Genomic DNA, 71,666 nt, shown 5'->3' on the forward strand with positions numbered 1-71,666 from the left:
CTCACGACCTTCTGGTCAGAATTCCAATATCTTAACCACGACCCACATTAGATTTTTATTTTTTCGTTCTGATATTAACAATAATTGAAACTCTTAATCTGCATCTTCCTGTATAATTTTACACAATAAGCTGCTGCCACATGATCGACTGATTACACAATTACATTAACAAGCAGTTCTACAGGGGTTCATAATCAAGTGTTCCCTTTATGTATCATGTAGTTTGGGGGGTTTTTGTGTTTATTAACTTTAGTGATAACTTGTCAACAGACCAAAATAAAACAGTTATGCTAGTGTGATTAAAACAAAAACAAATTTACATACAAGTTATAGTCAAACAAAATAAAAGCAAATACCAGACACCAGTAATGTAATAGAACATTTTAATTGAACATTACAACTAACATTACAACTATTTAAACTAACATTGCAACTAACTTTAACTATTTAAAGATTTATTATCCGCCTCTTGATTTCTTCGACCACTTGGTCCCTGGACACATCCACCTGTGTAGAACAGACATTTACATTACTTTTACAGAATTTGTTTTGAACTGAGCAGTTAAGGGGCCTTGCTCAAGGGCCCAACAGTGACAGCTAGGTGGTGTTGGGATTTGACCTCACAACCTTATGGTCAGAATTTTTAAATATTAACCACAGAGCTTCCGACTCCATGTAGTGCACAGATACAATATATTTGATTTTTGTTTTCAAATACTCTGGAGTTTGCTAAAAATAAGTTGAACTGAACTTCTTGGCCTCCGCAAAACAGTGCTGCATTTGTGCTAAACCCTGAGAACACCAGCCATACAGTAAAGCATGATGGGAGCATTGTGTCCACTCAGGCCTCTACAATTCTGTGAATGTTGGATTGCTGATCGGAAGGTCATTTCAAATCCTACACGGACAAAGATGCCACTGCTGGGCCCTTGAGCAAGGCCCTTAACCATCAACTGCTCACAAGTACAGATAAACTGATTGTATGACGCTATAGAGAATGTACCTGATTATTATTACCGTATTTTCCAGACTATAAGCCGCTACTTTTTTCCCACGATTTGAACCCTGAGGCTTAAACAACGAAGCGGCTAATTTATGGATTTTTCCTGGGTTTTTCCCGGTTCCACAAGCTTCAAGCCAAAAAAACAAACCCCATAACATTAGACCAATGAAATTGCCGAACGGGTTAAGGTGAACCATTGAAATTCTTTATATCACATTGGGTGCGTTCCCACTGAATCGGGCCGCACCACATCATAAATATGGATTATGTTCCTCTGACGTTTGACCTGCCTCTTACTCGGACTGTCAACAGGAAAGGAGAATCAATCGTCACGCTGAAAACAAAAAACTCACTTTAACTGTGTTCTGAGCTGCACGGCATCGGGAGAAAAGCTTCCACTGATGGGATTTTTAAACACACGACGATGCCAAAGAACTCTTGAGAGAAATTGTTGTGAAAGGAAGGAGGAAGACAGTGAACAATGGCTACTGTTTAGATACAAGCTGTGTAACAGACACTGTCTTCCGTTAAAGCCTTTGTAAAGTTCATTAGTTTCAGTGTAGAGGCTTATAGACAGGTGCGGCTTATTTATGTTCAAAATAAAAATCTTTGTAAAACTCAGTGGGTGCGGCTTATATTTGGGTGCGCTTAATAGTCCGGAAAATACGGTACCTGCATCTAAGCTCATCACGGTGACAAGTGCTTATGTAACGTGGCCTTGATGGACACTACATTTTGGAAACGTTTCAATTGGTGTTATCACCTGACGCAAGAGTAAATGACAGGCTCTGATTCTGTAGTTTGGGCTACACGGATATCAGCCCCAGTCTTCACTTCACATGAGGTTTTTTTCTTACCACCACTGTGGGTTCTTTTTAATTTGGTTTTACAAAGGCATTTATTAAGACCAAAGAAAACTAGCTATTTATTTCAATTTGTTGATAGAGATGGAACCACCTGGACCTGACTATTTTTATGTCTTTTGCTAGAAAACTGACATCTGATTATTTTGGCTCTTGAACTGATGAAAAATAAATATTCATTTGATTCTGATTTTCACTAAAGCAGCACACTGTGAGTGGAAAGAGTGAATACGAATGTAGGAAGGTTAAAAAGACTCTAAAGCTCTGATGGTTTTATGGCTGAGCTCTTACCTCTTCTCGGGTGGCCACATTGCGGAGTTTGACTACTCCATTTTGTATTTCCTGTTCCCCCAAAATGGCCACCAGGGGGATGCCTGTCTCCTCACAGTGCTGAAGCTGAGTCAGCAGCTTGGGTTTTTTTTTATAAAGCACCTCAGCCTGTGGGGCAGAGTGAGAGAAATAATTTAATAATAAAATAATTTAATAAAATAAAGCAGTCAAAGACCTTGGTGTGATTATTGACTAATCTTTCCTTTAAGGCTCATGTAAATAACATTTCAAGGAAAAACTTCTTTCACCTTAGAAATATTCCTAAATGAATAAATATGATGTTACAGGTTGCAGAAAAACTAGTTCATGCTTTTATTACATCTAGATTAGACGACTGTAACACTTTATATTTGGGTGGGCTTACCAGAACATCACCTGTTCTAATCAGTCTAAACTTACTCCTAAATACATTTCACATAGATTCCAAAATACTACTACTGACATATACAGTGAGGAAAATAAGTATTTCAACACCCTGCTATTTTGCAAGTTTTCCCACTTAGAAATCATGTAGGGGTCTGAAATTGTCATCGTAGGTGCATGTCCACTGTGAGAGACATAATCTAAAAAAAAATCCAGAAATCACAATATATGATTTTTAAACTATTTATTTGTATGATACAGCTGCAAATAAGTATTTGAACACCTGTCTATCAGCTAGAATTCTGACTCTCATAGACCTGTTAGTCTGCCTTTAAAATGTCCACCTCCACTACATTTATTATCCTAAATTAGATGCACCTGTTTGAGGTCATTAGCTGCATAAAAACACCTGTCCACCCCATACAATCAGTAAGAATCCAACTACTAACATGGCCAAGACCAAAGAGCTGTCCAAAGACACTAGAGACAAAATTGTACACCTCCACAAGGCTGGAAAGGGCTACGGGGAAATTGCCAAGCAGCTTGGTGAAAAAAGGTCCACTGTTGGAGCAATCATTAGAAAATGGAAGAAGCTAAACATGACTGTCAATCTCCCTCGGACTGGGGCTCCATGCAAGATCTCACCTCGTGGGGTCTCAATGATCCTAAGGAAGGTAAGAAATCAGCCCAGAACTACACGGGAAGAGCTGGTCAATGACCTGAAAAGATCTGGGACCACCGTTTTCAAGGTTACTGTTGGTAATACACTAAGACGTCATGGTTCGAAATCATGCATGGCACAGTAGGTTCCCCCGCTTTAACCAGCACATGTCCAGGCACGTCTTAAGTTTGCCAATGACCATTTGAATGATCCAGAGGAGTCATGGGAGAAAGTCATGTGGTCAGATGAGACCAAAATAGTACTTTTGGGTCATAATTCCACTAAACGTGTTTGGAGGAAGAAGAATGATGAGTACCATCCCAAGAATACCATCCCATCATGCTTTGGGGGGTGTTTTTCTGCACATGGGACAGGGCGACTGCACTGTATTAAGGAGAGGATGACCGGGGCCATGTATTGCGAGATTTTGGGGAACAACCTCCTTCCCTCAGTTAAAGATGGGTTGAGGCTGGGTCTTCCAACATGACAATGACCCGAAGCACACAGCCAGGATAACCAAGGAGTGGCTCTGTAAGAAGCATATCAAGGTTCTGGCGTAGCCTAGCCAGTCTCCAGACCTAAACCCAATAGAGAATCTTTGGAGGGAGCTCAAACTCCGTGTTTCTCAGTGACAGGCCAGAAACCTGACTGATCTAGAGAAGATCTGTGTGGAGGAGTGGGCCAAAATCCCTCCTGCAGTGTGTGCAAACCTGGTGAAAAACTACAGGAAACCTGTAATTGACCTCTGTAATTGCAAACAAAGGGTACTGTACCAAATATTAACATTGACTTTCTCAGGTGTTCAAATACTTATTTGCAGCTGTATCATACAAATAAATAGTTAAAAAAATCATACATTGTGATTTCTGGATTTTTTTTTTTTTTAGATTATGTCTGTCACAGTGGACATGCACCTCCGATGACAATTTCAGACCCCTCCATGATTTCTAAGTGGGAGAATTAAATAGCAGGGTGTTCAAATACTTATTTTCCTCACTGTAAATCACTGAATGGCCTTGTGCTGCAGTATCTGAGCAAACCTCCGCACTATTATGTTCCTCCATGCCTACGTAGATCAAAAGGTGCAGGCTATTTGTTGGTACAGTCGAACCCACTTATCTCGACCTCGGTTAACTCGCCAACCCTATTAAGTCGACGTTTTTTAAGTGGAACCGCCAAATTCTCGCTTTGTCTTAGCATTTTTTAATCGGGTATGTCGATTCTTTTATGTCGCCGAACCCTAATATCTCGAGCACAAGGGGGGGGCAAATTTGCCACTTAAAGTCAGTTATCTCGAAGGTCCCCTGGTGGTCTAGTGGTTAAGATGCAGCGCTCCCACCGCTGCGACCCGGGTTCGATTCCCGGTCAGGGAACCATCCCCAGCCACTCTTAGTGCCGGTCCCAAGCCCGAATAAATTGGGGAGGGTTGTGTTAGGAAGGGCATCCAGCGTAAAACATGTGCCAAATCAAACGCGCGGAGGATCCGCTGTGGCGACCCCTAACGGGAGAAGCCGAAAAGAAAGTTTTTAAAGTCAGTTATCTCGATCGGCGCTGTGCAGCCGCAGAAGAACTTGCGGAAGTGGCGGAAAAATCAAGCCTTACAGATGCTACAGGTGTAGGATACTTTTCAGAGCTGTGTCAGAGTGAAATGACTCGAGAATTGATTTTTGACACTGGTTAGCTTTTTGTAAAAAAGTCTGTATATAAATCCACGGGTGCGCTTGGTAGAAGCGCGGCGCTGAACAGCACACGGGAGAACGTGGGGAATCCACGATGCGCTTTGGGAAGAAAAGCGCAGCCGTTAAGAGAGTGCGGAGTCCGAGTGGGAAGGCACGTCCCTGGATATGCATGCGCGATAACAACGACCGCCGTGAACCAACATATACCAACAATAACGGATGGTGAGAGTGTGGAAGTGAGGGGTTTAAATAGGAGCTAGTGATGAGTGCTAAACGAGTCCCAGGTGTGCGCTATTGAAGCCAGGCGCTTCAGAGAAAGCGGATGTTTGACAGCTGCCGAAGGGGGCGTGGCAGGTGGTTTCCTGACAGTTAACAAACATGTATGTACATTTTTAAAGCATGCCTTCATCAAACAAATCGCGGCAACGCTGTTGTGTAAAAAAAAATTAAAAAACACGTGCATGTACATTCTCATTTATTAACGCACATCATGTACATAAAGAAATTTCAAGCACGTTAATATATTGCCGCCATACTGGTTTTCGTTTATCTCAATCATCGGTTATCTTGACGCTTTTTGGCGACCCCTAGACCCTTGACATAACCGGGTTCCACTGTAACTTAAATAAATAAGACTAAAGCAAGTAGCAGATTTTTCTCTTATGAAGCCCACAGTTATGGAACAGCATTCCAATTAGTGTTCGGGACTCAGACACAGTCTCAGTGTTCAAGTCACGGCTAAAAACATATTTAGTCAAGCCTTTTTTCTATAGATTTTTCTCAGATAAAGGAGCAGATCTGGAGGGTTTAATGGATATTCGGTGAACTGGGATATTTGCATGTTGTTGTCCCCTCACTTGCACACGTTTACTCAAGTATGCTGATGGTGTTGTGATGAACTCTCTCTTATCCCAGAGATCCCTCATGTCTTTGTTAACTTCTGGCTCTCCGTTTGAATTATGTTGCCATAGCGAGGCTTGCTGGAGAACTACACAGTGTAAAGAACTTTTATACAACAATAAGGATACTTAATAATCCCTATTTTTCTCTTCCCTCTTCTCTCCCTCTCTCTCACTGGAGAGCGACTAGTGTTCCTGTCCCTTTCCTCTCTGTAAACCTGCCCGCTTCGCCCCGGCACCCTGCCTCTGGATAAGGTTCTCTTTGACTGGATGCCACTCTGTGCAGCTGGGGATGGTTTTGCATCAGTGGACTTACGGAGTAACACAGGAGCTTTGAGGATGAATTTGGACTGTACTTACAGTCTACTATAATGGCTCAGGACCACAAGTTGCATGTAAATGTTTTTCACTGCAAACCTCAACAACAATGCACTGTAACAAATTGACATTCGGTGCCACCCAGATGAGGACGGGTTCCCTCTCGAGTCTAGTTTCTCTTAAGATTAGTTTCTCTTCCTCATGCCATCTCTGAGTTTTTCCTTGCCACATTTCCCACTGGCTTGCTCATTAGGAACAAATATACAATTATAAGAAATTAACTTACACATTCTTTATCACGGCTTTATCTATGTAAAGCTGCTTTGAGACGTCTATTGATAAAAGCACTATACAAATAAAAATTAATTGAATAATTAATCATGACAAAATTATTTTTTTTTTTTTATATGGTCCCTTTCATCTTCACATGTGCGCTCACCTTAATTCCTGCATCCCACAATTCATTTGTAAGTTTTAGTCTCTGCTCCAGGAGGTTCTTCTGTGCAGAAGCCACCAGAACTTGTGTTTTTGTGGTGCGGATTTTCTCTGCAGATGTTTGAAGAGAAGCAGAGAGGAAAACACCAGAATGAACAGAATGTATTTTAATTTAGCTTAATTTAGCTATTTCAGCTTTATGTTGGTCAGCATCACACTGAATTCTGAGCTTATCCCAGGAATACTGGGTATGAGGTGAGAATACACTCAGAGATCAGATTTAAGTAGCGTGATGGACACATTATGAGCCTGCATTTCAACAGGAAGTAATGTTTGTGTGACAGTGTTTAAATAAATACTGCATATGTAAACACAGCCTTAAATCCAACCCTGACATCTTTGTTAGACAGACAGACAAACAGTAATATTGTTTAGACAGGCAGATAGACAGACAGAACAGACAGAACAGACAGACAGGTTGATGGATGAGTATGAGTTTTAATTATTCTCTTTCTTTCTGTGTACTGTATGATGTGTTTAGCTCACCTTCGCCTTCTGCTCCACTATGCAGAGGATCCTTTCAATGCCGATGCTTAGGCCCACACAGGGGACTGTCCTCCCCTTGGAGTCACACTGGCCCACCAATCCATCATAGCGGCCCCCGCCTGCCACACTGCCCACACTCACCCCTGCCCTGTCCCCGGCAACTGGCACCTCTGGCTGCAGAGTCTGACACAGCACAGCCTCATAGATTACACCGGTGTAGTAATCCAGGCCACGTGCCAGACTCAGATCAAACACCACCTATACACACAACGAGAGAATTGATTTACAAAGTTACTGGTTTAAACACTGCTGTAAATACAAATCAACACAAACTGATCAGATTTTTTTCACCTCAATAAATACAATGAAATTAAATCTCATTCATTGGGGTCATTGAATCCCTGAGCTTCTCATCTTGAGAAACAGCAGATTTCAACAACGCTATCAATTTTATTATTTTCAGAGGCTGCTGTGTGTTTTTGTGTGTGTAATTTACCAGGATGGCATCTGCAAAATTTTATTCACACTGCACTATGCAAGCAAACAAGTCAGACATTTCAGACGTATTAAACATCACAATTAATCAGGTATTTATTTATTTTAAGTATCTGAGATCCATCTGGAATCCAATAATTTATGTTAAAACACCTGATATTTAGAGATCCTTTAATGGCCTGTCTTTTTGTCTCTCTACATTAGTAAGACATCTGTCATTAGAAAGAACAAACTCCTCTCTCTCCTGCCATACAAACTGACTATTAAAAACTCTGACACCAGAGACCATCATCTGTCGACTCGTTATTTGAGGCACGGTAAATCTCTGGCTGAAGTTCTTTCAATTGGAAATCACTCGCTGCTGCTGAGGATGGTTCATCATGAGGTGACTGTGGAGCATTAAACTCAAGAACCATGAAGATGGATTTAGACTTAAATTAATATAAACAGTCTGCTACAAAGGCTTAAAACCATCATGAACAGTTTTGCACTTAAGTCCCCATCAGTGACCTGCTGATGCAAGTATAATTAAGACATTGAGTGTCACCAAAATGAGGATGGGTTCCCTTCTGAGTCTGTTCTTCTCAAGGTTTTTTACTCATACAATCTCAGAGCTTTTCCCTGCCACTGTTGCTACTGGATCGCTCATCAGTTATAAGACTAATTCATAAATTTTATATTTATATTAGTAATCTATTTCTGTAAAGCTGCTTTTGGAAATGTGTCTACTTAAAAGTGCTTTACAAATACAACTGAATTTAATCAAATGTCAGGAACGATCCAGTCTTCTCTCTGATCTCACCTTATCTGTGATTTGGAAGCACTGCAGGTAAACAAACAGGAGTTTCATGTCGTTCAGGCCGGCACACGCCTGCTTGTTCTGAGACAGCTTTGGGTCCTGCAGCAGCTTCTCTGCCAGGTCCAGTCCACCTGTGACACACAATGGGACAAAGGTCACTACCGTGCTCGAGTGGATTTGAGGTAGAAGTTTCCTTAAAGCAGAAGGTAACTCACCCTGCATACTGACATACTCCCCAATCTGATCAGCCACATCCTCAGAAAGACCTTTTTGGTTGATTAGTTTACTTTTTACATCTTCCCATGGCATCTACACACACACACACAAACACACACACAAACACACACACAAACACACACACACACACACACACAGTCAATTTACATACTACATATTTATAAACAATTATCCAAATACATAAAACTTGTTTGAACCCAAACAAGATTTTCAGGTTCTGTTCTTTAAGAGCTGAAACACTACACATGCACATACACATCATGGTCCTGTATTGGAACTTAAGAAATTGCAACAAAAGTATTTCTTGAGCAAGCCCCCTAACCCTGTTACTATACTGTATTTACATGGTTGACCTGCACTCTGACCTCTGCTTCCTAACATCACTGGGATATGTGAAGAGTTCCACTGTGTTGTAATGTACATGTGACAAGTACAGTTACTGTGGAGGAACGAAAAGCTATACCAGTCTGCATTATATATTTAACATTATATAATTATTTTAGCTATTTGAGATTAGCCAGTGAATTACTGGGTTTGATGCCTCCTGGTGCTTTTATTGGCACGGTTTCACTGCAGTGTTTTTTAAATGGTTTTTCACACTGATTTTACCTAAATGATATCAAGCTTCTCACCTTGTCCAGTTTGTCCACGGTTGAGCAGATGGTGCAAAATTTTTCATCTGGTACGCCGCACACCGCAGACATACCGTCTAGAATGCGCCGGTCATTCACCTGTAACGCCATGGCAACCAGGTAACACTCAGTAAGTTATATTTTACTGAAATGGTCAGCAAATGTTATTTACAGCGTTATATTATAGTAGACCTTTTGTTATTATATGTAAATATATATGAGTCTAAGTTGTTCAACTTGGGAGGGAAACTAGAGGAATAAATGCAAATAAAATTTAGATACTGATTAATTCATTCCAAAGCAAAAACATTACCAAAAATTTAATTAAGTTTATTTCTTTTGGGTGGAAATGTTTCAATACATATGCAACACACTGTATGGTACAATCATAATTTGGGGATTGTTTTACTTTTTTAAAGTAATGAATTGCAGTGCTGAGATTCAGCATAAACTTTCAATGGAAAATGAACAGATTTGAGAACTGTTGTTGATTGCTGATGTGGTGTTGGTGACTAAACAAAATGTTTTTTTTTTTTAGTCCAGCTCACGCTACATAAGACTGAAGGCAATATGTCCAATTTACACCAACTCTTTAAATTGGAGAAAAAAAAGCGATTGCTGGTTTTTAAAATAACCAACACATATCGATCTCTTTGTCTGTCTATCACCCCATCACCCCACCACCCTGCTATTTTGCAAGTTCTCCCACTTAGAAATCATGGAGGGGTCTGAAATTGTCATCGTAGGTGCATGTCCACTGTGAGAGACATAATCTAAAATTATAATATAATCTAATCTATTTGGTACAGTAGCCTTTGTTTGCAATTACAGAGGTCAAACATTTCCTGTAGTTTTTCACCAGGTTTGCACACACTGCAGGAGGGGTTTTGGCCCACTCCTCCACACAGATCTTCTCTAGATCAGTCAGGTTTCTGGCCTGTCGCTAAGAAACACGGAGTTTGAGCTCCCTCCCAAGATTCTCTATTGGGTTTAGGTCTGGAGACTGGCTAGGCCACGCCAGAACCTTGATATGCTTCTTACAGAGCCACTCCTTGGTTATCCTGGCTGTCAAGTCAAGTCAAGTTTATTTGTATAGCGCTTTTCACAACAGACATTGTCTCAAAGCAGCTTTACAGAAAACAACAGTGAAGGTGAATGGTGTGCGTTTGTCCCTGATGAGCAAGCCGTGGCGACAGTGGCAAGGAAAAACTCCCTTAGATGATATGAGGAAGAAACCTTGAGAGGAACCAGACTCAAAGGGGAACCCATCCTCATATGGGTGACATCAAAAGTTTGGTCATAAATCTTTCAACAATACAGAACAATTTGTGATCATCATAGATCCAGCATCAGCTTCTCCATGCCAGGGCCTTTAAACACTCGGCATCTACTTCTCCATGATCATCCATAGGTCCATAATCTTCACGAGGTGGGACGTGACTGGAGCTGGCCAAACCTCAGGATGCCTCGGGATGGGGAGAGAAAGAGAAGCAGTGGAGAGGAATTAGCGTAGCTGCTGTTCATGATATTAACAGCACAAGTTGATAATGTGCATGTGATCAGATGTTCTGGAGCACAAGGTTATGATGTGATGTGTGTGATGTGTGTTATGTGTAGGCTTTGCTAAAAAGATATGTTTTTAATCTGCACTTAAACTGGGAGAGTGTATCTGAACCCCGAACACTGTCAGGAAGACTATTCCAGAGTTTAGGAGCTAAATGTGAAAATGCTCTACCGCCTTTAGTGGACTTTGCTATTCTAGGAACTACTAGAAGCCCAGAGTTTTGAGATCTCAGGGAGCGTGACGGATTGTAGCGTGTTAAGAGACTGGATAGATACATGGGAGCCAAACCATTTAGTGCTTTATAAGTGAGTAGCAGTAGTTTGTAGTCTATTCGAAACTTAATAGGAAGCCAATGTAGGGACGATAAGATTGGGGTTATATGATCGTATTTTCTTGACCTAGTAAGAACTCTTGCTGCGGCATTCTGAACTAACTGAAGCTTGTTTATTAATGATGCAGGACATCCACCTAGTAATGCATTACAGTAGTCTATTCTAGAGGTCATAAACGCATGGACGAGCTTCTCTGCATCAGATATAGATAACATACTGCTGTGTGCTTCGGGTAATTGTCATGTTGGAAGACCCAGCCTAGACCCATCTTCAATGCTCTAACTGAGGAAAGGAAGTTGTTCCCCAAAAACTCGCAATACATGGCCCCGGTCATCCTCTCCTTAATACAGTCCTGTTCCGTGTGCAGAAAAACACCCCCAAAGCATGATGCTACCACCCCCATGCTTCACAGTAGGGATGGTGTTCTTGGGATGGTACTCATCATTCCTCTTCCTCCAAACACGTTTAGTGGAATTATGACCCAAAAGTTCTATTTTGGTCTCATCTGACCACATGACTTTCTCCCATGACTCCTCTGGATCATCCAAATGGTCATTGGCATACTTGAGACGTGCCTGGACATGTGCTGGTTAAAGCAGGGGAACCTTCCGTGCCATGCATGATTTCAAACCATGACGTCTTAGTGTATTACCAACAGTAACCTTGGAAACGGTGGTCCCAGCTCTTTTCAGTTCATTGACCAGCTCCTCCCGTGTAGTTCTGGGCTGATTTCTCACCTTCCATAGGATCATTGAGACCCCACGAGATGAGATCTTGCATGGACCCCAGTCCGAGGGAGATTGACAGTCATGTTTACCTTCTTCAATTTTCTAATGATTGCTCCAACAGTGGACCTTTTTTCACCAAGCTGCTTGGCAATTTCCCCGTAGCCCTTTTCAGCCTTGTAGAGGTGTAAAATTTTGTCTCTAGTGTCTTTGGACAGCTCTTTGGTCTTGGCCATGTTAGTAGTTGGATTCTTAATGATTGTATGGGGTGGACAGGTGTCTTTATGCAGCTAACGACCTCAAACAGGTGCATCTAATTTAGGATAATAAATGTAGTGGAGGTGGACATTTTAAAGGCAGACTAACAGGTCTTTGAGGGTCAGAATTCTAGCTGATAGACAGGTGTTCAAATACTTATTTGCAGCTGTATCATACAAATAAATAGTTTAAAAATCATATATTGTGATTTCAGGAATCTTTTTTTTGTCTCTCACAGTGGACATGCACCTACGATGACAATTTCAGACCCCTCCATGTTCAAATACTTATTTTCCTCACTGTATATATATATATATATATATATATATATATATATATATATATATATATATATATATATATATATATATATATATATATAAACCCAGCCATTAGGGGGGCACAAGCCAGTGTACTCTTAGTGCCGGTCCCAAGCCCGGGTAAATGGGGAGGGTTGCGTTAGGAAGGGCATCCAGCGTAAAACATGTGCCAAATCAAATATGCGGATCACAAATGAGAATTTCATACCGGATCGGTCGAGGCCCGGGTTAACAACGACCGCCACAGGTATCGTTAGCCGACAGGGTACCGGTGGAAATTGGGCTACTGTTGGCCGAAGGAGGAGAAGGAGAGGAGGAAGGCGTCTACAGAGACGGCAGGGAAAGGAGCAGTGTAGGAGAGTAGAGGTTCGGGTTGGTACTTTAAATGTTGGTACTATGACGGGTAAAGGGAGAGAGATAGCTGATATGATGGAGAGGAGAAAGGTAGATGTGTTGTGTGTTCAGGAGACCAAGTGGAAAGGGAGTAAGGCCAGGAACATTGGAGGTGGGTTTAAACTGTTCTATCATGGTGTGGATGGGAAGAGAAATGGCGTAGGGGTGATTCTGAAGGAAGCGTACAGTAAGAGTGTAGTGGAGGTGAAGAGAGTTTCTGATAGGGTGATGATCGTGAAGGTGGAAGTTGAAGGTGATGATAAAAAATGATGATGATGATGATAAATGTCATCAGTGCCTATGCTCCACAAGTTGGCTGTGAGATGGAGAAGAAAGAAAGATTCTGGAGTGAATTAGATGAAGTGGTAGATGGTGTACCTAGGAAAGAACGATTGGTGATTGGGGCAGACTTTAATGGGCATGTAGGTGAAGGGAACAGAGGTGATGAGGAGGTGATGGGTAGGTATGGTTTTAAGGAGAGGAATGTGGAAGGGCAGATGGTGGTAGATTTTGCTAAAAGGATGGAAATGGCAGTGGTGAACACGTATTTTAAGAAGAAGGAGGATCATAGGGTGACGTATAAGAGTGGAGGAAGGTGCACACAGGTGGATTATCTTCTGTGTAGGAGATGCAACCTGAAGGAGATTGGAGACTGTAAGGTGTTGGCGGGGGACAGTGTAGCTAGACAGCATCGGATGGTGGTCTGTAGGATGGTTTTGGAGGCGAAGAAGAAGAGGAGGAAAGTAAGGTTTGAAAGAAGAATAAGATGGTGGAAACTGAAGGAGGAAGAGTGTAGTGTGAGGTTCAGGGAAGAGGTCAGACAGGGGCTTGGTGGTGGTGAAGAGGTGCCGGATGATTGGGCAACTACTGCAGGAGTGATGAGGGAGGCAGCTAGAAAAGTACTTGGTGTGACATCTGGAAATAGAAAGCAAGACAAGGAGACGTGGTGGTGGAATGAGGAAGTGCAGGAGAGCATTAGGGGAAAGAGGTTGGCAAAACAGAAGTGGGATCGACAGAGTGATGAGAAGAGTAGGCAGGAGTACAAGGAGATGCGGCAGCAGGTTAAAAGGGATGTGGCGAAAGCCAAGGAAAAGGCATATGAGGAACTGTATAACAGGTTGGACACTAAGGAAGGAGAAAAGGATTTATACCGATTGGCCAAGCAGAGGGACCGAGCTGGGAAGGATGTACTGCAAGTTAGAGCAATAAAGGATGGAGAGGGAAATGTGTTGACTAATGAGGAGAGTGTGTTGAGAAGATGGAGGGAGTATTTTGAGCAGCTGATGAATGAGGAAAATCAGAGAGAGAGAAGGTTGGAGGATGTGGAGTTGGTGAAGCAGGATGTAGATAGGATTAGTAAGGAGGAAGTGAGAGCAGCGATTAAGAGGATGAAGAATGGAAAGTCGGTTGGACCAGATGACATACCGGTAGAAGCGTGGAGATGTTTAGGAGAGATGGCAGTGGAGTTTTTAACCAGATTGTTTAACAGGATTCTGGAAGGGGAGAGGATGCCTGAGGAATGGAGAAGGAGTGTGCTGGTACCGATCTTTAAGCATAAGGGAGATGTGCAGACCTGCAGTAACTACAGGGGAATTAAGTTGATCAGTCACACCATGAAGTTATGGGAAAGAGTAGTGGAAGCCAGGCTGAGAGAAGAGGTGACCATCTGTGAGCAACAGCATGGTTTCATGCCGAGGAAGAGCACCACAGATGCCTTATTTGCTTTGAGGATGTTGATGGAGAAGTATAGAGAAGGACAGAAGGAGCTGCATTGTGTATTTGTGGATTTAGAGAAAGCGTACGACAGGGTGCCGAGAGAGGAGTTGTGGTATTGTATGAGGAAGTCAGGTGTGTCAGAGAAGTATGTGAGGGTGGTGCAGGACATGTATGAGGACAGTGTGTCGGCAGTAAAGTGTGCAGTAGGTACGACAGACTGGTTCAGGGTGAAGGTTGGACTGCATCAAGGATCGGCCCTGAGCCCTTTCCTGTTTGCAGTGGTGATGGACAGGTTGACGGACGAGGTCAGACAGGAGTCTCCCTGGACTATGATGTTTGCAGATGATATTGTGATTTGTGGTGAGAGTAGAGAGCAGGTTGAGAAGAGCCTGGAGAGGTGGAGATATGCGCTGGAGAGAAGGGGAATGAAAGTCAGTAGGAGTAAGACAGAGTACATGTGTGTGAATGAGAGGGAGGGCAGTGGAGTGATGCGGTTGCAGGGAGAAGAGGTGGAGAAGGTGGAGGAGTTCAGGTACCTGGGGTCAACAGTGCAAAGTAATGGAGAGTGTGTTAGGGAAGTAAAGAAAAGAGTGCAGGCAGGGTGGAGTGGGTGGAGAAGAGTGACAGGAGTGATTTGTGATAGAAGAGTATCTGCAAGAATGAAAGGGAAAGTTTATAGGACTGTGGTGAGACCTGCGATGTTGTATGGATTAGAGACAGTGGCATTAAGTAAAAGACAGGGGGTGGAGCTGGAGGTAGCAGAGCTGAAGATGTTGAGGCTTTCGTTGGGAGTGACGAGGATGGACAAGATTAGAAATGAGTTTATTAGAGGGACAGCACATGTAGGATGTTTTGATGACAAGGTGAGGGAGGCGAGATTAAGATGGTTTGGACATGTGCAGAGAAGGGACATGAATTATATTGGTAGAAAAATGCTGAAGATGGAGCCACCAGGTAGGAGGAAAAGAGGAAGGCCAAGGAGGAGGTTCATGGATGTGGTGAGGGAAGACATGCAGGTAGTTGGTGTAAAAGAGGCAGATATAGAGGACAGGGTGGTATGGAGACGGATGATCCGCTGTGGCGACCCCTAATGGGAGCAGCCGAAAGAAGAAGAAGAAGAAGAAGAGGAAGATATATATATATATATATATATATATATATATATATATATATATATATATATATATATATATATATAATGATGAGGTTTTGTAAGGTGGAGGTTGAGATTTCTTAAGACAGATTTGTAGTAAAAAAAAAAAAACATTTATTAAACATTTATTAAACATTTAAACAGTTATTAACAAGAACGAGAACACAGTTCTACTGAAAAACTTCATTCCAGTACATTGTTTAACTTAAAATACATTATAAAACAGATTATCGTTTTTTTTTTGTTGTCTTGGTGTAATGTATAGAATTCGAATATGTGTGAAAAAGATATTGGATTTTGGCAATAAAAATTATGCAAAATAAATCTGTATATTAAAGGAGTCTGACCTTAATGCGGAAGTCGCTCAGGTCCAGCTCGCGCAGGATCTCATAAACGATTCGCAAACACTCTGCATCAGGGATCATCGGGTCGTACTGTCCTGCAATGTCAAAATCCTATAGCACAGGGGAGAGAGAGGGGTTTCAATATCTGAAATCAGTGACAACAACTAAACAGTTTAAACTGATAAAGCAGTGCTTTAAAATAAGCTGTATTTAAATCAATTCCCATGTGGTGTTTGACGTGTGTAGGACGTGTATTGAACAGGAAACACTCACACACTGGCAGAACTCTCGGTAGCGGCCCCGGGTCATGACTGGGTTGTCTCTGCGGTACACTTTGCCGATGTGGTAGCGTTTGATGTTCGTGATATTGTTCATGGCCAAGTAGCCAGCAAAAGGAACCTGAAAAGTAACCAGTTAAGAAAACACAACACGCACAACAGTGATGGTGAACAAAAAAAAATTTCTATAAATTATTCATTTCATTACGAGATCACGATCACTGATGTTATGTGCTGTTTGTTTTTACACATGAGAATGTGGGATATATTTATTATTTATTAATTATTTAATTATATTATGAGCGCATTTTCATGATTCAGTACTCTATTTTTAGGTTTGTAGAAAGGTTCATTTTACATGGAGTGTTATGTTGGTTTGTTATCCAGAATCCATTTTAAAAACGATTGATTAATTGGTTATCTGCAAGTACAATCCAACCTAGATATCAGTATCAGTCGACCTCTACCAGAAATATCACAGTTTTTAATGTCTTTAGTATTGCAAAATTGCTAACAAATACAGGAAGCTCAAGCTCCATTTCTAAATAAAGCTGAATTAACACATTACTATAACCAGTGTGGATATGAATAAAGCCCACATCTGGTTCATGGAGATAAAGGAATCTTAATTTTAACTAGATTATTTACAATTATAATATTTAACTGGATGTGTTTATGTATAATAGCTAGGGAGCCTTGTATTTTATTCTAAAACTGATTCGAGACCAGGCCATAACGACTAATTAAAAATTCAACATTTACAGCCAGTCAGAGCACAGTGTCAGCATCAATCATTAAACTAGGATACGGTGAGGTCGTATCTGAGAGACAGCTGCTCTCCTCCCTCGTCCTTCAGGTCGTAGATTAGTTTGAATTCTTCACCATTGATCCCTGTCAATGTTTCCTAAGTACAAAAACAAGAACAATTTATTCAGACTGTATTATATTCTAAAATCGCCAGCATGCGTGGTCTAGTCATACTGTATGTTGTACACAAACATGAATTTAAACAATCATGTATGAAGGGTTGACAGTAGACATTGTACACTAGTGAAACCTACAATATAAGTATTAGGACACTTGACATTTCTGACCAAAAGTGTTACCAAGAAGTTGGAGTAACACAGTTGTATAGGATTTCTCTGATGTGGTAGCATGAAATTTTCCTTTCACTTGAACTAGGAGACCCAAACCTCCAAAATCTAGTAGAACATCTCCCCATAAGAGTGGAGATTATAACCACAAATGGGACTAAATGTGAAACACAATGTTCAAAGAGCACATACAAACCTTATGTTTAGGTGTCCATAAACATTTGTCCATATTTGGTGTATTGTCTGGTGATCTCCTCTTAGGGAATCTCACACATCTGTGCGATTTACATTAAAACCACCGAAGAACCACAAAATCTGTTCTGAACACTTTCATGGGTGAAACCTTATAGTTACAGGTTTCTCTCTCTGACTGATTCACAGCACAGAGACTGTGAGCTGCTAAGTGACTAACGGCTAATGCTGTGGATTCCTGCTTCGAGACTTTCTGTTAAAAGGAGAAAATCCTGAAATTTTCACATATCGAGGGAGTGAATTGCAAAAATGGATTGCATTAATTTTAATTATTCTATATTTTTTATAAAATATATTTGATATTATATATTTATTTATATTATTTTATATATTATTTATCTGTACAGGCTTTTTATTTTTTTCATTTTTTAAGTTTTAAAAATGTAAACGTGTTGATGTTCACAAATAATAAAAAATAAACTGCGTTAAATAAATAAAAAAAAAAACTGGCAATTTTATGTTTTGCATTTTTCCCCCCCTACAGTAACCGTACCAAAATTAAACCAAACAGTTAACATCTGAGGTACATACAGAACCGTGACTTTAGTGCCTACACATAAATGTTCAGGTCTTCAAAGCTTTGCGTGCGTGTGTATATACCTTGAGCTCAAAAACAGGGGTGTCGATAGTCACAGCATTATGCCGTTCAAAACAGCTGACAATGACACTTAGCACCTTTTCTCTTATAATTATCTGTTTGGAATTGACATCCCTGGTCCCCTACACACACACAAACATTTACAACATCAAATATACCAGCTAACCAGAGTATATCACTACTGTACAAAAACACACACACACATATATATATATATATATATATATATATATATATATATATATATATATATATATATATATATATATATATATATATATATATATATATAGACACACACACACACACACACACACACACACACACTCTCTCCTGCTCCTACCTTCGCTGTCTTTAGGACAAATTTTTGTTTGGCTTCATTGATCTGTGAGGAAAAATAAAACTTAATGAATACAAATAATAATTACATTTATAATTGTGGGACATCAAGAACAAAGACAGAAGTAGGATATCAAGGCATCCAGAGTTTATTGTCATATGTAGCGGAAACAGTGTGGACATAAAGAAAAAACTAAAAAGAGGCAGGACTTAAAATAACAGGTTAATGAAATGATTGTAGTGGAAATGCAAGTATGTGCAGACAGAAAGTGTACAATGTAATTGTACAGTATCTACATATGTAACGTGTCCAGTGTGTGACGGAAACATGTAGAAAACGCATGTGCAAAGTCCTGCAGAAGTAGATTCAGTAGTTCATGTTATTATTCACATTTGTAAAGAACTATAAAAAATTATGGCCTCCGATTGGACATGATTTGGAAAAGCACACACCTCACTATAGAAACTGTGTGCCTTTTCAAATCATGTCCACTCAATAAACTTTTACACAGGTGGACTCTAATCAAGGTGTAGAAACATCTCAGCAACAATCAAAAGAAATTGGAGGCACCTGAGATACATTTCATGTGATATTTCTGGCGTTTAAAAAAAATAAATAAAATAATAATAATTTCTAGAATTCTGTTTTCACTGTCATTATGGCATAGTGAGTGTAGATTGTGTGCAACATATACAGAGGTAAACTGTAGTCTATGATGTAATGGTGAGAGAGAGAGATGTTGTAGGGTTGTAGACCCTCTCAGGATATTAAATGATAACTAGTACGTAGTACTTTTGTGATCACTAATATTCCCCACATAATAAAATATGCAGATTTGAAGGACTGAATGAAGTACATTGGACAATTTCACAAAATACAAAAAGACATTTAAGCATTTTTTTACACATTTAATTATATCAGTTGTATATGATCTGGGAAACTGATGAAGGAAGATGACCACGTTTGGTCCTGAGCAAAGACTCGGGTTTAAAGCAGAAGCCAGCTGAAGTAGGAACCCTTGTTTATTTTGACAAGGCGACACAGACTGAGGTTATTCTAGAATCCTGTACGCATCCGAGTCGTGTTGATTCAAGAACAGTACAAAATAAAAAAGTCCCCATGTGTAATTTCAGCTGAACTGAATGTGAGCAAAAATACTCACAGACGGAGCATGAATCGTTGTCTTTAGAATCAACATGTGAGAGACTTGTCGTGAGATCCATAAATATATGGAAAAGGTTTGACTTGATCAGAGTATAAATTGCTTGAAACTATCTCTGGCCTGCGGTCAAATCCATGTGCTCGCATAGAGAGGAGGTTTTTAAGACTACAACCGTATGATTTTCGAGTTGTCTACATTCCTGGCGAGCAAAACACAACAGACCTGCTTTCACAACTTGTCTGTGGAAAGAACAGACAACAAACACATAAGCATGAAGCTGAAGAATATGTGAGATCTGTGGCTGGGAATGCTACTTCAAGAGCACTTACGACGAAACACCAAACAGAACCTTGAAAGTATGATGGTCATGGATAAGGACACAGAGAGGCATGTCATTTCATGTCACTGATGTAAATTAGGTTCTGTTTAATGCCTACTATGCCCAAATGTCCTTCATGAGCTTGGTTTAGAGCTCTCACTCGGAGTGATTGTGGTAATAAATGCATGTACCTCTGTAGTCTAACTGTCCGATCAAAATTAACTCCTTGGCAGTGGGAGTGTATGACTTCTTATTCTTTTGGCTTCTCCCATTATGGGTCGCCACAGCGGATCATCCTCGTGATTCACATATTTGATTTGGCACATGTTTTATGCTGGATGCCCTTCTTAATGCAACCTTCCCCATTTATCCGGGTTTGGGACCGGCACTAAGAGTGCAAAGGCTTGAGCAGCCCTAATGAGTGTATGACGTATATTCATCAAAGCAACCAGTCTGCATGGCGTGTCTGACTTTCCTTAATTCATACGGTGGCCGAGAAGTGCAAAACACATTAACAAATCCAAAAAAAAATTAACAAATCCAAAAACAAATTAACAAATCCAAAAACAAATGACCAAATCCGAAAACAAATGACCAAATCCAAAACCAAATTAACAAATCCAAAAACAAATTAACAAATCCAAAAACAAATTAACAAATCCAAAAACAAATCAACAAATCCAAAAACAAATCAACAAATCCGAAAACAAATGAACAAATTCAAAAACAAAACAACAAATCCAAAAACACACTAACAAATCCAAAAACAAATTAACAAATTCAAAAACAAATTAACAAATCCGAAAACAAATTAACAAATTCAAAAACACATTAACAAATCTGAAAAACACAACGACAAGCCAGACAAACCGGAAAAGGTAGGTATAGTTTGTGAACGTAAACTTACAGATCATTGGACAAGACACCTGTCAGTCAAGATATACAGGTGAATGACGGGTGTCTCGTCCAATGATCTGTAAGTTTCCATTTACAAACTACCTACCTTTTCCGGTTTGTCGTTGTGTTTTTCGGATTTGTTAATGTGTTTTTGAATTTGTTAATTTGTTTTCGGATTTGTTCATTTGTTTTTGAATTTGTTAATTTGTTTTCGGATTTGTTATTTTGTTTTTGGATTTGTTAGTGTTTTTTAGTTTGTTAATTTTTTTTCGGATTTGTTAGTGTGTTTTTGGATTTGTTGTTTTGTTTTTGGATTTGTTAAGTTGTTTTTGGGTTTGTTAATTTGTTTTTGGATTTGGTAATTTGTTTTTGGATTGGTTGTTTTGTTTTTGGATTTGTTAATTTGTTTTCGGATTTGTTAATGTGTTTTGCACTTCTCGGCCACCGTAAAAGAGTCCTGCAGAACTAACTTTCAATCGGAAAACTGTTGGGAAAACTGATTTTACAATGCCATGAAATGAACAGGAGTTAAAGGTTCATAATGATGAAAACAGGTTTTAAGCCGTTTACTACTGCGGGACAAAGAATTCACAGCTGGAAGTAGGAGATCAAATCCTGGTGAGACAGAAAATGACAGACAAACTAACAACCACATTCAGCCCAGTCCTGTAAACTGTTGTGTCCAGAAATGGAAACACTCTGACCATTAAAGATTCAGATGGAACACGATATAAAATCACATTTGAGAAGAAATTCTCCAGTGAGAACACAAATGACAACCCAGTTGAAAGACAAACTGAAAGCAGAGACAGAGCTAACAGTCAGGGACAGGTGAAAGTGATCCAGAGCGAGACACTAGATAGTAGTGTAGCTACACAAATGTAGCTGCACAAATGAGTTCAGAGGAAAAAAATCACATGCACCGAAACACTGTGAGATGAATGTTCTTGCTATATTCATAAGATGTGTTTTAAAGAAATCTGAACTCAATATGTTCTTAGATTAAAATGGAAATAGAAGAGAAATATTTTGATTTAACAGAGAAAGAAAAAACAAATGTTTGCTTTTTCAAAACATCACTTTTGTGTTTTTAGTGACACGATGATATGCTGAATATGAAAGTTGAATGTTCACAATGTTCTCTGAGTAGTTCATAAAATGTGTTTAACTGTAGCAAAGGGGAGATGTGTATCAGGGGAGATGCATGTGACGTCATTAGGTATGAAGGGGAGATGAGGAAAGATGGCAGTTGAGTTTACGAATACTGTCACGTGTCTGATTGAATTTGGTGTATTTAGTATTTAGCAAAGACACGCCCACCACCCATTAGTCCAATTTAGTTTACTTCCATAATTATTTATTACCCTCTCCACCTGAAACTGCCCCAGCAATCTTTCCAGCTCGACTACCCGCTCTCTCTGACCCACATCTTTACAAGTCATCAATACAAGTCAAGTCAAGTCAAGTCAAGTCAAGTTTATTTGTATAGCGCTTTTCACAACAGACATTGTCTCAAAGCAGCTTTACAGAAAACAACAGTGAAGGTGAATGGTGTGCATTTGTCCCTGATGAGCAAGCTGTGGCGACAGTGGCAAGGAAAAACTCCCTTGGATGATATGAGGAAGAAACCTTGAGAGGAACCAGACTCAAAGGGGAACCCATCCTCATATGGGTGACATCAAGAGTTTGGTCATAAATCTTTCAACAATACAGAACAATTTGTGATCATCATAGATCCAGCATCAGCTTCTCCATGCCAGGGCCTTTAAACACTCGGCATCTACTTCTCCATGATCATCCATAGGTCCATAATCTTCACGAGGTGGGACGTGACTGGAGCTGGCCAAACCTCAGGATGCCTCGGGATGGGGAGAGAAAGAGAAGCAGTGGAGAGGAATTCGCGTAGCTGCTGTTCATGATATTAACAGCACAAGTTGATAATGTGCATGTAATCATGTATTCTGGAGCACAAGGTTGTGATGTGATGTGTGTGATGTGTGTTATGTGTAGGCTTTGCTAAAAAGATATGTTTTCAATCTACACTTAAACTGGGAGAGTGTATCTGAACCCCCGAACACTGTCAGGAAGACTATTCCAGAGTTTAGGAGCTAAATGTGAAAATGCTCTACCGCCTTTAGTGGACTTTGCTATTCTAGGAACTACTAGAAGCCCAGAGTTTTGAGATCTCAGGGAGCGTGACGGATTGTAGCGTGTTAAAAGACTGGATAGATACATGGGAGCCAAACCATTTAGTGCTTTATTAGTGAGTAGCAGTAGTTTGTAGTCTATTCGAAACTTAATAGGAAGCCAATGTAGGGACGATAAGATTGGGGTTATATGATCGTATTTTCTTGACCTAGTAAGAACTCTTGCTGCCGCATTCTGAACTAACTGAAGCTTGTTTATTAATGATGCAGGACATCCACCTAGTAATGCATTACAGTAGTCTATTCTAGAGGTCATAAACGCATGGACGAGCTTCTCTGCATCAGATATAGATAAGATATTTCTTAGCTTAGAAATATTTCTAAGGTGAAAGAAGGCTGTTTTTGTAACTTGAGTGATGTGATTTTTAAAAGATAAGTTGCTGTCTAAAATAACTCCCAGGTCTTTTACCGTTGAACTAGTAGTTACAGAACAACCGTCTAAATGCAGGCTGAGATGCTGGAGCTTCTGTGTACTATTTTTTGGGCCGATGAGCAAAATCTCCGTTTTATCAGAATTTAATAGCAGAAAGTTATGGGTCATCCAATCTCTTATTTCTTCAACACACTCAGTTATGCGAGCTAATTGAGCTGTATCGCCTGGTTTGGATGAAATATATAGCTTTGTATCATCAGCATAACAATGGAAGCTAATTCCATGCCTTCTAATAATATTTCCTAATGGAAGCATGTATATTGTGAAAAGCAGGGGTCCTAGAACTGACCCTTGTGGCACGCCATAATTTACTAGCATTATCCTGGATAGCTCTCCATTTAAATCTACGAAATGGTAACGATTGGACAGGTAGGATTTAAACCAGCTTAATGCCTGTCCCTGAATACCGATGTAATTCTGTAAGCGATCGAGGAGAAGATCATGATCTATAGTGTCGAACGCAGCACTAAGATCTAGTAAAACTAATAGGGAGATGTAGCCTTGGTCTGAAGCTAAAAACAGGTCATTAGTGATTTTAACTAGAGCAGTTTCTGTGCTATGATGGGGCCTAAAACCTGACTGAAACTCTTCAAAGATATTGTTCTCCTGCAAGTGGTTACATAACTGGGCAGCGACAATCTTTTCTAAAATCTTAGACATAAATGGGAGATTTGAAATTGGTCTGTAATTCGATAGCGTGTTTGGATCCAGATTAGGTTTTTTAATGAGGGGCTTAATAACTGCTAACTTGAGGGATTTAGGGACGTGACCTAACGATAGTGAGGAGTTAATAATATTGAGAAGAGGCTCACCAGCTGTATATAACACTTCCTTCAGTAGTTTAGTGGGAATTGGATCTAACTGACATGTTGTTGATTTAGCTTTCATAATAGCATCATACAGCTCTTCCTGTCCTATACATGTAAAACAGTGTAGTTGTGGGGTTGTAAGTACGATTGTGTCGGGAGATGCTGTCAGAGGTTAAACTGCCACAATTGTTTTGCTAATGTTATCTATTTTTTCAGTGAAGAAATTCATAAAGTCTTCACTACTAAACTGTGATGGAACACATTTTTCAGATCCCTGATTTGTTGTTAATTTAGCGACTGTACTGAAAAGGAACCTGGGATTGTTTTTGTTATTTTCTATGAGTTTGCTCAGGTGTTTAGCTCTAGCAGCTTTTAGCGCCTGTCTGTAGCTAAGCATACTGTCTTTATACACAATTCTAAATACCTCCAATTTAGTTTTCCTCCATTTTCTCTCCAGATTACGTGTTGTTCTCTTTAGGGCATGCGTATGACTATTATACCAAGGTGCAGGTGCTTGTTCTCGAACCTTTTTTAACCAGATGGGGGCAACAGTGTCTAAAGTGCTAGTGAGGATAAGGTCTATGTTGTTCGCCATCTCATCAAGATGATCAGCAGTTATGGGTTTAATGTGAAACTGAGATAAATACACTTCCAATTATTTAGCATCCTTGCTGCCTTTCTCTTACCAGTCACTTTCTTTAATGCCAATCTAAGCAGAATTACACCTTTTATTTCACCTTCTTTCTGAAACTTAATAACTACTTTATATTCTTTGTCATCACTTTCTCCTCCACTCCAACCTGAATTACTACTTGTACCTAATGTCCTTCTTTTTCTATCCTGATTTTCATTTTAACTCCCTACCTGCTTTCCCTTTCCACCTTTCTCCTTCTTTCGTCGCTCATTCTCTCCTTCCATTTTTGCCAATGCTTCGCTGTGTGTAATAACAAAAACTCATGCCTCTCTACCTATATACTCGGTCATTTGATGTTAACAGTTGCTTAGCGACACCGTGACGACAACCCAACCCCCCCCCACGCGCACGCGCACAGAACTCTCTTGCATACACAGACACACGGTCGCTGTGCCTTGACCGAGCATGGTCCTTCGAGCTAGATAATCAGTAGGTGGCGGTAATGCACCTTTTGCCAAACCGCCATAAAACAACACAAGAACAGAACAGAACAGAACTGAACTAGTGGCTGAAGCCATCTTTTAAATTCAGGTGAACATGTACAGTATCAATCAGAACCCAGCCATTAGGGGGGCACAAGCCAGTGTACTCTTAGTGCCGGTCCCAAGCCCGGGTAAATGGGGAGGGTTGCGTTAGGAAGGGCATCCAGCGTAAAACGTGCCAAATCAAATATGCGGATCACAAATGAGAATTTCATACCGGATCGGTCGAGGCCCGGGTTAACAACGACCGCCACAGGTATCGTTAGCCGACAGGGTACCGGTGGAAATTGGGCTACTGTTGGCCGAAGGAGGAGAAGGAGAGGAGATAGGCGTCTACAGAGACGGCAGGAAAAGGAGCAGTGTAGGAGAGTAGAGGTTCGGGTTGGTACTTTAAATGTTGGTACTATGACGGGTAAAGGGAGAGAGATAGCTGATATGATGGAGAGGAGAAAGGTAGATGTGTGTTCAGGAGACCAAGTGGAAAGGGAGTAAGGCCAGGAACATTGGAGGTGGGTTTAAACTGTTTTATCATGGTGTGGATGGGAAGAGAAATGGTGTAGGGGTGATTCTGAAGGAAGCGTACAGTAAGAGTGTAGTGGAGGTGAAGAGAGTTTCTGATAGGGTGATGATCGTGATGGTGAAAGTTGAAGGGATGATGATAAATGTCATCAGTGCCTATGCTCCACAAGTTGGCTGTGAGATGGAGGAGAAAGAAATATTCTGGAGTGAATTAGATGAAGTGGTAGATGGTGTACCTAGGAAAGAACGATTGGTGATTGGGGCAGACTTTAATGGGCATGTAGGTGAAGGGAACAGAGGTGATGAGGAGGTGATGGGTAGGTATGGTTTTAAGGAGAGGAATGTGGAAGGGCAGATGGTGGTAGATTTTGCTAAAAGGATGGAAATGGCAGTGGTGAACACGTATTTTAAGAAGAAGGAGGATCATAGGGTGACGTATAAGAGTGGAGGAAGGTGCACACAGGTGGATTATCTTCTGTGTAGGAGATGCAACCTGAAGGAGATTGGAGACTGTAAGGTGTTGGCGGGGGACAGTGTAGCTAGACAGCATCGGATGGTGGTCTGTAGGATGGTTTTGGAGGCGAAGAAGAAGAGGAGGAAAGTAAGGTTTGAAAGAAGAATAAGATGGTGGAAACTGAAGGAGGAAGAGTGTAGTGTGAGGTTCAGGGAAGAGGTCAGACAGGGGCTTGGTGGTGGTGAAGAGGTGCCGGATGATTGGGCAACTACTGCAGGAGTGATGAGGGAGGCAGCTAAAAAAAAAGTACTTGGTGTGACATCTGGAAATAGAAAGCAAGACAAGGAGACGTGGTGGTGGAATGAGGAAGTGCAGGAGAGCATTAGGGGAAAGAGGTTGGCAAAACAGAAGTGGGATCGACAGAGTGATGAGAAAAGTAGGCAGGAGTACAAGGAGATGCGGCAGCAGGTTAAAAGGGATGTGGCGAAAGCCAAGGAAAAGGCATATGAGGAACTGTATAAGAGGTTGGACACTAAGGAAGGAGAAAAGGATTTATACCGATTGGCCAAGCAGAGGGACCGAGCTGGGAAGGATGTACTGCAAGTTAGAGCAATAAAGGTAGAGCAGAGAAGGTTGGAGGATGTGGAGTTGGTGAAGCAGGATGTAGATAGGATTAGTAAGGAGGAAGTGAGAGCAGCGATTAAGAGGATGAAGAATGGAAAGTCGGTTGGACCAGATGACATACCGGTAGAAGCGTGGAGATGTTTAGGAGAGATGGCAGTGGAGTTTTTAACCAGATTGTTTAACAGGATTCTGGAAGGGGAGAGGATGCCTGAGGAATGGAGAAGGAGTGTGCTGGTACCAATCTTTAAACATAAGGGAGATGTGCAGACCTGCAGTAACTACAGGGGAATTAAGTTGATCAGTCACACCATGAAGTTATGGGAAAGAGTAGTGGAAGCCAGGCTGAGAGAAGAGGTGACCATCTGTGAGCAACAGTATGGTTTCATGCCGAGGAAGAGCACCACAGATGCCTTATTTGCTTTGAGGATGTTGATGGAGAAGTATAGAGAAGGACAGAAGGAGCTGCATTGTGTATTTGTGGATTTAGAGAAAGCGTACGACAGGGTGCCGAGAGAGGAGTTGTGGTATTGTATGAGGAAGTCAGGTGTGTCAGAGAAGTATGTGAGGGTGGTGCAGGACATGTATAAGGACAGTGTGACGGCAGTAAAGTGTGCAGTAGGTACGACAGACTGGTTCAGGGTGAAGGTTGGACTGCATCAAGGATCGGCCCTGAGCCCTTTCCTGTTTGCAGTGGTGATGGACAGGTTGACGGACGAGGTCAGACAGGAGTCTCCCTGGACTATGATGTTTGCAGATGATATTGTGATTTGTGGTGAGAGTAGAGAGCAGGTTGAGAAGAGCCTGGAGAGGTGGAGATATGCGCTGGAGAGAAGGGGAATGAAAGTCAGTAGGAGTAAGACAGAGTACATGTGTGTGAATGAGAGGGAGGGCAGTGGAGTGATGCGGTTGCAGGGAGAAGAGGTGGAGAAGGTGGAGGAGTTCAGGTACCTGGGGTCAACAGTGCAAAGTAATGGAGAGTGTGTTAGGGAAGTAAAGAAAAGAGTGCAGGCAGGGTGGAGTGGGTGGAGAAGAGTGACAGGAGTGATTTGTGATAGAAGAGTATCTGCAAGAATGAAAGGGAAAGTTTATAGGACTGTGGTGAGACCTGCGATGTTGTATGGATTAGAGACAGTGGCATTGAGTAAAAGACAGGAGGTGGAGCTGGAGGTAGCAGAGCTGAAGATGTTGAGGTTTTCGTTGGGAGTGACGAGGATGGACAAGATTAGAAATGAGTTTATTAGAGGGACAGCACATGTAGGATGTTTTGGTGACAAGGTGAGGGAGGCGAGATTGAGATGGTTTGGACATGTGCAGAGAAGGGACATGAATTATATTGGTAGAAAAATGCTGAAGATGGAGCCACCAGGTAGGAGGAAAAGAGGAAGGCCAAGGAGGAGGTTCATGGATGTGGTGAGGGAAGACATGCAGGTAGTTGGTGTAAAAGAGGCAGATATAGAGGACAGGGTGGTATTGAGACGGATGATCCGCTGTGGCGACCCCTAATGGGAGCAGCCGAAAGAAGAAGAAGAAGAAGATGTACAGTATCAATCAGAACAGTATGGCCAAAAATACATGAGTGGGATCTTTTCTTTTCTTTTTATTGATACATGTTGAAGCAAATGTTAAAAATGACTGATGTTTACCAACAAATACTTTAATTTACATACAAGTTACAGGTAGTCGTCGACTTACGACCACAATTGGGACTGACAGATCGGTCGTAACACGATTTGGTCGTAAGTAGAGTAGGCAATATGTACAGTACTGTGAAATGATGCCGAAAGCCGGTACGCACTGTCGTATGCCGCGGCTAGCGATTGTGGTCGTAAAGTCGACAGCTACCTGTATTTTGTTAAACTAAATAAAAGCAATACCAGACACCTGTAATGTAACAGAACATTTATTTGTGGTCACTTCATGGTTTCTTCTGCGAGTTCTGCCCTGGACACATCCACCTGTGTAGGTACAGACACATTACTTTTACAGCATTTAGCATACGCCCAAATCCAAAGTGACTTATAATTAATTATCTTATTCATACAACAATGCTGTTGAGTCTTAAGGGCCTTGAGCAAGGGCCCAGAATTTAAACATTTTAACCACAGAGCTACCGACTTAATGGTGTGTACAGACAGAATATGAGAGACATTTCTCTTCAAATACTTTGGAGTTTGATAATAAAAAAAAGTGTATGTTGTAACAGGTTTTCTGCATTCACAAGACCAGAACCGAACTTCTTGGCAAAACAGTGCTATATTTGTGCTACACCTTGAGAACACTGTTTCCACTGAGGCCTCTACAATGGTGTCAATATTGGACTTCACCTGACAGTAAGTGACTGCCTCTGAATCTGTAGTCTTTTTTCTTTGACAAAAAAGACAAAAACAGTTGCTTTGGAGCATTTCTCGAATCATCCTTAAATACTTGCAAACCACTAAATGCATTCTCAAAACATTTTATACAAACAGCACAACACATTTTGTGCAAAAGCATGTACATTTTCCAAAATGCTTAGTACATCCTGTTAAAGAACATATCATCACCATCAGAACGTCAAGTCCTTCTGTCATTGTTTACAAAAAAGTTCATCAAAATGTTTAGTCATGTTGTCAGTATGATGGTGCACAGTCAGTATTTGAAACTACACGAGGTTGAGTTTGATTGCAAATTTGATTTATAGTGGAAGCGACCGGACAGGATTCACTCTTTTACTGTACTGTAACAGTGTCTGTTTCTTGGTTGTTCATCTATTTTCAGAAATTGTGAGATTGAGATTTATTTCTAATCTGAGAAATGCTCCAAAGCAACTGAAAAGCCTTCTTTCTGCAGTAACACAGTTGAGTAGTCAGGGTGGGGTTCCTCTCATACAGCACTTCGGCCTGCGAGGCAAATAAAGAGAAAATAATTAAACAGGACAAAAATGGCATACACATGCTCTCCCGGAGCAGAGGTTCTCTGTGGAAGAAGCCATTAGAACCTGAGTTTCTGTGGTGTGGAGTGTGTCTGCAGACACGTGGGAAGTGCCAGAGCATAAAACACCAGAATAACTCTCAAAGATCTCATTGTAAAACAAACATTTGGGAACAATGATACTGAGGAGAGACAAATGTACCATAAAAAATAATAGCTTCTCTAGGTGAATTATTTAAAAATATTCAAGTATTTTTTTCATAAATTTGTGTCATTCATTAATTCGTTCATTCAAGTGCTTCATGCTGGTCAGCATCAAACTGAATCCTGAGCTTATCACAGGAATACTGGATATGAGGTGAGAATACAATCTGGATGAGCTGATAGTCCATAACAGAGATAATATTTTAGTAGTGTGTTAGACACATGATCAGCCTGTATTTCAAAAGGGGTAATGTTTGTGTGACAATATTTCAATAAATACTGCACATGCAAACACAGCCTTAAATCCAACCCTGACATCTTTGCTAGTATATACTGTATATAGATTTCCGATATGGATTCTTTCGCATTTTATGTCCAGCTTCAAGAATTTCTCTTAAAAGCAGAAAATCCTAACAATTCCGCACATCATGGAAATTTAACTAGTGTATTGTATTAATTCGATTTATTGTATTTCATTCACATTAGAGCAATAAAGGATGGAGATGGGAAATGTGTTGACTAATGAGGAGAGTGTGTTGAGAAGATGGAGGGAGTATTTTTAGCAGCTGATGAACGAGGAAAATGATTGAAAGAGAAGGTTGGATGGTGTGGCGGTGGTGAACCAGGAGGTGGATAGAATTAGTAAATGAGAGCAGCGATTAAGAGGATGAAGAGTGGAAAGTCAGTAGGACCAGATGACATACCGGTAAAAGCGTTGAGATGTTTAAGACAGACAGCAGTGGAGTTTTTAACCAGATTGTTTAACAAAATTTTGGAAGGTGAGTGGATGCCTGAGGAATGGAGAAGGAGTGTGCTGATACTGTTTTTTAAGAATAAGGAAGATGTGCAGACCTACAGTTAAAACAGGTAAATAAAGTAGATCAGTCACACCATTAGGATATAAAAAAAAGAGTAGTGGAAGCCAGGCTGAGAGAAGAGGTGAACATCTGTGAGCAACAGTATGGTTTCATGACAAGGAAGAGCACCACAGACGCATTATTTGCTTTGAGAATGTTGATGGAGAAATACAGAGATGGTCAGAAGTAGTTGCATTGTGTGCCAAGAGAGGAGTTGTGGTATTGTATTAAGAAGTCTGGTGTGTCAGAGAAGTATGTGAGGGTGGTGCAGGACATGTATGAGGACAATGTGACAGCAGTGAAGTGTGCAGTAGGAACGACAGCCTGGTTTAAGGTGGAGATTGGACTGCATCAAGGATCGGTTCTGAGCCCTTTCCTGTTTGCAGTGGTGATGGACAGGTTGACGGACGAGGTCAGACAGGAGTCTCTGTCGACCACGATCTTTGCGGATGATATTGTTATTTGTGGTGAAAGTAGGGAGCAGGTTGAGAAAAGCCTGGAGAGGGGGAGGTACATGCTGGAGAGAAGGGGAATGAAAGTCAGTAGGAGTAAGACAGAGTACATGTGTGTGAATGAGAGGGAGGGCAGTGGAGTGGTGCGGTTGCAGTGAGAAGAGGTGGAGAAGGTGGGAAGTTCAGGTACCTGGGGGTCAACAGTGCAAAGTAATGTAGAGAAGTAAAGAAAAGAGTGCAGGCAGGGTGGAGTGGGTGGAGAAGAATGATAGCTGGAGTGATTTGTGATAGAAGAGTATCTGCATGAGTGAAAGGGAAAGTTTATATGACTGTGGTGAGACCTGTGATGTTGTATAGTTTAGAGACAGTGGCATTGAGTAAAAGACAGGAGGTGGAGCTGGAGGTAGCAGAGCTGAAGATGTTGAGGTTTTCGTTGGATGTGACGAGGATCGACAGGATTATAAATGATTTTATTAGAGGGACAGCTCATGTAGGACGTTTTGGAGACAAGGTGAGTGAGGCGAGATTGAGATGATTTGGACATGTCCAGAGGAGGGACATGGAGTACATCGGTAGGAGAATGCTGAGGATGGAGCCACCAGGAAGGAGAAAAAGAGGAAGGCCAAGGGGGAGGTTTATGGATGTGGTGAGGGAAGACATGCAGGCCAGACAAGCTATTGTTTTACAGTTATGGCCATTCATATTGATGTCCAGCCATTCGAATCACACACACACACACACACACACACACACACACACACACACACAGATGTAAAATAGGCTCAGATTTTCCATCCCCATGCAGATCACCAAGTCGCTGTTGTTACTCCGCCCCCAAAAATATTTTACTCATCGCTGCTTTGTGTAAATCTCGGATAAAAAAAAAGTTATTTGATTGTCTATTTTTTTCTTTGTTTTCTTATTTTGTAAACAAAGCCCAGTTAGCGCGAGCTGGAAACAGCTGAGACCTACATCCACTTCCTGCTTGGTGCATCACAGTGCACATGCTCCTCTCTTTGACCACTAAGAGCTTCTAGAGAGGGAATAAATCCTCCTATATATCTTTAGAATCCGGCACTCATTGGCTACATTTTCCGTCAATCATTGTGTTTCTATAATGCTACTGGCTGAAAATAAAATGCTTGAAATGATAGGTGGTGCATAACAGGTCACTACACCTGCAATATAGAGTGAGTATTCAAGCCCGAGATTCTTCCTTTCTTTGACTTTTCATTTATTTTTATTTTTTTAGTGGGTGGTCCAACTAAATTATAACACATTCATTGGTTGGAGCAAAAAATGCGTTTGTGACTGTTTTTGCAATAATTGTTTAAGTATTAAATTTTTTTATGCATGTTAATGATGTGTACACAAATTCAGTAAATACACTCATTATAGGTTTTCCAACAGTGATCTCAAATCGCTGCTTGAGGTTTAGACTTTTAGAATGATTTTTAGAGCGTAATTTTTACGCTTGTCCCTTTTCATTTAATCTATTGTTAAACATTAACAATGAGAATATGAAGGCATTAAAATCACATATTACAAAGACACAGAACTGAAGCATTATGAGGAACAAAGCTCAAATCCAGGTATCATCTCTCCTACCTGAGATATGGTCATCCCAGAAAGGTCGCGCAGGGGACAGAGCCACGGTGAAGCCCAGTTTTACACCAGACTCTGTGACCGTTTTATGTTGTGACCCTAGAGGGCGCTGTTGCTTAAATACAGCTTAAAATAGATAGTCTAGAGAAGTTCGCTACGCAACCAGCGTAAATGCAAACGCCGACGTCCACTGTTCATTAAATGTCGGTGCGAGAACGCGCCTAGCGCCGTGCACGTTACCTTGAACGCGCGTGGAGAACAGTGCAGTCGTGCTGCAACGAAACAGATGGAGGCGCCATGAGCTGTTCATAAGAGACTCATTTACAGTACTTAAATAAAACAAAGCTATTCAAATGCTTTTGCCTTCTCTATTTTCATGACTGCTTTTTTTTTTTTTTTTTTTTTTTTAATAAAGGAAAAAAGTTTAGGAGCAGGTTTAATTTAATTCTTCAAAATAATTCTTCTATCGTTTTCTCTCCTCTCCTTTTTCTCATCTCTTCTGGTCTTTCTGTTCTTTCTAACGAGCTGTAATATGTAAAGAAAGAATATTACTGTGCAGTAATGTACACATTACAATTTCTTTCTGGAAGTTTTCCTGTTTTTTCCCCTGCATACTTTCAACCTAACCGACAGATGGCAGTAATGTCTTTTCCTATGGGAACAGTACACCACCGAAAAAGAGAACCGTGGGTCATGGGTTGTCAGTTAGCCTGAAGCCCCACCAACATAAACACGGTGTAGAAATCATTTAAATGTCGGGGAGTTTCACTGTTCCTTGATCAGATTCACACACACACGGGTAAGTAACTGATCATGAACAGTTCGGTTCTGCAGTTCTGCCATACTGATCTTGAGTAAAGAAGTGTTTAATTAACCAGCTAGCCGTTAGCTGCACGGGGGTAAAGACCAGTCAGTGCCGTAGCGTTAGTATTATAATTATATTTACATTAAACTCGCAATGTGACCTTTAACAACAGAATTCCTAGTGTCTTTTTTTAAGAGTTTGTGTAGTTCATAAAGTACTGCTGTGGCTTTTTACAGCAATATGAGGTAATAAGACTGACATTGGGGCTATTGAAGCTCTTCATGTCCTTCTTTGGCTCGAAAAAAATACAAAAGAAATAAAAAGTACGCTGTGTATATGAGAAGCCTTTAAAAACAATTTAACTTATTTGACATTTCATTTTATTTTGCATTTCACAGTACACCTTACTACTCAAATGACCATGACCTCTATTCTATTCTATATTTATGTTTAGAGAGAAAGAGAGACTGTCAATAGTTTTTTGGTTTTTGAGACACATGCATGTCCTTTTTTTATATGCAACAAAAAATGATGACTTTTTTATTATTTTTATTTCTTTAAACTTTATTTCCATTTAAAAATCCTTCCCTTCATTAACCCCCATGAATAACAGCTTTACATATTCTTGGCATTGGGACATTTTGTTTCTTGATTCAAACTGTATAACGCAACCTGGAAAAACTATCACTACTGAATTTTTGCAAGATCCTGCGATCAAATATCGTCGCTGATTAATCGGCAAAACCGATGAATCTGTTGACCTCAAATTATCGGTACTGGTAGAAATCTGAAACAGTGTTTTAAATTATCTGATTTTGATAATGCTGTACATTCCTGAAGAGTGTATCCTCCAGGACTTTTTACATGTCCTGTTTTACATACCAGTATTTATTTACCTGTCAGGAAAATAAAGCTGATTTTTGATTCTAAGACTAAATGCCATGTCACCCTTCATTTGGAGGTGTGCAGGAATGTTGATCCGCTCACAAAGAAATTATGAACAATCTAACCAGCACATGTAGTTATTTTTTTTTGTGATATTGTCTAACAAATGTAGTAATTTTTTTTTAAGTAGAAATGATCTAGTAATGATCTAGTAATTTAGGGCCTTTGTTCATCTTAGCTGTAGGTTGAAGCAGCAGCTCCTTGAGGAAAATGAGTCCGACACAGTGGGAGCTCCCGCCCGAGTTGTGCTGCAGGCCAATGGCCTTTGTGGCTCTGACAGGCCTCGACGTCATCTACAACGCCATCCATCGTGCCATCTGGGACGCCTTCTGCGCCAACCGACGGGCCGACAGAGTGCCCATTTCATTTAAAGTGCTTCCAGGAGACCACGAGTACCCAAAATGCCGAACCAAGGTAAAAAGTGACTGAATCAATCTTACAGTCCCCTTGATAGAAGATCTCAAAGCTGACTTTATGCTCTGATGTATTTAAACAGAGAACCTCTTATGAGTGGTACATCCCTAAGGGTATTCTGAAGACAGGCTGGATGAATAAGCACTTAAACCTTGTGCCTGCACTGGTGGTGCTGTTTTACGAGTTGGACTGGGACGACCCTCAGTGGAAGGAGAAGCAGTCCGAGTGCGCCACCAAAGTGGAGATCGTCAGGTAGCTGTGAATAGGATGTGGATTCGGGGCACATTGCTGCCTGATCATTCCTTTTTTCTTCCTCTAAGAGCATATTTTGAGCATGTTTTATATGATTGTAAATAGAGATCTGTGAACAAAATCCAACAGAACAGTATCGTTGGCAAAAATTGGACTCGTATGATCTCGGCAATGCATCAATACAAACTTCTAACACAAAATCACTAGTTGCTTGTTGCTTATTAAATGCTGGTAAAAAATGTTGTCATATTTTTGCAAAAAAAAAGAGAACCGTGACAGTATTATTTGATATCATTATTATATTGTCCTAGTGCCAATCACTACCCATAACCACAGCTGAAATTGTGTATTTTATACGGTGCATTTTAGTGAAAAAGGTCTAATTTCTGGGCCAGAAAGGTGTAATCAGGCAACTGGTGTTAAATTGTTAAAATCCCAGTTTTTTTTTTAAAATACCTTTTAAAATCATCTAATCAGTTCCAGTATTTGTGGGGAAAAAAGATTACAAACTGCACCTTTAAACTTTGTGTGTTCCCAGTACATACTGTAATGCTTTTCATTAATAATTAACACATTAATCTTATTTTGTTTTGTTTTTCTGTTTTATAGGACAAGTCTACAGGGCAGAAACACTAAAGTTGCGGTTGTTTTAATCCAGAAGAAAACTCCTCTTCCACCTGGTATGGCTAAATTCTATTACATTTTAAAGTTTGTGTTTCGAGCGATAAATCAGACACCAAAACTAACACAGGGAAGCTTTTTTTTTCTCTACATGTACCCCGTGAGAGGGCCCTAACTACAACACAGGTCTTTTTTTTTTTTTGTTACACTCTGACATGCTGAATTCAATAATAAAGGCGATCTGTAACATCTGGTCCTGCGATCTGTAACATCTGGTGGAGTGAATCATTTTAATCAGTGTACTAAAGCACAGAATATCGTGAACATTTGTATACACATTCTGAAGGGCCAAATATCTGCCAGGGCTGTATTACACGTACTGAAACGCCTAATTTGTCACATCTGTATACACATACTGACCTACCAAATATTGATCACATCTGTATACATGTATTGAAACGCCTAATTTGTCACATCTGTATACACATACTGACCTACCAAATATTGATCACATCTGTATACATGTATTGAAACGCCTAATTTGTCACATCTGTATACACATACTGACCTACCAAATATTGATCACATCTGTATACATGTATTGAAACGCCTAATTTGTCACATCTGTATACACGTACTGAAACGCCTAATTTGTCACATCTGTATACACGTACTGACCTACCAAATATTCATCACATCTGTATACACGTACTGAAACGCCTAATTTGTCACATCTGTATACACGTACTGACCTACCAAATATTCATCACATCTGTATACATGTACTGAAACGCCTAATTTGTCACATCTGTATACACGTACTGACCTACCAAATATTCATCACATCTGTATACACGTACTGAAACGCCTAATTTGTCACATCTGTATACACGTACTGAAACGCCTAATTTGTCACATCTGTATACACGTACTGACCTACCAAATATTCATCACATCTGTATACACGTACTGAAACGCCTAATTTGTCACATCTGTATACACGTACTGACCTACCAAATATTGATCACATCTGTATACACGTACGGCAACGCCTAATTTGGCTCATTTGTATACGTACTGAAACGCCTAATTTGTCACATCTGTATACACATACTGACCTACCAAATATTCATCACATCTGTATACACGTACTGAAACGCCTAATTTGTCACATCTGTATACACGTACTGACCTACCAAATATTGATCACATCTGTATACACGTACGGCAACGCCTAATTTGGCTCATTTGTATACGTACTGAAACGCCTAATTTGTCACATCTGTATACACATACTGACCTACCAAATATTCATCACATCTGTATACATGTACTGAAACGCCTAATTTGTCACATCTGTATACACGTACTGACCTACCAAATATTGATCACATCTGTATACACGTACGGCAACGCCTAATTTGGCTCATTTGTATACGTACTGAAACGCCTAATTTGTCACATCTGTATACACATACTGACCTACCAAATATTCATCACATCTGTATACATGTACTGAAACGCCTAATTTGTCACATCTGTATACACGTACTGACCTACCAAATATTCATCACATCTGTATACACGTACTGAAACGCCTAATTTGTCACATCTGTATACACGTACTGAAACGCCTAATTTGTCACATCTGTATACATGTACTGAAACGCCTAATTTGTCACATCTGTATACACGTACTGACCTACCAAATATTCATCACATCTGTATACACGTACTGAAACGCCTAATTTGTCACATCTGTATACACCTACTGACCTACCAAATATTCATCACATCTGTATACACGTACTGAAACGCCTAATTTGTGCCACATCTGCATACACCTACCGAAGGGCCAAATATCTATCCTATCTGTATACACATCCTGAATAATCAAATATCCAAGGAACAAAAACAGCTCTGCGATCACTTGACTTTAAAATAATAATTGTTTTATATAATCTACACGCAGTTTAGTTTATATGGTCTGTGTCATACATTGCTGATTGCTGATACTCATCTGTTTGCGGCTTGCTGTTCTGTTAGGTGAGGATGTGGTGGCGTCAGAGAGAGCTGCGGCTCTGTGTAATGCCTGCGATCTCTCAGCAAAGTCCCTGTTTGTCCTCCCTCACACCGATCACCTGGTGGGCTACATCATCAGGTCAGAATTGAATTATTGTACAGGAATAAGGGAATGTTATATTGTTGCAAGTGTTTGTTGTGTTGTTTATGTTGTGTAGTTTGATATTTGTGTTTTTTTGCTCCATGTGCACGCGTGTAGGTTGGAGAACGCGTTTTACGAGCACGCGCAGACCTATTACTACAACGAGATTCGGAGAGTGAAGTCTCATAAAGAGTTCCTCAATAAAACCACTCATCAGGTACTCGCTGGATGTTTGAAGAGCCACCACGACTCATTCTGAGCTCCAAATCAGTCCGTTTTGTTTCTGTTTGGTCAGTGTTAGAGGGTTGTTCCTGCACATAGGATTTGCTCTTTAAAGGTCTCATAGCTATATCTGGATTAGCGTTAAATAATTATCAATATAAAATCTATATGTCTGAAATGTGATAAAGCTTTTATAGTACTTGAATGAAAGGGTAACTGGTGATCGATTTCTCTTGCTTTGGTTTTAAGAGTCAGAAAATGATGTGGTTTTGAGCTTCATTTGTGACTTGTTTATTAGCAGCCACAAGGAACGTGACTTTTTAAAAAAAATTATCTGTTCCTCATTTTGTAAGCTGCTTGATTGGGAGATTAATAGGTGTTTGATGCTAGTAGTTGGTTTTCTTTTGGAAACATTTTGCATGTGTTTTTATCATTTTTTGTAGGTTTACATATAAAAACATGTGACTGCTTGTCTGACTTCTTTGTTAGCAGCCACAATAAACCTGATATATCCCAGAAATAACCACACTATAATTTTTAGCTACATTGTAAATGTTGACAAATTGACTGTGAAATATTTTTAGTTCATCAAAACATTAATCTCCTCATATACACTCTAATAATTTTTGACCTGATTGATTTAGAGCTGATTGTAGATGCCTGTTGTTATTTCTCTTGTGAAATTTGGTCACTTCATGTGGGATTAAATGTAAAACATGCGGTGTAGGATGAGGGGAAAAAACTGCATCACTGCTTTGCGCAATGTAGACACTAGGGGGCACAAGGGGTTTTCAAATTACTATGGCATTATTATGTGGTTTCCTGTATGGTGCAACATGTAATTGATTATATATTGGTTTATTTTTATACTGCGTCCTCTTTTTGTTTATTAATTCTATAACTGATTTTTGGAACTGAACTGCAAAAAAAAAGTCAGATTTCTATTAGAATTTTTACTCCTGTAAATTTATCGGGGATTAAAAAGCTTCAAATGCCTCTCGTTGCTGGTTTTCTCACCTTTTTGTTTCCTAGCTGCTGTTTGTGAGGCACCAGTTTAAAACTGGCTTCTTCAGCGAGCTCAAACAGGACACACAGAATGCTCTCAAGTACGTTACATGCTATTTTCACTGTAATAGGACTTTTTCAGAAACAATACACACAAACTTTTAATATTTATATTATCTCTTGAACAGATACTATAAAACAGCATACAGTCTCATCCATGAGCTCCGAGCCCATGAGACCAACATGCTGGAGATCAAGACTTTGGCTGGGTTCATCAATTATAAGGTGTGTTTTCAGAATCGTCATCAGCTTTTATTTCCAGTGATATTGTTTGATTTGAATTAATAGAATGACGATAACATGGGGTACAGGGTGTAGTGTAATCTAACAAACAACAAATATAAATAGCTTTATAAAAAAGTTATATAAATAGTTTCATATTCAGTACACTGACTGCTTCTTCCTGCTACTCTGCTTTTCACTTCCTTCCCTTTTGAATATGAATAAAAAAGAAACAAAATATTAACAAACGTTTCATAATATTTGAGTTTGACTTTTTGTGTAAATGACGAACATGGATATGAACAAGGAACTTATCAGAGCATAGAACATCATCTGAAACGATATCTTATAAAAAACATATAAATAATTTTTGTTACTGAACAAATCCGTATAAATCTGCCATGTAAATGCTGCAGCTGAGTTATCATAACTTCTCTAGCTAAGAAATACACACACCATTTAAATCAATGTCCTTATAAAGAGGTTTTTCCTCATAAGGTATTTTCTCTATAGATTATTATGGGAATTGGAAATGGCAGGTTTCAACGTTGTTTCTTTTACAGCCAAATCACCCCATCATGTCTGCAGAAAGTACTGCAAATATACTACTGCATAATGAGTTGTAGCTTGTCCTGACTTTTCGGTGTGGGTGAAGCATTTAATACAATGTGTGGTCAAAAGTTTGTGGACATCTTGGTACAAGTGTTTTATTTATTAATTTTTAAACTCCAGTCCACATTTAGCTCCCACTTGCTGTTATAATCACCTCAAAATGTTTTGGGAAGATGTTCTAGATTTTGCAGTGTGCTTGTAAAGATTTGTTCTCATTCAGCCACATTTAAAGCATACCTTCATAGAGCTGGCTTTGGGCACAGGAGCAATGTCATGCTGGAACAGGTTTGGATTTTTAGTCGGGTGTCTTTTGTCTTTATTGCGTATGTAAACCGAGGATTTAAATTCAAAGAAAATCTCATATATTGCACTGCAACACTGTTTTGCTAAAGTATGATATATTTCAGGTTATAAAAAAGAACTAGATGTTACAAACTGCAGCTTAAAAAAAATTTAAATAAATAAAGGCATCAGTAATAATATTTGAGTATTTTTGAGAAGAAACAGAACAATTAGGACTACAGCATTAATAATATAATCTTGATTACCATTTGCCCATCATGCGATTGAAGTTTAAAAAAACCACATACAACATTTTGTGCACCAGTACTGGCCACATGTCATGTTTCCGGCCAAAAAAAAAAAAAAAAAACTTACACACACACACACACACACACAATTGTGAAACCGATGTTGATCTCACCTCTCTCTCTCCCACGGGTGTCTCACTTTAGATCTGCAGGCTGTGTTTTCAGCACAACACCCCACTGGATGCCATCGCTCAGTTCAGGAAACACATTGACTTGTGCAAGAAGAAGATCGGGAGTGCTGAGCTGGCCTTCGAACATACCGCCTGGATGTCTAAGCAGTAAGAGACCATTGTTTTTTTTAGTTTTTTTAGTTTTTTTTTTCTTCTTCTTTTTTTCTGAAGTGTTTTCGCAGCAACAAGATCGCCTTACTGCTAGCTGAGAGCATATGATGTAGTGTTCATGTAGCATTAATCATTTTAACTGGTTCAGGGTTGGTTTCCGTAACGTCTTATTGTATAGTGTTGTAGTTCGTAATCATGGAAATCTTTAAAATCGCAGTAGTCTTTACATTTTCCTTTTGTGTGTGTGTGTGTGTGTGTGTGTTTTGTTCATCCCTTTTCCCTCCCCCCTCCCTCTACAGGTTCCAGTCATTTGGTGATCTGTTTGATGAGGCGATTAAACTGGGCCTCACAGCCATCCAGACACAGAACCCTGGTTTCTACTACCAGCAGGCTGCTTGTTACGCCCAGGAACGCAAGCAGCAAGCCGCCCAACTCTGTAACCATGAGGTAGAGCTACTAAAACACACTCCCAACTCTTTACCTCGCTCTCTCTCTCTCTCTCTCTCTCTCTCTCTCTCTCTCTCTCTCTCTCTCTCTCACACACTCTCTCTGTCACTCTGTATCTTATCATGCACTCGCTTTACTCTCTAAGCAGCTTGCTCACCATGACAAAGCATACTCATTCCTCATTTCTCAGTTGAGCTACAAAATAATGTTTTTTTAAAGCCAGGTCACTGATCTCTTGAGTTGCTTCTGAATCTGACTTTTTTTTGTAATCACATTTAGAGTGCATTCAAAAAGTATTGAGACTCTATATATATATATATATATATATATATATATATATATATATATATATATATATATATATATATATATATATATATATATATATATATATATTCACTATTAAATTTTATGTTGCAGCCTTATTTTTCCTTATTAATCTACACTCAGTGCACCATAATGACAAAGTAAAAACAGACTTCTAGAATTCTCTGTACTTTAAAAAGACAAAAACTGAAATATTAAATGTGCATAAGTATTCAGACCATTTACTACATTTACTATTTACCATTTACTACAGTTCTTTGTTGAAGCATCTCAAGTCTTTTTGGGTATGGTGCAAGCTTTGCACACCTGGATTGGGGAAATCTTAAATTCTTCTTTGCAAATCCTTTCAAGATCGGTCAGGTTGAATGGGGACTTTCAGGTCTCTCCGGAGATGTTAGAAAGGGTTCAAATCAGTGCTCAGGCTGGGCCACTCTAGGACCTAAGGCACTCCTGTGTTGTCTTAACTGTGCACTGTGGGTTGTTGTCATGTAGAAAGGTGAACCTTTAGCCCAGACCAAAGTCCTGAGCGCTGTGTAACAGGTTTTTATTTAGAATATCTCTGTATGTTGCTTAATACAGCGTTCCCTCAACCCTGACCATTCTCCCAGTCCTGTCCTCCAGACATGACATGTGGAATTGAGGCCATACAGTTTAATCTTGTTTTCATCAGACCAGAGAATCTTGTTCTACAAAGTCTGAGAGTCCTTCAAGTGCTTTTTTTTTTTTGTTTTTTGCAAACTCCAAGCATGGGTTGTGCACTCAGGAGAGGCTTCTCTCTAGCCACTCTGCCATAAAGCCCAGATTGGTGGAAGGCGCATTGATAGTTGTAATGGAACTTTGTCCCATCTCCACACAGTATCTCCGTAGCTCAGTCAGAGTGACCATTGTGTTCTTGGTCACCTTTCTTTCTAATACTTGTCTCCCCTGATAGCTCAGTTTGGCTGTGTGACCAGATCTAGGAAGAATCCTGGTTGTGCCTTCTTTCATTTGAGAATTATGGAGGCCACTTCAGTCTGTGGTTTGCCCCAGCTCTTGAAGTCTGCAGACAGTTAATTTGACCGCATGGCTTGGATTTTGCTCTGGTATGGATTCACATGTCGGGTCCATTGTCCATTGTTTTTTTTTTTGTCCAAATGATCAAATCCACTGATGTGAAATCCAGTAGTCTCGTATTAATCTCTTTACATGACCACTTGTATACTTGTCTAATGTACAGTCATACAGCACCTATTTACTGCACTCTCACCCTGCATTGTACCACACTCTCTGTGTATAAGAAGACATTCTTTAAGACTCATCCCTCTTCTGGCACCTAGCCGGCGGAACAAACTTGCACTTTTAAACAAATCTTTTTATTTTTATTTTTTTCTCGCAAAAATGTTTTATACTAATTTTCAGTTCATGTCCTATTAAACCAGCATTTAAGATTTTTGTTAGGAGTGACGAGGATGGACAGAATTAGAAACGAGTTTATTATAGGGACAGTGCATGTAGGACATTTTGGGGACAAAGTGAGAAAGGCCCAATTGAAATATTTTGGACATGTGCAGAGGAGGGACATGGGGTATATCAGTAGGAGAATGCTGAGGATGGAGCTGCCAGGAAGGAGGAAAAGAGGAAGACCAAAGAGGAGGTTTATGGATGTGGTGAGGGAAGACGTGCAGGTAGTTGGATTCAAAAAGGCAGATGTAGAGGACAGAGTAGTATGGAGACGGATGATCCGCTGTGGCGACCCCTAATGGGAGTAGCAGAAAAGTCATCGTCTTAATAAACCAGCATTAGAATATATTTCTTGATGAAAATATGGTTTTACTTTTTTAACTCGCTCTGTTTAAGGACGTCATATGTGTAAATGTAAACTGTTTGATATTTGTCAGTTTGGATACTGGATCTGTTTTAGTGCATTATTTTCGAACATATATTTGTGAAGAATGTATAGACAGTATAGTAATGCTGTTGTTTTTTGTTACTTGTGATCCTTATTGTAGCCCAGCGTTAGCTTCCCCACATTGGACCCTTCGGAGACAAACACCGGAGCTCTGGATTTTTATGGACAGAGACAATGGAGACAAGGCCATCAGAGTGAGTGTCTAAACCTTGTTGCGAATGTACTTCAGTTTGATGGTGCTAAGTGAGCAGCATTGTTCACATACGAATCTTCTGCAAGTCTGGAGGATTAGAGCCAACATTCAATAGATCATGTAAGAGACAAAACCTCCCAGTTTGTCTGTAAGGTTTAGCAATTTCATACTCGGTTTCCTTTTAAGAGTAGTGTGAGAGTAGTATTGTGTAGTGTGACATGTGCGCTACTGTCAACTATTGACGCTGGTGTTCCTCCAGCGTCATCTTTTCTGAGGGAGTGCACAAGCATCAAGACAAATGATCTCAGGATATATGAGGCAGCCATTTTGTACACACATACACACTGCCTATGTTTAATGAAATATTTGCACATTTATTGTAGCATGTACAGGCTTTTAGATCTAGGATAGAAAACTGTATGAATAATTCTGCACTTTTGCACCACATCTGTATGTTCAGGTTCTCAGGATTCCTGCATGATGTCTTTTTTTTTTACAGGTATTGATCCACCTGATGCAGAGAGAGAAAAACAGGGCATTCTTACTCTCCAGCTAAAGGAGAAGGACGTACTGCATTCGGTCAGCCTCTTTTTACATCCACATTTATCACCTGTTAAAAAAAAAAAACACTTTTCACACTCGAGCCATTTGATGATGTTCCTGGTTCTTGTCGTTACATTTCTTCTGCTCTTTCATTAATCGCACAATTTAATTTTACATTTTTTTTAAATAAATTCTGCTCTGGTGAAGTTTTCTGTTTAATTATGCAGAGACCATTTTTCACACCTAACTTTCACACGCAAACTGTTGAAAAGAGAATAAGTGAATATCTTCTAGTGTTTTGTTAGGGCCTGCCATAAATGATAATAATATTGTACTTTCCTATTGTATTTATTTTGTAATAATATTATATATATTTTTTAATTCAGTATGATTGTATATGAGAACATGTCCGTTCATGATTTTAGCGTGTACTGAATGGTTATAAAGGATTGTGCGTGTGTGTGTTTTCACAGGAGTTGATCATTGCATTGCTCAGTAATGCCGTTGCCCAGTTTAAGAAGTACAAGTGTCCTCGCATGAAGAGCCATCTGAGTGAGTGTGCAACGTGTTTCTGAAGCATCACCTCCTCCACATCCGTTTGACCATTTAGAAACTCCACTTTCACAGTGGGAAACACTTTACATTACATTCACACTTTAAACATTGTTTCACTTAAATGCTCACCTATGTGCTTGCGACAAATGTGGGTTTGCGTTTGCAATGCTATTCACTAGGAATTATGCCACTGCTTACCGGTTCATGGAATGCAGAATTTCCTCCTGAACCCAAATGTACAACCGATTGGTTCTACTTTTAAAAAAAAATTTCTTTGCTGACGGAAGCTGAAAAGTTTCATCTTATTAGACTGACACCAAAGAAATATCGAATTCTCCAATCTGATTGGTCAGAAGGTGTTTTTTGTTTTTGTTTGTTTGTTTGTTTTTATACATATATATATATATATATATATAACAGTACTTAAAGCTGCAATAGTATTGATTGGTTTTCTTTAAGTAATAAAGAATAAATATATACAGTAATCCCCCATTTATCGCAGTGATCACGTTCCAAACCCGCCCGCGATAAACAAAAAACTATTCAATTGAAATAATTCCATTGATTCGATGTTTTAGCAAAACGAACAGGATTTAACATTGAGTTTAACACCACTGATCGAAAACAGTTAAAGAGGAGGTCAAACTCAGTCAACAAGACAGGCAGGATACGGAATAAAGTGCAAAAACAAGGCAGTAAATAAAAGCAGTGCATTCTGCTGACTCTTAGTAGGGTTTCTTGGCTGTCAGTTCATTAATGTTTGACGTTGGGTTCTGCACTGGGGCAACTCTCAGGATAGAGTAAAGGTTTGTAACTTTGCCAGTTATAAAATAAGTATAATATTACCGTGCAAGTCGTTCGGGGCCTTGGTTTCAGCATGTTTGTTGTAGATGACGTAATAATCGTATGTGTATTTGCAGTGGTCCAGATGGGTGAGGAGTATTACAATGCCAAGGATTACACTAAAGCATTAAAGTGAGTGACCTGGTCTAATTGTAGTGCTGTTTATGTGTAGTACAAGTTGAACAAGTGTAGGAATGAAAGTGTGTGTGTGTGTGTGTTTCATGTAGACTGCTAGACTATGTGATGGTCGACTATCGTACTGAACGCTGGTGGACTCTGCTCACCTCCATCTTGGGTACAGCACTGAAATGCTCATACCTGATGGGCCACATTAAAGACTACATCACCTACTCACTGGAGCTGGTGGGCAGAGGTAGCTCATTCCTTCATTACCATCTTCTCCTTTAGGTCTGGCGCATGCAGTATTAGTGTGTTTAAAACTCTGGCTTTGTGTCCATGCTCAGCTTCTACTCTGCGTGACGAACAAAAGTCCAGGATTGAGAAGAACTTGATCAGAGTGCTTATGGTGAGTGAATCAGGGAGAAATTTTGGAGCAATAGAAATACCATACAGAATTGGATAAAGGACAAGTCATATTTAGCTTGTGATTGCTCAATATTAAGCTTGCACAATGCTAACACCAATCACTTTACCTCATGCGGGGAGAAATTCAGTAGATCTTCTACAAATATTTAAAAAAGAATTTTTCCAATCACAGTGGAGGCATTGTTCTCTACATTGAGGTCACGTGATTACAGATTGATTCATGGCTGGTTACTGGTTAGAAAGAGAGTCTGATCAGGAAAGAAAAACCATGTACTGCATCCCCATCTGAAAACAGTAGCACTGTTTCGTATTCTTTAGTTTAGCCTTTTTATTTGCTGCACAATTTCAGATTGAAGCCACAGATTGTGTGTTATTAAACTATATATATGTTTGTTTCTATTCAGAACGAGGTTCCTGAGCCGGAGCTGGAGTGTGACCCAGGCTCTGTAAAGGCAGCTCAAGTGCTCTGGAGTGATCGTGTCTCACTGGCCAACAATAACGAGTTCACCGTTGAAGTGCAGGACTATGTCCCCTTCAGTGAGTACTGATAAACATAGTGTGAGCAGTTACAAATTTTCAAAATAGAAGTCTCCTGAAAAAAGCGGTTGGGAACCACTGGTGTAGGGTATAACACTGTATAATTATGTAGTGCTCTACATACTCAGTTAAAACTTTAGGACATATGTTTTGTTTGTTTTTACATTTATTTAGATAACTGATCAATTTAATTATTTATAAATAGACCCATGGAGCAATTCAAGTGTCATTTGTTCTAAACCTATAAGTACGATAGTAGTCCATGAGCATTTGAATATGTAAAAATTATTAAAATTTCATTTAGATTTTGAATGCTGAAATCTGTGAACAGGGAAATTGATATGGCAGCTCTAAAACATAAATACACACCAAGCCAACAACAATGAATCCAGTATCTCATTACAGTCCTTTTAATACCGCAGTGTGAAATATAATGTGTGCTTCTTATCGATTCATTTGCCAGCCAGTCCACTTCCTCATTTCACACATGATGATAAATTGTAACCTCAAGACATAAAAAACTGGCTAGTGTAAAGAACACGCCATTGCAGAACGGACTGTAGGGGTACTGAGTATCTGCAGGTTTAAAAGGGTATGTTGGTAAATTAGGGTTTTTTTTGTGGAATCTCTGTTCTATACAAGCATGCAGTGGTGCATGACGCGGAACAACAGGCCAATAAATGTACCTTACTACTTAAAATAATTTGGCTAAAAAAACTAAAAAGGCAAATCTAAGTCATTGTACATGTCTGTCTGCTTTTGTGAGGAGCAGGACACTAGATATTTTAAGGGGTGCAACAACGACTCGATAATGATCGATAATAAATGTCGTTATCGATTAGTTGGGCAGCTCAAGTTTTGCTTTAGTGTGATACACACTAAGTAAGATACGCAGCCGCTTGCGAAATGGCAGAGAGTTCAGGGTCAACCATCAGCAGGAAAAAGTGTGTCCCCCCAAGTCCCCGATGAAGACGAAACATCAACAGGGTGAGTAAAAACTGTAGAATTTATCATGTGAAAATGGTGTAGTGTAATGAAGTGCTGTTGTGTAACTGTGGTTGTTTGTAACTTCATCACAGTCACACTGGATCTGTTCTGTCGTGAATTGCATCAGGTTGCACAATCAGTTCACTCGTGACATAGTGATAAATTCAATTAAAACGGTGCGGACAAACACTAAATCTAAAAGCAGCAAATAACATCAGATCACATTGTCACTTTTTTTTTTTTTTTTTTATCAAGCCTGTTCGCTTACTGCGTTTCATCCATTCTCTTTTTATACTCTACTACAACAGTTAACTGATCTGTTTTTAGCGGCTTTACTAAGTTCAAATGCTTGTTTTCTATTTTTTTTCTATTTCATTTATGCATATATCATTTAATTATTATACGAAATTTAATGTATTATGTATTCTAATAGCTTATACTGTATCTTCACAACTGAACAAAATGTCTTTTTTTTGTTTTGTTTTTTCAAACAAACTTTAAACAAAAATTGTCAAAATAATGTTTTACATTATATATAGATTTTTAAAGCATGGTTGTTAACTTCCACCTGCAATTATCATTAAAAACAATGCAAATATTGAGTTACCCAAATTGCTTCACTTTGCATACGCAAATGCTGTTTTTTTTTTTTTTTTTACAGAAAGACACAAGCCAGCATGAGTGAATTTGGAGAATGAGGAGAAATCCCCCATGAACTCAACAAGCAGCCACTATATGCTTTAAAATGTCACAATTAAAGATAGTTAAACCCAATATGTGGCTTTATATTTTTTTATGTACACTTTTATCAAATAAATACTCTGAATTAGGGTTTTATATAGTTATAATAAGCAAAACATAAAAAAAAATTGTCTAATTAATTGATTATCTAAATAATCATTAGTTGCAGCCCCATATATTTTGGTGATGTGTTTTTTCTGTCTCAGTCCAATGCAAGGCCAAGTTCCTGTCTCCCAGTTTTCATGTCGATGAGCCCGTGCAGTTACATGTGTACTTGAAAGCCGACTGTCCCCATCCTGTCCGATTTGCCAAACTGGGCGTCAGCCTCAGCAACTCGGTATGTGTGTGTGTGTGTGTGTGTGTGTGTGTGTGTGTGTGTGTGTATATATATATATATATATATATATATATATATATATATATATATATATATATATATATATATATATATACAGTCCTTTCTCTTTCTTCTACTGCAAATGTATAAATTAAAGTAATTGCTCTAATGTCATTATTATTTTTTAGGAGTATAACCAGTTCTGCCTGGTGGATGAAGAGTCATGCAAAGAAAAGGACATTTTAGAAACGTCTACACAGCAGAACATGTGTCTGGTTCCTGGGAAAGCCCGGAAGTACTGCTTCAAATTTGTGGCCAAGACTGAGGATGTCGGAAGAAAGATCGAGGTACAAAATTGGAGATTGTTCTGTAAAAGAAAATTTATTTATTTATTTATTTTATTATTATTCACTTGTGTGTTATTAATGACTCCTCTGCTTCAGATCACACATGTGGACCTGATGCTGGGCAGCGAGAGCGGTCGTTGTGTGTATCTCAACTGGAGGGGAGGAGGCGGTGACGCCGCATCTACCCATGAGGCTCTGCAGGCATCACGCTCTTTTAAGAGAAGGACCCGTGTCCTGGAGCAGCAGCTTGACTGGGATGCCATTTCCATCCAAGCTAGCACCATGTACGCTACTCCTTTTTTAACGCTTATAAAAACAAATGTGTTCATATATACACATATATCATATATACACACACACACACACACACACACACACACACACTATTAAACTTCTAAAACAGCTGAAAGACCTGCATGCTTTCTGACACATTAAGCTTAACATTTACTCGTGTAGTGTTACACGAGTAAATTACAGGTACATGCGTTTCTTTTTGTTTTAAAATTAATTTTGTCAGTTGTTTGCTATGTAACATATAAAGCAGTTGTGAATCCAGTTAATATTCGAGAGCAAATGAAAATACAGTGGAACCCGGTTATGTCGATGTCCTAGGGGGTTGCCAAAAAGCATCGAGGTAACCGATGATCGAGATAAACGAAAATCAAAATGCCGGCAGTATATTAACGTGCTTGAAATTTCTTTATGTACATGATGTGCGTTAATAAATGAGAATGTACATGCACGTGTTTTTGAAGTTTTTTTTTTACACAACAGCGTTGCTGCGATTTGTTTGATGAAGGCATGCTATAAAAATACATACAGTACATGTTTATCTGTCAGGAATCCCCCTGCCACGCCCCCTTCGGCGCCCACTTCAGCGTGTCAGGTGTTTTCTCGGCCACTTTCTCTGAAGCTCCCGGCTTCAATCGTGCACATATGGTGCTCGTTTATCATCATCACCAGCTCCTATTTAAACTTCCACACTCTCACTGTCCGTTATTGTTGGTATATGTTGGTTCACGGCGGTCGTTGTTATCGCTCATGCGTATCCCGGTACGTGTCTTCCCACCGGCACTCTCTCAACGGCTGCACTTTTCTTCCCAAAGCGCATCGCGGATCACACACACACACCCCCCCCCCCCCCCCCCCCCCCGATCCTGCCGGTGTTCATTCTATGCTTTTGCTCATCCCACGTTCCGCGCCGCCAAGCGTGGCTTTCGCCTCCCGTTCATCGCATAACATTTAACAACAAAAGGATGAATTCCACTTCAAAAACGTCGACTTAATAGGGTTGTCGAGGTAACCGAGGGCGAGATAACCGGGTTCCACTGTACTTTGGTAACTAATAGGTTATTTGGCAACATTACATACACTGGTGTTCACCGATTGATTTTTCCTGAATGCTGTTTTAAATTTTACAACCTGTTACAGCCTAAGGTATTGATACACAAACGTCACTTGGGGTTTTTTGGAGTTTTGGATTTTTATTTTATTTTGCTCCTATTTTAGAGAAAGCATTTTATAGTGCAAGAAGATGAACCATCTTTCATCCCTCTTTCCCACTGCTAGGCACCACATAGAACACTTTATAACAACATGATGAGTGAAGACTCAATGAATGACATTTTTCTGTGTAGGATCATATCCCGAGTTCCCAGAATCTCTGTACAGCTGCGTCACGATCCTCCAGCCCTGACCAATGAGATGTACTGCATGACCGTCACCATCCAATCAGAGGAGGACACAGTTGCTAAGGACGTCAGTCTCACTGCTGGCCTCAAACCTGGTACACACCCACCCACACACAAACCCACACACACACACACACACAGCAGTTAGATGCATATTTGGTAGTGCATTGTAGGATAACGAGTCTGTCTGTGTTATAGGTCAGGATGCAAATCTCACACAAATGACCTACGTTACACTGAATAGCTCAGAGGTGTGTGATGAAGCACATCCAGCTTTACTCACTGATATTTCAATTGGAGAGCTGCAGCCAGGGCAGAAGGTAAAACTAACAAACGTGCTCACACACACTTCTATCACATGCTGGTGGTAGTAAATAAATAAAGTAATAAATCAATGGTAGTAAATCAATAGGCTTTTATAAATAGCCTTTATATACATATTTAGTGAGTAATATTTTGTGTTACTTTGTGGAAACCAGATTGAAAAGAAGCTGTATATCCGCTGTGTGAGCACTGGATCCAGAATCTTTCTTTTCCATGTCTCTTATGCAATGAGCACCACAGTGGAGGGTAAAGACATCACATGCAGGTGTCACAAGGTGAGCTCCGTCTGACCAAAGTGCACAATTTCAGTTTCATTTATTAAATTTTGTCTCCGAAATTCGATTAACTTCATTGTTATTGTTCAGGATGAAACCGTGACCATAGACACAGTCGTTCCATTCGAGGTGGCTTTCAAATTTGTGTCCACTAAGGTAATGTTTTCTAAGTATAATATCGAAATGTACTTAATATCTATAGAAATGTAATGTTGTGTAAATTTGCCCCTTCCTGATTTCTTGGTTTTTTTTTGCATGTTTTTCACACTTTAATGTTCCAAATCATGAAGCTAATTTAAATATTAGTAAAAGATAACACAAGTGAACACAACATGCAGTTTTTAAATGAAGGTTTATTATTATTGATGGAAAACAAAATCTAAAACTGCATGGTCCTCTGTGAAAAAGTGTAGCTGTTTTGCTGCTTCAGGACCTGGAAGACTTGCTGTGTTAAATGGAACCATGAATTCAGCTGTTTACCAAAAAAATCCTGAAGGAGAATGTCCGGCCATCTGTTTATAACCTCAAGCTGAAGCGAACTTGGGTTCTGCAGCAGGACAATGATCCAAAACACACCAAAGACCAAACCTCTGAATGGCTAAAGAAAAACAAAATGAACCCAACCAGTTATAAGCTTAAGGGGCAAACATTTTTTCACACAGGGCCATGTGTGTATGTGTATGTGTATGTGTATATGTGTGTGTGTGTGTGTGTGTGTGTGTATGTATGTATGTATGTATATATATATAAATATACCCCTATAAAAGCAACTTGTGTTTCGAATGAACACACCATATGAGGGGTTTTATTTGTCTGTGCCAGTTTGAACACCTGGAGCGAGTGTGCGTGGACGTGCCCTTCTTGATGATGACGGACATTTTGAGCGCATCTCCGTGGCCTGTGCATTTAGTTAGCAGTGAGCTACAGCTGGCTTCCAACATGGCTGCTGTCGATGAGCCCCAGAGCCAGGTGGAGGGAGGTGAGAAAACGGCACTGAATCATTGAAAGACCAATAATACAGCGTGGCTGCTTCTGTTTAGTGTTGTGTGTTTATTTTTTGTGTTTGTAGTGGTGCTGCAGACCGGCGAGTGCGCAAGCGAGTGCTTCAGTCTCAGATGTCCTCCTGTTCAGAACGGTACCAGCACCATTGCAGCAGGACATTACCTCATCTCCTGGAAGAGGTGTGAATTCTTAGCGATAGCTTACTTCATATCATCCAAATGACAGTGAATAAAATCCCATTATGCAAATTTGTATGTCAGCAGTGTTTCCATCTGTTTTTTTTTTTGTTTGTTTGTTTTTTACAAAACAGCTTAAAAAAAAGGTTTTAAAACTATTTGTACTTGTTTGTAAGGAAATCTGCATGCTCCGAGACACCAGTTGTCAAAACGAGTATGATGCTGCCTCACGTCATCGTAGAGACTATTCCTCTGTATGTGCATGCTGGTAAGTCAGATTTTAATTAATCTTAGCATATTAATTTGCATAATCTATATAATTAATATTCTTGCATTATTTTAGGAAAATAAAAAATATATATAAAGTATATAATAAGCATAAACTATTTCCAAAGATGCCAATAATTGTATAATTTTATATATATATATATATATATATATATATATATATATATATATATATATATATATATATATATATACACACACACACCGTATTTTCCAGACTATAAGCCGCTACTTTTTTCCCACGCTTTGAACCCCGCGGCTCAAACAACGAAGCAGCTAATTTATGGATTTTTCCTGGGGTTTTCCCGGTTTCACAAACCTCAAAGCCAAAAAACTGAGACCCATAACATTAGACCAATGAAATTGCGGAACGGGTGAAGGTGAACCAATGAAACTCTTTATATTAAATCAGACGCGCTCCCACTAAATCAGACGGCACCACATCATAAATATGGATGAAGTTTCCTCTGTATTTGACCTGCTGCTCACTCACTAACTCCAGTTGCAACAGAAATCATATAAGCACAGACAGGTTTCCAAAACTTGTGCTTTTTTATTTTTCTTGGCAACAGCGTTACGGGTTAGTCAAAGAAACTTAGAAATGAGCATCAGAAAATAATAAGGACATATTCCTCGGTCTTGCACACATGCAGTAATACCGGAAAAAATGCGGCAGCAGGCTATTCCCAAAATACCGCTCTGCTCTTAAAGGAGCCACAACATATTTTACCCATTACACCGTGTAACAGACACTTTTGTTAAAGCCTGTGTAAAGTTCATTAGTTTCAGTGTAGACACCTGTGGCTTATACACAGGTGTGGCTTATTTATGTTCAAAATAAAAATCTTTGTCAAATTCAGTGGGTGTGGCTTATATATGGGTGCGCTTAATAGTCCAGAAATTACTGTATATATATATATATATATACAGGGGGGAGTGGTGGCTCCAGCGGTTAAGGCGCTGGGTTGCCGATCGGAAGGTCTGGGGTTCAAGCCCCGGTATCGCCAAGCTGCCACTCTTGGGCCCTTGAGCAAGGCCCTTAACCCTCTATGCTCCGGGGGTCCCTTACGAGGGAAATATCAAGGTCCGTGATGTCGGAGTGACGTGGGGCCGCCTTCCCGTGGGCTCACCACCTGCAGGAGGGACCGTAAGGGACGGTGCTGTGAGGATTGGGCAGCAGTCGAAGGCGGGGGCCTGCTTAGACTGCTGCCCCCGCGACCCGAATTACGGATAAGCGGGAGAAAATGAATGAATGAATGAATATATATATATATATATATATATATATATATATATATATATATATATATATATATATATTTTAGTATGTATATGTGTGTGTGTGTGTGTGTATATATATATATATATATATATATATATATATATATATATATATATATATATATATGACTATATACTACTGCTTATAGTACTAATCATTACAATCCTAATATTCATATCGTATTGCCATTTTCTTTTGTTTATTGTTGTATACACATTCCATTTGTGTGAATGTAGACCTGCCCTCATTTGGCCGTGTTCGTGAGTCCCTCCCGGTGCGTTACCATATTGAGAATCGAACCGGGCTGGTGCAGGACGTGGATCTGTCCGTAGAGCCCAGCGACGCCTTCATGTTCTCTGGACTCAAGCAGGTCAGTTCAATCCAATTAATATTCAGCTTCATTTGTATAGTTCTTTTATTAATGGACATTGTCCCAAAGCAGCTTTACACAGAATAAAAGTTTCTGAAGTTGGAATGTATGTAAAAATTTGAGTGCCTAAATGTTTGTTCCTTGTAAGTTTATACCTTCATTGGCCAATAGCGACTGTGGCAAGAAAAAACTCCCTGATATGATAAGAGGAAGAAACCTTGAGAAGAACCAGATTCAAAAGTGTATGTGTGTTCTTCCAACTACAAGAGCATTAGTGTAGTTGGATGAGGTTATCTGAGGTTGGATCTGAATTCCACTACAATCCACAGGTGTTCAGTTAGGTTGAGGTCTGAAATCTGAGCAGGACACTTAATTTATTTCACTTCATCCATCTTTTCATGGAGCTCTTGGTTCTAGGGAAGGGAAATTGTAGCACTACAGCATTCCAGCCCACGTATGACTTTGATAGTCAGGTACCCACGTTCTTTTGTATGTGTATCACAGCCAGCCGTGGAGTACTTTGTTTCAATAGGTCCCAAGGGATATAAACATTTGATTTCTTTTTTTAATGAGGTATAGTGCAGTTATTAAATGATTGATCACTTAAATGAATGAATGAATGAATGAATGATTTATTAATATGGATTTTTTTTGTTAATGTGTTTTACTACTGGATTAACATTACGCTTATATCAGGGAAAGGGTACTAATACTGTGTGTGTGTTTGTAGGTGCGGATGAGGATTTTGCCAGGCACAGAGCAGGAAATGGTGTACAATTTCTACCCTCTGATGGCCGGTTATCAGAACCTGCCCGTGCTCAACGTCAACCTGTTACGCTTCCCCAACATCTCCAGCCAGCTGCTGCGCCGCTTCCTTCCCACCCGCATCTTCATCAAGGTGAGCAGCAGATTAACACCTGAAGAATCTTTACATTTAATAAATCTGAAGGTGTTCATTGATGTTCTAAAATAGGTCATTGTGATCACAGGCTTATATTATGGACCAACTAATCATGTGTATATTACACCGACCAGGCATAACATTAAAATATTATGATAGTTGAAGTGAATAACACTGATTATAATTTTTTTATATGGCAACTGTTCATAGATAGAATATTATTAGGCAGCAAGTGAACATTTTGCCCTCAATGTTGATGTGTTAAAAGCAGGAAAAATGTGCACGCATAAGGATTTAGTGAGTTTGACCAATTGTGGGATGTTCCTGGTCTGCAGTGGTCAGTATTTATTAAAAGTGGTCCAAGAAGGAACAATGGTGAACCGGCGACAGGGTCATGTGCGGACGAAGACTCATTGATGCATGTGGGGAGCGAAGGCTGGTCAGTGTGGTCCGATCCAACAGATGAGTTCCTGTAGATGTTAATGCTTGATTGCTCAGGATTGTTTTGACAGCAAACAGGGGATAACACAATATTAGGCAGATGGTCATAATGTTATGCCTGGTCGGTGTGTATATAACAACTAAGTAGGAAGTACGGGAAATTCTAGTGGTAGGAATTCCGGTGGATCTCTCATGGCAATGAGTAGATCCGACCATGAGTGAGGTGGAATCGGGAGCTTATAAAGGGGAAAGGTAATGGGGAACAGGTGTAGGTGATTAGAGCAGGGAGAGGCTGAATGAGAGTTTGAGCCTTGGATGGAGGCGTGGCTGGTGGTTCCCTGGCAAAATCACACTTGCATTGGTGTGAATTTAAAAATTACAATTTAAAAAATATAGATGACTAGATACAGATGAATATCATTAATATTTAATTAACATGTAATTAAAGGTAAATTGAGCACATTTGTTATTTGAGAAGTGTGTATCAAACTGGTAGCCCTTCACATTAATTGGTACCCAAGAAGTAGCTCTAAGTTTTAAAAAGGTTGGTGACCCCTATATATACATATAATACACACACACACGGCATTTGAAAAAGAAAGTACACCCTCTTTAAATTCTATGTTTTTACTTATTGGAACATAAACAAAATCAGGTATTAGGATTGGAATTGGGAAAATACAACATAAGATTAACAACAAATGATATATTACACTGTGGCTTTATTTATTTTAGAAAAACATTAAGCTAAAAATCTTGTGTGGTACACCTTTTATACCTTCTATAAGTATTAAGAGGAATTGAGTAGCGTCCAAATGCTTTTTTCACCAAAAAAGAAAACTAAAATTGGAAAGCCATGTGCGGGAACAATTATTCTATTGTATTGACATAAAATCTGATAAGGAAGTGATGATTTATATTATGTCCTAATATGTAAAACCATAGAATTGAAAGAGGGTGTGAATGATTTTTCACACAAATGTATGCAGTATATTTGTATTTGCTTTATGCTGTGGCATGTCTTACTTTATATTAATAATAAAAGTGTATTGCTTTAAGGTGATAGTAATTGTGCATACTGTTGATTTATTTATTTTTTTCTCTGTAATATCAAACCCCAAATTTTCTTTCTTCTTGTTTGCAGCCTCAGGGAAGAAATGGAGACGCTTCGATTGCAGCTGCCTGACAAATGTGCTGCAGAAGTTTTAAGTCTCAGACCAGTTTAGCTTGATTTGTCTTGAATAACGATTAAAGCTGTATTTAGTGTGGAGGGAACTGGTTAGAAAAAAACGGTGAAGCCAGACCTTTAAGATTTGATTGGATATGTTTGTATGACTGTGTTAAAGACTGATCTGCCACTTGTAATGATTCCTCCCAGAGAATTTCTCCTCTATGGCAAGATGAAGACATTCCCTTTCTCTTACGCTGTGATGGCCACAGATCTAAAAATCCAGCATGTGGTCAGTGTGATGATGTAATACATGTATCCGGTGTAGTGTACATCATGCTTGGTTGCTGTTGTTTGGTTTTTATTTAAATGTGTGCTTTGAAGAGTGTTGCCTTTGCTGCTGTAACGAAAATAATTGAAATTAATCTAAACTTTTACTAATGTAAATTCATTATATGATAAAATAAATGATTATTCCATGCACAGGATCATTTTCTTCCCCCCCCAAAAAAAAGGGTTTTTGCAAGGGTTTTTGCTACTGGTGAGGGAATTGGAAATTGGGACATTGACAAGTTTTTATTTTACCTAAGTCTTCTGCTTTATCATTTAATCTGCTTTATCATTAAGTATCAATTAAAAAGCTCAGTCATTTTAAGGCCAATGAGCAGCAGCCAAAGAACATAAAAATGTACCGAATATATACAGAAAAATATGATCTTATGTAGCATAATTTAACACTGGAAATACAGCATGAGAGTCACTTATTAGAACCCCATGATTTAGTACTTTAAGTAACCTCACTTTGACCACTGAGTTTTTTACTCAATCAGATAGAAGACAGAGCGAAAAATCCTAACTTTTCCAGGGCCTTTGGTGGAAAAAAAAAAAACTGCCTCCTGATTTCACACCATCTCAGATGTCGTGTGCCCCCATTGTGTGTTATTATATATTTTTTTATAATAACCAACCGTAATAACCCATCATATGTCCTAAATTATGTGGACCCAACTGTGTGATTATTCCCCAAACTGTTGCTACAAAGTTAGCACACAGTTGTCCAGAATGTCTATGTATGCTGTAATATTGCAATTTCTTGGGTTTTGGTTTTTGTATATTGTATGCAGTGGAAATTTGTCAAGATTGTAAGTAAAAGTACACGCCCAAACATTTTTTGGTTTTTGCTGATAACAGGTGTCCTCTGCCCAAGCCTGTTTATCTCACTCACACAATGAGAGTCGCTTTACGAGTAAAACGGTTCTGGAGGGTTTTTTTTGTTTGTTTTTGTAAAAGCCGCTATTTAAAAGAATGTTGAATTTCAGAATTTTTACCTAAATGGCACTTTATTACTATGTTTGTGTGTGTGTGTGTGTGTGTGTGTGTGTGTGTGGGGGGGGGGGGGGGGGGGTTGTGCTCGCTTGTCACAACCTTTTGCTAATATAAAAATTGCACCCAAAAAAATCCTGCACAATTGACGTATCTCACACCGAAGTGTAGCACGGAGTCCACAATGGTCATTTATATTTGTCACTCTGTAAATTGTTCATTACCCTCATCCTCTGGGAAGGGTGAAGGGTTCCAAATGTTACTTAAGAATAAGTTGTATACTTTATATGTGAATATCCAATAAAAACACTCCTACATATACAGTGAGGAAAATAAGTATTTGAACACCCTGCTATTTTGCAAGTTCTCCCACTTAGAAATCATGGAGGGATCTGAAATTGTCATCGTAGGTGCATGTCCACTGTGAGAGACATAATCTAAAAAAAAAAATCCAGAAATCACAATGTATAATTTTTAAACTATTTATTTGTATGATACAGCTGCAAATAAGTATTTGAACACCTGAGAAAGTCAATGTTAATATTTGGTACAGTAGCATTTGTTTGAGGTCAAACGTTTCCTGTAGTTTATCACCAGGTTTGAACACACTGAAGGAGGGATTTTGGCCCACTCCTCCACACAGATCTTCTCTAGATCAGTCAGGTTTCTGGCCTGTCGCTGAGAAACACGGAGTTTGAGCTCCCTCCAAAGATTCTCTATTGGGTTTAGGTCTGGAGACTGGCTAGGCCACGCCAGAACCTTGATATGCTTCTTACAGAGCCACTCCTTGGTTATCCTGGCTGTGTGCTTCGGGTAATTGTCATGTTGGAAGACCCAGCCTTGACCCATCTTCAATGCTCTAACTGAGGGAAGGAGGTTGTTCCCCAAAATCTCGCAATACATGGCCCCGGTCATCCTCTCCTTAATACAGTGCAGTCGCCCTGTCCCATGTGCAGAAAAACACCCCCAAAGCATGATGCTACCACCCCCATGCTTCACAGTAGGGATGGTGTTCTTGGGATGGTACTCATCATTCTTCTTCCTCCAAACACGTTTAGTGAAATTACGACCCAAAAGTTCTATTTTGGTCGCATCTGACCACATGACTTTCTCCCATGACTCCTCTGGATCATCCAAATGGTCATTGGCAAACTTAAGACGTGCCTGGACATGTGCTGGTTTAAGCAGGTGAACCTTCCGTGCCATGCATGATTTCAAACCATGACGTCTTAGTGTATTACCAACAGTAACCTTGGAAACGGTGGTCCCAGCTCTTTTCAGGTCATTGACCAGCTCCTCCAGTGTAGTTCTGGGTTGATTTCTCACCTTCCTTAGGATCATTGAGACTCCACGAGGTGAGATCTTGCATGGAGCCCCAGTCCGAGGGAGATTGACAGTCATGTTTAGCTTCTTCCATTTTCTAATGATTGCTCCAACAGTGGACCTTTTTTCACCAAGCTGCTTGGCAATTTCCCCGTAGCCCTTTCCAGCCTTGTGGAGGTGTACAATTTTGTCTCTAGTGTCTTTGGACAGCTCTTTGGTCTTGGCCATGTTAGTAGTTGGATTCTTACTGATTGTATGGGGTGGACAGGTGTCTTTATGCAGCTAATGACCTCAAACAGATGCATCTAATTTAGGATAATAAATGTAGTGGAGGTGGACATTTTAAAGGCAGACTAACAGGTCTTTGAGGGTCAGAATTCTAGCTGATAGACAGGTGTTCAAATACTTATTTGCAGCTGTATCATACAAATAAATAGTTTAAAAATCATATATTGTGATTTCTGGATTTTTTTTTTTAGATTATGTCTCTCACAGTGGACATGCACCTACGATGACAATTTCAGACCCCTCCATGATTTCTAAGTGGGAGAACTTGCAAAATAGCAGGGTGTTCAAATACTTATTTTCCTCACTGTATATTTGAATACGAAATCTCTTATAAATTAAAAAGGTCATAAATATTTATATAAACAAACTTAATATAAATATAACTCTTGAATTCTACAAAGCAAACTTGTAAAGTGCTAATTTAAGTGTTTCAGGAAGAGGTAGGTCTTCAATCGTCGCTTGAAGATAGCCAGGGACTCCGCTGTACGAACATCTAGGGGAAGTTCATTCCACCACCTTGGTGCCAGAACAGAGAAGAGCCTTGAAGTATACCTACCTCTCATTCGATAGAAGGTGGTACCAGTTGAGCAGTGCTGGAGGATCTCAGGAAGCAGAGTGCAGTGCGGGATGTGATGAGGTCTCTGAGGTATATGGTGCTGGTCTATTTTTTACCTTGTTTGCAAGCATCAGTGTTTTGAATCTGATACGTACAGCTACTGGAAGCCAGTGGAGGGAGTGCAGCAGTGGGGTGGTGTGGTCCAAGTCATGCAGCTGCGTTTTGGATCATTTGCAGTGGACGAATAGCATTCAGGGGAAGGCCAGCAAAGAGTTGCAGTAGTCAAGTCTTCAAATGACAAGAGACTGAACAAGCACCTGGGCAGCCTGTGTGGACAGAAATGGTCGAATCCTTTGGAAGTTGTAGAGATAAAATCAACAAGAACGAGCCACATTATCGACATGTGGGATGAAGGACAGTTTATTGTCCATAGTTACCCAAGGTCACAAGCAGTGGCTGAAGGGGAGAGCAGAGAGTCATGAATAGTTATTCTGAGATCTTGACCTGGAGATGAATCACCTGGGATGACCAGCAGTTCTGTTTTGCTGGGGTTGATTTTGAGTTGATGAGCACTCATCCATGAAGATATGTCTGTCAAGCATGCCGAGATCCGAGCGAAAGCTGTGGTATCTGATGGAGGGAAAGAAAAGATTAGTTGAGTGTCATCTGCATAGCAGTGGTAAGAAAACCCATATGGTTATGGAGGATATGACTTCACCAATGGAGTGGGTATAGAGGGAGAAAAGGAGGGGACCAAGTACTGAGCCTTGTGGGACACCAGTGGTGAGTCTGCACGGGGCAGATGTGGATCCCCTCAATGTTACCTGGTATGAGCGACCTTCCGGGTAGGAAGCAAACCATTCCTATGCTGTTCCGCGGATACCGAGGCTCTTGAGGGTAGACAAGAAAGTCTTATGGTTGACTGTGTCAAATGCTGCTAAAAGTTCCAGGAAGATAAGTACAGGTGACAGCTTGGCTGATCGAGCAGCATGCAGTTTCTCAGAAACAGCCAAGAGGACTGTCTCTGTGTAATGTGTAATTTGAACCCAGACTGGTTTGGATCATGGAGGTTGTTCTGTGAGAGATAGACAGACAGTTGGTTAAAAACAGTGCGTTCCAGGGATTTAGAAAGAAAGGAGAGAAGTGATACCAGTCTGTAGTTGTTGAAGGTGGGTCCAGAGCAGGTTTCTTTCAGATGGGAATGACCCTTACTTGCTTGAAGGTAGTTGGCACATGGCCAGATGTTAAGGACCCATTGATGATTGGGGAGATGAAGGGCAGGAGATCTTGTTTGATGGTCTGAAGCATAGTTCAAGTAGTAAAGAGATGATGTTGTGAAGCTTACGAGGATCTTGTGCAGAGGCCTTGAGCTTTTCCTTGTAGATGGCAGTTTTAGCAGAAGTCACATCCGAAGAAAACTTGGTCAGAAGTGCACGGTAAGATGCGAGGTCTACAGCGAGTTGTGATTTTTACCACTTCCTCTCTGCTGATCCAAGTTCTCGCCGATTGCTGCACCCTGGCTTGTCCCACAGACAGGTGTGGGACAAGAAGTCTTCTTGGGTTTTGTAGTCAAGGGGCAAAGGAGGTCCATGATTGAGGAAAAAGATGAGAGGAAGGAGTCAGTAGCAAAGTCTAAGGGTAGAGAGGAAAAGGAGTCAGGGTCAAAAAGAGATGAAAGAGTACAGGAAGCTACAGAGAAGGGAGAGATGGAGTGAAGGTTAGGACGGATAAGAGAGACATGTAAATTGTTTTTCGGTAGAATAGGAAGAGAGATTGAAAAGGAAACCAGGTGATGATCAGAGATTGGAAGTGGAGTGGCAGTCATGTCTGTAGCTGGGGTAGGGTGGGTGAAGACCAGGTCCAGGACATTTCCTCCCTTGTGTATTGGAGGGCAGCTGTTAAATGTCAAGAAGAATGTATTCAGAAAAGTCAGGAGGCAAGATGACTGAAGCTTGTCAGATGGGAGGTTAAAGTCACTTAGAACTGTCAGAGGGGTGCTGTCAGAAGGGAAAGTACTGAGGAGTGTGTCCATCTCTTCCAGAAAGTCTCCAAGGGGACCAGGAGGGCAGTAGATGACAATGATGAAGAGGTTGATTGGAGAGGTAACTTAAACTGCATGGACTTTAAAAGATTATGGTTAGATGAAACAAAAGAAGGGGTGTAAAACACCATCTCCATGATAACAGTAAACCCGTACCACCACCTCTACCGGTTTCTCCTCGGGAGTGAGAGAAAGATAGGCAGAATACAGAGCAGTTGGTGTAGCAGTGTTCTGTGGGGATATCTAGGTTTTAGTAAGTGCCAGAAAGTCAAAGGTGTAGTGGGAAGACAAGGCTGTGATAAAGTCAGCTTTCCTTACAGCAGACTGGCAATTTCAGAGCCCACCTACCACCACTGTTTGATATTGAGACACCAGAGGAGGGTAGATGAGGTTACTGGCAATGTGACCTCTGTTCTGTGGATGTGAACGTCTGTGTCTGTAAGAGGTGACTACATAGATGGGTTTAGGACACATGACTGATCTCCCAATTTGAGATCAATGTATGAATTTTAAAAATAAAAAGTAAAAATATAATACATTTTAAATAAACACTAAGCATTACTGGCCTTAGTGGGGCTACCTACAACCTTTAACCTATGCCTTCAATATAAGTGAGTAAGCCCTGCCCACAATTCACACCTAAAGTAAGACTGTAACTACCCTTGATTAATCACCTGACAGAACTAATAAGCACAGACCAACACAATAGAATCAACTGAGTTAAATAGATATACAAAGTTAGAATCCTTACCAGAAGAGAGTAGATGCACGATAGAGCTAAAGCACAAAGGTGCTATGATGGAGATAATCAGTGCTGTTCACTCAACGGTCATAATGTTATGCATTTAACATAGAAATTATAAAAACGTATTCAGCAAGAAGAATGTTAAAACTTAACTATTCCAATAATATAGTATAATATTCACTCTTCACTCTGACTCCTATTTCTGCAGCCTCTCACTCTCTCTGCTGGCTTTTATCTGTCACTCTCTATGGATTTCTTTTGTGCCCATGCTTACAACCTGATCTTGGTTGATTTATCTGATCTGGCACATTACACATAAATTGCACATATTTTCTGCCAAATCCCGCCCGACTTCCCCTGTCAGCTCGATCTCCAACAACCGTTTTAACAAACAGGCCTACATGCTGTATCTTTCATTTGCAGTGCATGAGGTAAATGGCTGTGGAAGCACATGAGAGGGTGAGAGTCTCATATAAAGATATCTGAAATATATATAATCAATAAAAAGAGCTTTTGTGAAATAATATATTCCCAGCTCACACCTGGAGTTCCTGGGAAAAAGCCAGCACAAGTGTGACCCTGACCAGCATACAACTGTTACAGAAATTGAGTTTTTTGTATAGAACAAAATGCTGGGAACATAATATTCTTATATTTTCTAAAGCAGGTCTGAATGAGTTAAATATACAGATTTTGAAGAGACTGCTTATGAAATACACCAGCGGCAGCAAACCTCAGTGTCCCTGACTCAGGAGACAAGGAATGAAATTCTGGTCAATGAATTGGGAAATTTAAGTAATAATTAAACGATAGCCCTTGCAATAACTTGATAACCTAAAACAGTATCAGGCAACAGTCAAAGAACAAACCATAAACCAAGCACTAAATGGTGCTTTGTGAGAGTTTTTTCTTTTCTTTGTATAAAATATAAGTTGCTTTGGATGAGGGTGTCAGTTGAATACCAACAATAAACACCTGAACAATAAACACACACACACACACACACACACACACACACACACACACACACACACACACACACACACACACACACACACACACACACACACACACATCAGCAATCTGGAAAATCAAGCTACATGGAAAACACAAGGTTTTTCTGCACCCCATTTTTCTGGCACACTTGTATTGCATTTGGAATCTTGTTCAATGCTTATAGAAACTTCACATGCTGACAATTTCCCTATTTTAACCACTCCCCTAAACATATTTACTCACAATACACATCAAGAGGCTAAATGTACAATAGTATATGCTGTGAGATGAATTCACCAAGGTGTTGGAAACTTTGCTTTGAGATGCTGGTCTATGTTGAAATCATATAACTGCTGCAAACATTCTATTCTACCATACGCCCTATATAGATCACGTGACTGGGAAGAGCCATTAAAGTACTTTGTACTCATTGTCATGTTTATGGAACCAGTTGTGCCGAGACAAGTTGTGCTATGTTTCGTGGTGCATCGTCAAGCTGAAAGAAGAACTGTGGCCTAGAAGGGATACACAAACGGTGTACAAAACCAATTATTGTTGTAAAGGAAACATTCTCAGCACCATGCTGTTGATGTAAAATTATGATCCTACTGTCTTTATTTCAATGCTTAAGTGTTGAGTTATGAGATGCTTTTATGCTCATACGGATCTTTGGTCAAAACTTTGATTCTCCAGATGCTACAACATTAACGTTAGAATATTCAGTGAACATATTTAGAATAGTCTCTTCTTCTTCTTCTTCTTTCGGCTGCTCCCATTAGGGGTCGCCACAGCGGATCATCCGTCTCCATACCACCCTGTCCTCTATATCTGCCTCTTTTACACCAACTACCTGCATGTCTTCCCTCACCACATCCATGAACCTCCTCCTTGGCCTTCCTCTTTTCCTCCTACCTGGTGGCTCCATCTTCAGCATTTTTCTACCAATATAAATCATGTCCCTCCTCTGCACATGTCCAAACCATCTCAATCTCGCCTCCCTCACCTTGTCACCAAAACATCCTACATGTGCTGTCCCTCTAATAAACTCATTTCTAATCTTGTCCATCCTCGTCACTCCAAACGAAAACCTCAACATCTTCAGCTCTGCTACCTCCAGCTCCACCTCCTGTTTTTTACTCAATGCCACTGTCTCTAATCCATACAACATCGCAGGTCTCACCACAGTCCTATAAACTTTCCCTTTCATTCTTGCAGATACTCTTCTATCACAAATCACTCCTGTCACTCTTCTCCACCCACTCCACCCTGCCTGCACTCTTTTCTTTACTTCCCTAACACACTCTCCATTACTTTGCACTGTTGACCCCAGGTACCTGAACTCCTCCACCTTCTCCACCTCTTCTCCCTGCAACCGCATCACTCCACTGCCCTCCCTCTCATTCACACACATGTACTCTGTCTTACTCCTACTGACTTTCATTCCCCTTCTCTCCAGCGCATATCTCCACCTCTCCAGGCTCTTCTCAACCTGCTCTCTACTCTCACCACAAATCACAATATCATCTGCTAAATCATAGTCCAGGGAGACTCCTGTCTGTCCTCGTCCGTCAACCTGTCCATCACCACTGCAAACAGGAAAGGGCTCAGGGCCGATCCTTGATGCAGTCCAACCTTCACCCTGAACCAGTCTGTCGTACCTACTGCACACTTTACTGCCGACACACTGTCCTCATACATGTCCTGCACCACCCTCACATACTTCTCTGACACACCTGACTTCCTCATACAATACCACAACTCCTCTCTCGGCACCCTGTCGTACGCTTTCTCTAAATCCACAAATACACAATGCAGCTCCTTCTGTCCTTCTCTATACTTCTCCATCAACATCCTCAAAGCAAATAAGGCATCTGTGGTGCTCTTCCTCGGCATGAAACCATACTGTTGCTCACAGATGGTCACCTCTTCTCTCAGCCTGGCTTCCACTACTCTTTCCCATAACTTCATGGTGTGACTGATCAACTTAATTCCCCTGTAGTTACTGCAGGTCTGCACATCTCCCTTATGCTTAAAGATCGGTACCAGCACACTCCTTCTCCATTCCTCAGGCATCCTCTCCCCTTCCAGAATCCTGTTAAACAATCTGGTTAAAAACTCCACTGCCATCTCTCCTAAACATCTAAACGCTTCTACCGGTATGTCATCTGGTCCAACCGACTTTCCATTCTTCATCCTCTTAATCACTGCTCTCACTTCCTCCTTACTAATCCTATCTACATCCTGCTTCACCAACTCCACATCCTCCAACCTTCTCTCTCTCTGATTTTCCTCATTCATCAGCTGCTCAAAATACTCCCTCCATCTTCTCAACACACTCCCCTCACTAGTCAACACATTTCCCTCTCCATCCTTTATTGCTTTAACTTGCAGTACATCCTTCCCAGCTCGGTCCCTCTGCCTGGCCAATCGGTATAAATCCTTTTCTCCTTCCTTAGTGTCCAACCTCTTATACAGCTCCTCATATGCCTTTTCCTTGGCTTTCGCCACATCCCTTTTAACCTGCTGCCGCATCTCCTTGTACTCCTGCCTACTCTTCTCATCACTCTGTCGATCCCACTTCTGTTTTGCCAATCTCTTTCCCCTAATGCTCTCCTGCACTTCCTCATTCCACCACCACGTCTCCTTGTCTTGCTTTCTATTTCCAGATGTCACACCAAGTACTTTTCTAGCTGCCTCCCTCATCACTCCTGCAGTAGTTGCCCAATCATCCGGCACCTCTTCACCACCACCAAGCCCCTGTCTGACCTCTTCCCTGAACCTCACACTACACTCTTCCTCCTTCAGTTTCCACCATCTTATTCTTCTTTCAAACCTTACTTTCCTCCTCTTCTTCTTCGCCTCCAAAACCATCCTACAGACCACCATCCGATGCTGTCTAGCTACACTGTCCCCTGCCAACACCTTACAGTCTCCAATCTCCTTCAGGTTGCATCTCCTACACAGAAGATAATCCACCTGTGTGCACCTTCCTCCACTCTTATACGTCACCCTATGATCCTCCTTCTTCTTAAAATACGTGTTCACCACTGCCATTTCCATCCTTTTAGCAAAATCTACCACCATCTGCCCTTCCACATTCCTCTCCTTAAAACCATACCTACCCATCACCTCCTCATCACCTCTGTTCCCTTCACCTACATGCCCATTAAAGTCTGCCCCAATCACCAATCGTTCTTTCCTAGGTACACCATCTACCACTTCATCTAATTCACTCCAGAATCTTTCTTTCTCCTCCATCTCACAGCCAACTTGTGGAGCATAGGCACTGATGACATTTATCATCATCCCTTCAACTTCCACCTTCACGATCATCACCCTATCAGAAACTCTCTTCACCTCCACTACACTCTTACTGTATGCTTCTTTCAGAATCACCCCTACACCATTTCTCTTCCCATCCACACCATGATAAAACAGTTTAAACCCACCTCCAATGTTCCTGGCCTTACTCCCTTTCCACTTGGTCTCCTGAACACACAACACATCTACCTTTCTCCTCTCCATCATATCAGCTATCTCTCTCCCTTTACCCGTCATAGTACCAACATTTAAAGTACCAACCCGAACCTCTACTCTCCTACACTGCTCCTTTTCCTGCCGTCTCTGTAGACGCCTTCCTCCTCTCCTTCTCCTCCTTCGGCCAACAGTAGCCCAATTTCCACCGGTACCCTGTCGGCTAACGATACCTGTGGCGGTCGTTGTTAACCCGGGCCTCGAAATTCTCATTTGTGATCCGCATATTTGATTTGGCACGTTTTACGCTGGATGCCCTTCCTAATGCAACCCTCCCCATTTACCCGGGCTTGGGACCGGCACTAAGAGTGCACTGGCTTGTGCCCCCCTAATGGCTGGGTTATATTTAGAATAGTCTAAAACAATATATTTCTAACACTTTATAAATCCATATCTTGAACCAAAGTATTTTCCTTGCTGGAAATCACAGGACACTTTTATATCACACAGTGCTTTAGTTAATAGATAGCTATTATGATTTTGATAAACAGGATTAGTGTCAGTATAATTTTAACTGCAGATACTGTAGAATGCATAATCAAGCTGGAGAATAATTGACTGATGGAGAGGAGGTGTGTGAACAAATGTGCTAGACCTATGTAATTGTTTTAAAGTTTGACATGCTGAAGCACTTTGGGTGTATGGCAATCTTGTTAAATTAATAACTTTAAGAGTATAGTATATATACAGTATACAGTAGAAATGAGTACAGTTTACCCAGCATGGATGGATAAGGAAGTGGTAGCTCAGTGGTAATGCGTTGTGTTACTGATTGGAAGATTAGGGGTTTAAACCCCGGTATCGACCAAGCTGCCACTCTTGGGCCCTTGAGAAAGGCCCTTAAACCTCTGTGTTCCAGAGGCCAGGCCAGAAACCTGACTGATCTAGAGAAGATCTGTGTGGAGGAGGCATCAAAACTATGAATTAACACATGTGGAATTATATATGGAATTATATACATAACAAAAAAGTGTGAAACAACTGAAAAATGTCATATTCTAGTAGCCACCTTTTGCTTTGATTACTGCTTTGCACACTCTTGGCATTCTCTTGATGAGCTTCAAGAGGTAGTCACCTGAAATGGTCTTCCAACAGTCTTGAAGGAGTTCCCTAAGAGATGCTTGGCACTTGTTGGCCCTTTTGCCTTCACTCTGCGGTCCAGCTCACCCCTAAACCATCTCGATTGGGTTCAGGTCCGGTGACTGTGGAGGCCAGGGCATCTGGTGCAGCACCCCATCACTCTCCTTCTTGGTCAAATAGCCCTTGATGCCTTCAGTGTGACTCTACAATTTTCATAGTCATGAAAATAAAGAAAACTCTTTGAATGAGAAGGTGTGTCCAAACTTTTGGTCTGTACTGTATATATATATATATATATATATATATATATATATATATATATATATATATATATATATATATATATATATATATATATATAAAACAAAATTAAATTAAAAAAAACATCATGGCAACATTATGCAACCATATAAAATCAGCCTGCTTTTCATTAATGCCATTCTATTAAACTTTGATTTTTTTATACCTAGTATGTCCACCTACACCGGCCAGGCATAACATTATGCCCACCTGCTTAACATTGTTTGGGTCCCCCTTTTTCTGCCAATACATTCCTGACCCATTAAACATTAACAGCATTAAATTCTTCAGCAATTTGAGCTACAGTAGCTTGTCTTTTGGATTGGAGCACACGGGCATCAACGAATCATTGCCGGTTTACCACTATTCCTTCCTAGGACCACTTTTAATAGATACTGACCACTACAAACCAGAAACATCCCACAAGAGCTGCAGTTTTGTACAGTGTTTTCTGACCCAGTCGTCTAGCCGTCAGAATTTGGTACTTGTCAAACTCGCTCAAATACTTATGCTTGCCAATTGTTTTCCTGCTTCTTAAATATTAACTTTGAGGACAAAATGATCCCTTGAGGCCTAATATGTCCCACCCATTAACAGGGGCCATTCTGGAGATATAATCAGTGTTATTCATTCCACCTGTCATAATTTTAAACTGTCATAATGTTATGCCTGGTCGGTGTATATCAGACCATCCGAATTTCTTCTGGAGGGCTTGTGTTGCTCTACCTTTTTCTTTAAAATCCCCCTAAAAGGGCATTCTTCTCAATTCAGGTCAGGCAACATACTTAGCCAGGTCATAAAAGTTCCTTTTTCCCCTTTTAGAAACTTTTTGAGTTGTTTTGAGTCAATAACATGCTGGAAAATTCCTATTCTGCCAAGCTCCTGGAGGCTGGCAGTCATCTTGCCTGACAGTGTTTTGGTAAATTCAAAGGAATTCAAAATGCCATCTATAAATGATCCTCCCAACATGTTCTATATTTCTGCAGTCCTATAATCCTCACACTTCCACCACCGTGCTTCATTGTCAGGACACTGTGGTAATTCTGGCAAAGTCACTGAGCCAAAAAAAAATTATTTTGGTCTCATCTGGCCAGTGAATATGCTCCCAATATTCATAAGGCTTTTTTTCCACTGTTCTTTAGCAAAGTTTAGGAACTGAAGAGCAACCAAGCAAAGACTTCTTTCTTGGATGGTGTTATACAATGTTGTTTGCACCACCTGGGGTGTCACAGAAAGTCTAATTTTATTTCAAATCAAATAATTAGGTAATAACTTACATTATAGTGCATATAAAATCATAAATATTGACATTGATATTGCAGTATTTTATCCAAATACACAGTAGAGATTTGTTGCATATTTCATGGACTCATCTCAGCAGTGTACATGATCCTGAGTGTGTGATTATTCTCAGCGACTGTGGCTCAAACTGAAATCTACTAATTAAAGAAAATTATAGTAAAACGGTTTTAGTTCTCAACAATTGGCCAGGAATAATACATAACGTGATTTCAGACACAGAGCAAGTTTGTGTTTGTAGTAGGTAGATAAATAGGGAAATGTATTCATTATTTATAAAGAAGTGGAGAGAAAAGTTTTTCTTGGGACCTCTAATTTTAAATTACGTGAGGTCATGACCCTCTAGTTTGGGAACCACTGGTGTAATGATAGCGGCACAAACTGGAGTATGTGTATACACAGTGGTTTACGGTAACTGACCAGTCCTGGACAGTAATTAAATACTGCAAAAAGCATCTTTTGTTTTCTTTTTTGTAAATCTGTCTTGTTCTTTTTATGCTCTAGTTTAGAGTAATGTATTTGAT

At 40.1% G+C, this 71,666-nt stretch overlaps 2 protein-coding genes across 4 annotated transcripts; one reads left to right on the forward strand and one right to left on the reverse strand.

Moving 5' to 3' along the window:
- Positions 1 to 366: 366 nt before the first annotated feature.
- Positions 367 to 25,465, reverse strand: LOC310729092 (histidine--tRNA ligase-like). The gene is made up of 13 exons (XM_083547116.1): positions 25,319 to 25,465; positions 18,631 to 18,672; positions 18,290 to 18,409; positions 17,152 to 17,247; positions 16,339 to 16,464; positions 16,069 to 16,176; positions 9,261 to 9,359; positions 8,607 to 8,700; positions 8,395 to 8,522; positions 7,098 to 7,355; positions 6,556 to 6,672; positions 2,158 to 2,304; positions 367 to 507 (listed from the first exon to the last, which is right to left on the reverse strand). The coding sequence occupies exons 1-13, from the start codon at positions 25,370 to 25,372 to the stop codon at positions 448 to 450; spliced, it is 1,449 nt and encodes a 482-aa protein (XP_083403242.1). The 5' UTR covers positions 25,373 to 25,465; the 3' UTR covers positions 367 to 447.
- Positions 25,466 to 33,895: 8,430 nt separating this feature from the next.
- trappc11 (trafficking protein particle complex subunit 11) lies at positions 33,896 to 58,140 on the forward strand. Of its 3 annotated transcripts, none has more exons than XM_083546952.1 (30): positions 33,896 to 34,054; positions 35,184 to 35,419; positions 35,502 to 35,671; positions 36,281 to 36,351; positions 38,339 to 38,453; positions 38,574 to 38,673; positions 39,711 to 39,784; positions 39,872 to 39,968; positions 41,312 to 41,445; positions 41,748 to 41,895; positions 44,211 to 44,304; positions 44,803 to 44,882; positions 45,320 to 45,398; positions 46,322 to 46,376; positions 46,472 to 46,617; positions 46,709 to 46,770; positions 47,195 to 47,327; positions 49,262 to 49,392; positions 49,581 to 49,739; positions 49,836 to 50,023; positions 51,377 to 51,525; positions 51,629 to 51,750; positions 51,910 to 52,029; positions 52,120 to 52,185; positions 52,852 to 53,008; positions 53,099 to 53,210; positions 53,384 to 53,475; positions 55,014 to 55,147; positions 55,878 to 56,045; positions 57,634 to 58,140. In XM_083546952.1, the coding sequence occupies exons 2-30, from the start codon at positions 35,216 to 35,218 to the stop codon at positions 57,673 to 57,675; spliced, it is 3,402 nt and encodes a 1,133-aa protein (XP_083403078.1). In that variant the 5' UTR covers positions 33,896 to 34,054; positions 35,184 to 35,215; the 3' UTR covers positions 57,676 to 58,140. The 3 variants fall into 3 exon arrangements, with proteins under 3 accessions (XP_083403078.1, XP_083403079.1, XP_083403080.1); XM_083546953.1 differs by having other exon boundaries at positions 33,901 to 34,058; positions 35,190 to 35,419; XM_083546954.1 differs by lacking the exon at positions 33,896 to 34,054 and adding an exon at positions 34,779 to 34,833.
- The last annotated feature ends 13,526 nt before the right edge of the window (positions 58,141 to 71,666 follow it).

The sequence above is a fragment of the Silurus aristotelis genome (genome assembly GCF_946808225.1).
Source record: "Silurus aristotelis genome assembly, chromosome: 7".
Classification (NCBI taxonomy): domain Eukaryota; kingdom Metazoa; phylum Chordata; class Actinopteri; order Siluriformes; family Siluridae; genus Silurus; species Silurus aristotelis.

Excerpts from the sequence above, each read along its gene's own strand:
- LOC310729092 (XM_083547116.1), bottom strand. The coding sequence starts at position 25,372 with ATGGAAGGAGAGAATGAGCGACGAAAGAAGGAGAAAGGTGGAAAGGGA. Across the intron at positions 18,410-18,630 it reads TTGTCCTAAAGACAGCGAAG|GGGACCAGGGATGTCAATTC; the intron begins GTAGGAGCAGGA and ends GTGTGTGTGTAG. Across the intron at positions 6,673-7,097 it reads TAGTGGAGCAGAAGGCGAAG|ACATCTGCAGAGAAAATCCG; the intron begins GTGAGCTAAACA and ends GCTTCTCTTCAA.
- trappc11 (XM_083546952.1), top strand. The coding sequence starts at position 35,216 with ATGAGTCCGACACAGTGGGAGCTCCCGCCCGAGTTGTGCTGCAGGCCA. Across the intron at positions 38,674-39,710 it reads TCAATAAAACCACTCATCAG|CTGCTGTTTGTGAGGCACCA; the intron begins GTACTCGCTGGA and ends TTTGTTTCCTAG. Across the intron at positions 46,618-46,708 it reads ACTGGAGCTGGTGGGCAGAG|CTTCTACTCTGCGTGACGAA; the intron begins GTAGCTCATTCC and ends GTCCATGCTCAG.